Here is a 72,089-nt window from a genome sequence, read left to right on the forward strand (position 1 = left end):
TACAATTTGCCAGAAAAACTTTACAGGACAAAACTTCTATCCCAAAAGTAATTTCAATTCACTCTGAATTTAGAGATGTTTGACGGCAAAAGTCAAAGCAAAACTAAAACATGCAGACTGATGCACAACTACTAGGGTCAGCAAAGTGGGACACGGATATTAGAACAGTCAACCTTTAATCAGCAATTTTATGTTTCTTGTGGCAGAAGGAAATAAAGAAACATACAGCCACTTAGGCCAAGTGAAACCAATAGAGAGTAATTAAACTGGCATTTATCCACACAAATAGCCAGTACAGAAATATCAGTGTATTTTTTTTTCCTCAACATCTATCTGATAAAGACCTTTTGGCTATAATATTGACTTTTTTGTGACTATTAAGTCATTGGAGACTCATCCATGGTAAAATTAAATAAAACCCCTACTTTTAAGCACCAAATTCTCTTTGCCAAAGCAAGTGTTTTACTGCTGTGTACTTGGGCATACTAGGCAGCTTATTTTCATTCAGAAAAATAAAATAAGCTTTCCCAGTACAAAAACCCACTCCAGCAGCAAAGGATATGCTGGCACTAGTGTAATTACAGAGGTCAGGAATCAGGTAACACCACCAACATTGCTTTATCTTTATCAACTGAAAAAAAAAAAAAAAACCCAGTTAAGTAAATGCCTTAAAATAGTTAAACGTGTGGAGGTTAATGCATTGTTGGGGTTGAGTTTGCTTTGTTTGTGTGGTAAATTTCTTTGCCAGGTACAGCATGAGCACAGCAAACCATGATGTTTGTCTGGAATTCATGAACATTCAGTTATAAGCACTTTTAAGCACCAGACTGAGTTGGACACAGCACATGATAGTATAATTTGTTGGAATAAGCTTGTCCACTGGAAAAAAACATTTTGAAAGATTTTAGATGTTTGGGTAAAGAGCTGGCAAAGTCTGCAATCCACTTCCCATCATGAGGTAACCTATCATCAAACATTGGCTCTCAAAACAAAATCTGGCAGATCTGAAGTTTACCACATTATGTCTCCCAATCTGCTTTCGTAGACTTTCCCTTCCTCAGTCTCTGAGGCTGTGCTGTGTTTTCTGTGCAATGCTGAAAAAACAGACTGCTTTGCCAGTGCACTCCTTACTTTTGGTTATTTTTAAATCTCCACAAAAGCTCCCGCTTTCTTCTGTAGCCAATGCCTCTTGTTTGTGGAAGCAGTTCCAATTTATTTTCTATAAGGAAAAAAAAAATCTGCAGACTGAAAGCGCTGCAAGTATCCACATTGTTCTCCTGCATTGTTTTCCTTATAAAAAAGGAATTCTTTGGAACTGCAGAGGCATTGAGTCACCTCCACTCACTCTTTTTTAACCCCTCCCAGCTCTCGAACAGTGGCTTTCAAACAGTGACCTTTCCTTTTCGTGAAGGCCAGCTTGTTATTTTGGGTTGGATTTCCCTGCCGATTGTTCTGCGTTTCCTCCTGCGTTGCTCCGTGGCGAAGCCGCTGCCGCCGTTCCTGCTCCCAGTGGGATAACCAGGGTGACCACCACCCTCTGCTCCTCCCCCCCAGCCCTGCTGCTCTGGGGGGCTTGGGTGCAACCACAGGGAGAACCAGACCCCTGGCAGCCTTTCCCATCTTCACATGGATGGCCCAAAAGCATCAGCTTCTGATAACAGGCCATTTGTACGTGGTGGTATAACCATCATTCAGATGCTCAGAAATGCAACAGCAGCTTTCTAGAACTGCTCTCAAAGGGCTTCACCCATGGGTGTCGTAGGAAGACACACATAAAAACCTGACCTTTCCTAGTGAAACAGCTGATCCACTTCTCTGCACGGGAATAAAGAGCTCGTTTATATTCTCTGAAAGTCATCCCTGTATATAGTCTTTCTTGTAACAAGCTTTTCCTTAATATTGCAAACTTCTTGGAAGGACACGCAGAACCTATCCCTTTTCTCATAGTACCTCTGCAGGACCTGAACTAGTTTGGATCACTACAAAATGCTAAACCCACAGGCAAAAAGCATGAGACACAAGTAGGATTCAGGGTGACCCCTGAAATCAGTCAAAACCTCTAATATAATCTTTAAACAGAATCTTGGCTACCTGAAGCAGAGAGGTGCAAAGTCCACCCACTCCAGGGTTTTTTTTTTTTAAACAACCAAGATGTAAAATACAGATTCACTGGGCTGAAGGATCTCATCTTGATTTCTAGACGCTGACACTGAGCCTGGCAACAAGTCCTATCAAAAATAAACTGGGACATCTCAAATACACTCAGCAGAACAAAAATGTACATCTTGATTCCTTGAGGACTGCTGCAAGCCTAGGAATCTGGAGCTCTGAGCAGATAGGCTTTGTTTTAGGAGCAACATCTTCTGCTGCATTCATAAGAAAATGTTCTCAGAAATTCTAGCTCATCAGGAGTTTGAAAACTCCTCATTTTGGCCTGATTTTGGGATGCAACCCGAGTGTGAAGAGATGAGGTTTCTTGGTATCTCGTGAACATGAAGTGCTGCTTTTCAGCCAAAGCCCATCTAGACCCTGCGCTCAACTTGCATGTACAAGGCACAGAGACAATAAGTGGAGTTTTCTAAATACTAATTTAATTTTCAGTTATAAAGTTGTTTATATTTCAGAATTCAAAATGAGACAATTTTGGGTATTCCTTTACCCAAAATACTTGTAAAAGTTTTTACTTCTGTTTCTTTCCAGTAATAGTTTCTATCTGCCACTGACTGCATGGAAAACCTCAGTGTCAAAATTTTAAGAAGTATTTATCTATTTTTACATCTATTTAGTAATGTAACAAACTTCAGATAAAGGATTAAAAAAAGATGATTCTAATATAATCTTTTGTCTTGTACTTATTTCATTGAGAGGTGTGACAGGAAGCTGAGATTCTATGCTAGCCAAATTCTTAATGCATTACACTAACAATATAGGTAAAGCCTTGAATAACTGGAAAAAAAATAAAATAAGTGGTAAGAAAAAGGAGAAAATGACCCTCCCACTGAACCCTTCAACGATGGCAAATAGCTACTGTGTTCAGAAAACAGAGTGTGAGGCAGAAGGAAGGTGACGAAAAGGAGAAAACATCTAAAATTTCAAAATGTTTCCCGAAGATTGAAACAAGATGAAAATTTAAACTTAAGGAAAACATTTTGGTGCAGCAAATACTTTTCATGCAAAAGTCTCTATTTTGCACGATAAATGTTTAAGACACAAATGTTGGCCATGTAACAGCAGCAGTGAGTGAGGCAGCAAGATGGAAAAGGTGTCGTGGCAAATTGCCTTGCCTCCCTCTAGAGTGCTGCACTGCAGTGTGCTGGCCCTGGTTCCAGAAGCAGCAATGCCATATTTGTGTTGTGAGAAATGCAAGGTGCTCAGGCCTGGGAAAAGACCTCTTCTTGTGTCCACACTGCCTGTTCCAGAACTGCTTCAATACCACACTTCTCACTGCATCCAGAGTGAAACATTTCCTCAACTCTATTTCTGCTTATAGAGAAATCACTTTTTCCTCCTTGTGAGTAATTTGGGCTACAAATGCAGCAATGAATATGCTACCTAGAATGAAAAGGGGAAATAAATATGTATAAGTGGCTCTCCTGCTATTTGTGTGGGCCTGTGTGTGCCTGAGCACAGGCAAACATAAATAACACACATATCTTATGCCTACAGAATATTTCTGTGTGTTCAGTGGCTCACTTCCAGTGCAACTACAAACACCTGTGCTCATTATAGGAAAATGTGTGGTTCTTACCTGAAAACTCTCTGAAATCTCTAAAATCATCAAGGCACCTGCCTCACAGAAAACACCTCCCCTGAGCTCCTTTTATCAAGCAGTGTTTATACTTGGGAGTGTATGTGACACTGTTCACCTGAGACACCATTATCCAAAAGTCCTCCAAAGCTTGTTCCAAACTATCTGAAAAAAAAAAAAAAAATTAACATCCTGCTTCAATCACTCTTTTAACCAGTTCTTAACACATCTCCTCATCCACACATCGATCCCTCTCCCCAGTACACTTCTATTCATCCCACTAATGAGAGGCAGATTGATTTCTACCGTTTCACCTTTGGCTGCCTTATTGATGCACGGCTTGTTCAGAGGGAGAACAGTCACCCTGTAGTGGCAGTGACAGTGAAGCTCAGTCAGACGACACTGATGCTCTGGGTTGAAAGGAAGTTGGGGCTCTTCTGATTTACACAATTCCTGTATCTTTCACGTTAATGACGACGACTTTTTGAGAGCTAAAGCTAAATTATAAACTGATCAGAGCTTCCCGGCAGCAGTCGTCTTTGTTTTAATTAAAATGAATGACTGTCTTTACAGAATCGGAGATTATCTGCTAAGTGATTACATACCTACACCCATGGCAAGAGATTTGCACCTTCCCTGCACCCCCCTCCTGCCAGTGTCAGTGTTATTGTTATGTGCCCAGCCACCTCTGTGGGCCCACTCCAGACATGAGCTGTGAGAAATGCAGCTGTTGAATGAGTGGGAGAGTTAAGGAAGTGATGTGGGTGGCACATCTTTCCAGCAGTTCAAAGACTGTTCAAACAGTTCTGCTTCTTCTGCCTGTCTGTCTGTCTCTCTCTCTTTTTTCCACATTTAGGCTTTAGTGTGTCTCTCTTTTCCCAGGGGTACATGTTAAAGGAAGTTCAACAGATCATCAGGATATATATGCCATTTCCATGTTATTCCAGCCTTACTTGAAAAGATGATGTATTTGATAGCTTTTAGCTAGGCTCTATCATTCCAAATTTCCCCTTTTTTCCACTTTGCTCTTATGATTTGTGATGGGCAAATCTCAAAAGATTAGAAACTTGGCTTGGATAAGCAACCCTACGTTTAAAGTTTGCATTTCAATTTTTAGCGACTGGGGTCACTGCAGCAAGCCTCAGATTACTGGGATTTGAATGACCAGAGACTTTGGCATACTTTAGGAAGAGGAATAAGCTGATAGCTGTATTTCCAGCTAACATAGTTACCTTGTCCCAAAATTAAACAGACCAAGGGGATTTATTGTTTTTCAGTCACATTAGGGGAAATGAGAGCTGAAGGCACCAGAGGCTTGTTTGACTTTGGAGATGGACTCAAATGCTGTATCCCATGTCAAGGGTTTACCCTTTGGATGCTCTGGCCAGACAAGGGGCAGGGGTAGAGATGAAAGCTGTGAATGCTTGTACAGGTGATGTTCTTTCAGAACATAAAATGTGTGTACTCCTCAAATGCACCAATGACTGCAAGGCACCTATATTTTCCTCTGGGCTGCAGAGTGCACTCTTAGCTCACCCACTCTGGAAGACTCTGTTATTGCTACTGTGAAAACCTTAACTGTTCTTCACTGACATTTGCCACCACTTTGAAATCAACTTTCCATAGAGACAGATTGACTACAAAATTGGCCTTGACTGTATTTTCTCACTGAGAATGCAGACAGGAGATGGAAATCAAAGTTTAATCCTGTTGCCTGCAGTAGCAAAGCACAAAACAATGCCTATCTGGGATGTAGCATCTCTCTTTTTATTTATCTATTGTATGTCTGTGTCTGAGACAAGTATGTTCTTGATTTGTTTCCAAACAGAAGAGCATCACAGAAAATACCTCTGATGAACAAAACAAAAGTATCTACTTTTTTTTTTCGAGGTTTTACATCAGCTAAAAAAGCAATCTGGCTACAGACGACAGAAGGGTCTGACTAAAACTGGGTGGAGGATTGATGGAATTTTGATTTGTCAAAAAGTTCTCATCAGGGACCTCTGAGGGTTATAAGCCGGAGACAAAGCAGTTCACAAGTTTTTTACCTCAGTTTTTGCAGACCTGAAGAAGTCTAGCTGTAAGCATTTTGGGGCAGGAGCTGGGTAAACATTACTGATATTGGACACAGGTATCTAAAATGGCAACACAAAGCAAACAATTTCTCCAGTGCTGGCAAAATGGGTGCTCAGCCCTTTGAAAGGTCTGGCCTGACAGAGTGGTACAATGAAAAAACAAAATGGTTTCCTCAAATGGGTGGTACAAGGCTTGGGAAATGAATGTTTGTGGAGCACTCAGCCCCTGGTATGAAAAGGTGCTGTAAAAGTTCAAAGTATTATTGTTATGGCATACTTACTCAGCAAGGCAGGGAATATCAAAGGCTTTCTTCCCCCAGCTGGCTCGGCCTTATCTCAAGGAACTCTTGGTGGGTGGTGATGGCTCTCAGGGACTGGTGATGACAGAGGAGTCAAGGCACTCACTTTCCTTGCAGAGCTGCTCTGGGCACCCTCCTGGTCCTGCCAAGGCTCCAGCTCCTCTGTGGTGCTTTTTGGTGAGCGCACACACCACTCCCAGCTAATGGAGGCACTCAGGCAAGGGCTTTCACTCATGACTGGTACATTGGGACGTAATTGATACAAATTGCTTCAGACATTCAAGGCTGCCGGTCCACCTTCCCACAGGCTATTTTTAGGCCCAATTAGGCAGATGAAGTGACACCAGAATTAATTTGGGTACAGTCAACTGTTTGGTTTTTTGTCTTTTGGGGTTTTTTAATGCTTTTCTCTAGATATATGGCAACTTTCTGAATTACAAAGAGCAAATAAAGGGATTTTTTTTCTTTTCCCTCTCCTCTACTACATGATGTTCAAGCACTGAAAGACTTGCTCACTGCAAAACCACTTAGGGCTGATTGCTGTGGAATTTCCTCTCAACACCTTAAATCCGAAGCAAATAACAGATTATGAAATAACACATATTCTTGGCATTGGGCTGCACGAGAGCTCCTCCGGGTCTGTCGCAAAGCAAAGGCTACCAACCCACTCATCAAAAGATAAAATACAATTAACTAATTCATTATATACATATTTTGGGTGGGGAAAAATGAATTGGCTTATCTCTGTTATTGTTATCATTATTATTATTAGCTGCTGTTTGCTAAGATGGAGTTTTTCAAAGGCTTCTTTCACATGAAGGAGCCCAAATTCCCATGTTAAATCCCACCCTAAATTTTATGGTGATATCTTTTGCAATCTACTGGGGAATACAGTTAGGGAGGGAAGTATAACTGGTGAGATAATATTCATGGCTGTTATTACCAGAATTTATGGACAAGCTATTCCTGTGCTATTTTAATATAATTCATACATTTGGGCTAAGGGGAGATCCATAAGTATTCTCCAGCAAAGCTCCAACCTGTGCAATGTTTTCCCAGATAAGGAGCTACTGTAACTACCATGGAAAAGGTAAAACCTGACTGCTGGCCTCTGCAGTTACTGCTCTTTCACAAACCCTTCCAAAACCTGAAGCTCCCCAGTGCCCTGGAACAGGCAAGCCATGAGCTGCCCTGGGCTTGCAGGCCGGTGATCAGCTGGGTGAAATGCTGGCGCTGCCCAAGCCCCCGGGAGCTCTGCCCCTGAATTTGGCAGGGCAGCTCCCTGCCTTTGCAGGCCGAGCTGTTGAGGAGCTCTGCCTCCCAAGCTCACTCCCGTGGCTCAGCGTGCGAGGCGACGGCTCCTGTGCAGTGCTCAGCCTGCAGGATGTGCCGCCAACGCCACTGGCTTTGTTCCCCGTGGGAAGAGAGGTGGGGAAGCTGGGTTTTGGCCTTTGCAACAGGCAGGGCTCGCAGGATCAGCTGCCACAGCAGCAGTGATGTGAGTGCCCTGATTTTGCCTGTGCCCTCGGTAATCTCAGGCTGATACATGACGGAAGGAAGGCGGTCATGACATGGCACCTGATTGTGAGACACAACCATCCCAGCCCCGAGGAAACCAGGACTCCACTCTGCTGTAAAACACAGCACTCGGTCACAGCATTCCAAGTGGAACAAGAGCTTCCCTTGCTCTTATGTCACAGTCCCAACTTTTCACTGTGTCATGCCATAATTAAGCACAAGAGTTTGAGTCTGACTGCAGTTTACCTTCACATAAACCCTAAACTAAACTTTAATAAGTACCTGATGCTTAGGAAAAAACCCTTTAATACATCAGCAGAAACAAATGGCTTTTTATGTTATTTTAGGATATCACACATACCTCTCCCCTAATATCTTTCTGAAGGCAACACATACATAATTTTGAGTCTCAAGTTTTTTTTCTCACCTGTATCTCCTAAGCATATCTCAGCACTAGGATGGTTGGTAGCAGAGGAGTAATTAATACTTTCCAATAATAAATTATAAATCTGGGGCAGAAAAACTTCAAATATCACCAACTTCTAAATATTGAACTGCTCCAAGATGCATTTATTTTAGACAATCCAGGCTGTAACCTTACCTCAAAATACTGAATCATAAAAACTACTTACATGAACAAAAGTCCCAATCCACTGAAAAAGTCCTTTTAAGTGTAGTTTTTAAACCTAAAGTCTTCATAACATGCTTGCCCTTTTTCCTCCCTTAAAGGGGTTCATAGCTCCTGTGAATTCCTGCCTCATCACCCACTTCCCTAGCTCACATCTAAGCACCATATTCACCTTTTTATCTCCACCTTATTATCTTCACATGCTTTGCAGTGAATCTTACCGTGGTATCTCTTTAAGCAGTACCAGCTGATGGTGCTGAGACCCACTTGCAGAAAGATCTTCAGTCTGTAAAAAGCTAAAAACCAGAACAAAACACAATATGTGTTAATAATACATTTTCAGAGACTTGTAGGAAACATTAGCAACTGGTCTCTACCAAGACAATGAGCTACGAGGAAAATACTGAGCTTCCAAAATGGCAAAAATTATATTCTCACAGGCACAACATCAAGGGATAGATATATGGCAACTTTCTGAATTACAAAGAGCAAATAAAGGGATTTTTTTTTCTTTTCCCTCTCCTCTACTACATGATGTTCAAGCACTGAAAGACTTGCTCACTGCAAAACCACTTAGGGCTGATTGCTGTGGAATTTCCTCTCAACACCTTAAATCCGAAGCAAATAACAGATTATGAAATAACACATATTCTTGGCATTGGGCTGCACGAGAGCTCCTCCGGGTCTGTCGCAAAGCAAAGGCTACCAACCCACTCATCAAAAGATAAATTAACTAATTCATTATATAGATATTTTGGGTGGGGAAAAATGAATTGGCTTATCTCTGTTATTGTTATCATTATTATTATTAGCTGCTGTTTGCTAAGATGGAGTTTTTCAAAGGCTTCTTTCACATGAAGGAGCCCAAATTCCCATGTTAAATCCCACCCTAAATTTTATGGTGATATCTTTTGCAATCTACTGGGGAATACAGTTAGGGAGGGAAGTATAACTGGTGAGATAATATTCATGGCTGTTATTACCAGAATTTATGGACAAGCTATTCCTGTGCTATTTTAATATAATTCATACATTTGGGCTAAGGGGAGATCCATAAGTATTCTCCAGCAAAGCTCCAACCTGTGCAATGTTTTCCCAGATAAGGAGCTACTGTAACTACCATGGAAAAGGTAAAACCTGACTGCTGGCCTCTGCAGTTACTGCTCTTTCACAAACCCTTCCAAAACCTGAAGCTCCCCAGTGCCCTGGAACAGGCAAGCCATGAGCTGCCCTGGGCTTGCAGGCCGGTGATCAGCTGGGTGAAATGCTGGCGCTGCCCAAGCCCCCGGGAGCTCTGCCCCTGAATTTGGCAGGGCAGCTCCCTGCCTTTGCAGGCCGAGCTGTTGAGGAGCTCTGCCTCCCAAGCTCACTCCCGTGGCTCAGCGTGCGAGGCGACGGCTCCTGTGCAGTGCTCAGCCTGCAGGATGTGCCGCCAACGCCACTGGCTTTGTTCCCCGTGGGAAGAGAGGTGGGGAAGCTGGGTTTTGGCCTTTGCAACAGGCAGGGCTCGCAGGATCAGCTGCCACAGCAGCAGTGATGTGAGTGCCCTGATTTTGCCTGTGCCCTCGGTAATCTCAGGCTGATACATGACGGAAGGAAGGCGGTCATGACATGGCACCTGATTGTGAGACACAACCATCCCAGCCCCGAGGAAACCAGGACTCCACTCTGCTGTAAAACACAGCACTCGGTCACAGCATTCCAAGTGGAACAAGAGCTTCCCTTGCTCTTATGTCACAGTCCCAACTTTTCACTGTGTCATGCCATAATTAAGCACAAGAGTTTGAGTCTGACTGCAGTTTACCTTCACATAAACCCTAAACTAAACTTTAATAAGTACCTGATGCTTAGGAAAAAACCCTTTAATACATCAGCAGAAACAAATGGCTTTTTATGTTATTTTAGGATATCACACATACCTCTCCCCTAATATCTTTCTGAAGGCAACACATACATAATTTTGAGTCTCAAGTTTTTTTTCTCACCTGTATCTCCTAAGCATATCTCAGCACTAGGATGGTTGGTAGCAGAGGAGTAATTAATACTTTCCAATAATAAATTATAAATCTGGGGCAGAAAAACTTCAAATATCACCAACTTCTAAATATTGAACTGCTCCAAGATGCATTTATTTTAGACAATCCAGGCTGTAACCTTACCTCAAAATACTGAATCATAAAAACTACTTACATGAACAAAAGTCCCAATCCACTGAAAAAGTCCTTTTAAGTGTAGTTTTTAAACCTAAAGTCTTCATAACATGCTTGCCCTTTTTCCTCCCTTAAAGGGGTTCATAGCTCCTGTGAATTCCTGCCTCATCACCCACTTCCCTAGCTCACATCTAAGCACCATATTCACCTTTTTATCTCCACCTTATTATCTTCACATGCTTTGCAGTGAATCTTACCGTGGTATCTCTTTAAGCAGTACCAGCTGATGGTGCTGAGACCCACTTGCAGAAAGATCTTCAGTCTGTAAAAAGCTAAAAACCAGAACAAAACACAATATGTGTTAATAATACATTTTCAGAGACTTGTAGGAAACATTAGCAACTGGTCTCTACCAAGACAATGAGCTACGAGGAAAATACTGAGCTTCCAAAATGGCAAAAATTATATTCTCACAGGCACAACATCAAGGGAGATTTGTCCTCTGTCCTTGCCTGTAGCACAGATAATGGATTTTTCAAATCCCTGTCTCTCAGCAGCTTCATAGCAGGACATCCCTGCGAGGTCACTAAAAGCTGAATCTCACAAAGTCATTTCTCCACAGTCTTTCAAGAAGTCTTTGTAAAAAAGGACAATGCAGCAGAGGAGGGAAATGAAAACTGCTGTAAATATTTGAAAGGGTCAAAATTAAAAGAAAGTTGGAGTTTATTTACAATATCTTTATGTTGGCACTAGATATTCATGCATGAAAATGTTCCTGAATTTTCTAACAGAAATTACTCCAAAGGAGTAAATGCTTTGTTTCAGTCTCATTTTGTCATGCCCATGAACATACCAGAGCTGAAAGGTACCTGGCTGAATTTGGGTAAAAATAGATGGGATTTTGAAAAGCAGGAAGAAATGCCTGGGAAAAGTCACCTACATATGGTCTTAATCATGCCAATGGATAACCCCCACATTACCCTTTAAAAGGTCATCTGATAAACATCAACATTGGGCTTTTCTCACAAACCCAACACCTAAAATTGCTTCAGGCTACTGTAATACGGCATGAGAAGTTAAATTAGAAGCATATATTTGGTAATAGCACCTCTGAGAGGGAGTCTTCAAAAGCCTGTGCCCCCATTAAAGGATTAGAAGTCCAGCACACATATCAGCAACTGCTCTCCATCCAAAGAGAAACAGAACAGGAGACAGAAATCAGCATTTTGTTCTGATTAGCTTCTTTGATTGATGTAATGTCTTAATTACTTTTTTTTTTTTTCTTTCTTTTACATTGCTGCAAGCCTGCCACTGAGGAAAGTACTATAAAGAATATCACTATGAAGTAGAGATTTCAAGCTCTCCCTTATCTCTTGTGGGTCTGGTAGTGATCTTTCCAGAATATTTGGTGGTGAGACACACAGAATAAAGCAGACTCCAAGCAGCTGGTAGTCTTGGGTCCATTTTTTTTCAGGGGTACTCAATATCCAAGTTACAGACTTGGAGGTAAAGTCATTCAAGAATAAGAATGGGGTCATTAAATACTTCTGGAAATGTGTGAATTCTGTATGAAACAATGGAAGATATATTAAAAAAGAAGCAGGGATAATTAGTACATTCAAAAGAACTTCCTTGTTGTTTGGGCATTTTCCCTTCTGGAAGCAAATCCATTCAATTTTCCCTGAGTGCCAACATTTTGAGGTTATCTGCCCCAAAGGCAACTAGATCAGATTGTCCAAGAAATAAGGATGAAGGCAAAGGGCACACCCTGAGGACTGAAGAGTGGCTGAGAAATTGGAGAGTTTAAGGGAAAAGAAATTCTCTGTCTCAAGGTCACTGATGATTTTAGGATGTATTTACATGGAGAAGAACACTCCTAACCACAGTTTTTTATACTTTTGGTGTTTTTCTCTTGCTTCTGACTCAAAGTTCAGGGCATCTCTCCACTTTCCAAGTAGAGTTCTGAGCTGTGCTCCAGCACTTGTGGGTTTTAAGAAAGGATAAATGGAAGTAAAATTTTGCTCCGATCTTGCAGCCAGTCAGAAAATCCTCTGCACATGGGTTTTCATGGAATTTCCTATTTATTTCATCCCAAATTCATCCTTTTAGTTCACAAATCAGGAAATAAAATTTCCTCATTGCTGGCTGTACAATTCTTGCCCAAGAACTGGTGATCAGGCTCTGCTCCTTTTTCCATATTTCAGGATTTGTGGGAGGTACAGCCTTAATTTCTGAATCTGTTAGAGGTGAGCAAGGCATGACAGAAGTGGCCTTGCCTTCAAACAGACACAGTGACTTTGAACCCCTAAATTTTCTCTCTCTGAAGCCCTAAGTTATCCTTGTGGGTTTTCTCTCCTGGATTCATGAGAGCAGTAGAGTAGCTCAATTGAATTTTCTTTCCCACCTCCCACTGCAGAGGGACATCTCTGAGCCCATTTTTTCCCAGTATTTCTGTGCTTAACAGGTCCCACCCCTAGGGACTCCTATCTTAAGAGCATACAAGCAGGAGCAGGCTGCTGCAGCAGGAATCCAGAAGCTAGAGCTGTCAAACTAAGCCTTATTAGATACCAAAGGGGCTAATAAAAGAATGGGTGTTTGTTGTATTTCTGGCAGGGATGGTTGCTGAAAACCCTGGAGAGAAGGATCTGAGACACCTCAGCCCCCAAGTTCCGATGGATGTATTTCTAGTTGATCAATCTCTCTGTCTTTGTGCCTGAGCTACTTCCCACTTCAGGCCTCTGACAGCTGGACAAAGCAGGGTTTGAGCTGTGCCTTGCTCTAAGTAAGTGTGGAGAGATGTTTTCAGTCTGACCTTGCCAAATCAGGCCCAGGCTTGGGGCGTTTGCTGAGGTCTGGGGAAGATTTTCCCACTCAATCGCAAGTGGCAAAACCGAACTCTATCCACAGCAATGTGCTGGAGTATTGAAGTGACAAATGTTTGGGGAGACAGGAATCTACCTTATGATCTGCAGAGCCTTTAGCTTCATAAAGCAGAGGAAAATACTTATATATGTTGATTTGGTAGTGGTGGGATTATTAAAAGCTAATTATAACTTGAGAAACAGAAGGAATATATTTAACAACACAGTTCATTATTATCCTTCTATATTAAAGAGATAAGATTTGGCAGAAGGAAATGGGCTTTGTTTGGCTTTTTGTTCTCAAGTTCTCATATTTTCTTAAAGACCATCAGATAATGAGATGTAGAAGCACACATACAGATATAACATGGTGCAGTAATAAACAGAATATAATACCAGACAGCAAAAGCAAATCTTCCACATTTAAACACTTTTGTGCATTTTTCCTCTCTACTTTTTTCTCCTTGTCTTAAAACAATAAAAAACCCCAATTCAAATAATGGCAAACTCCCTTCAGGATTTCACCCAGGATTTCCATACCGTACAACAATAGTTCCCCTCCCTCACTTGTTACCCTGCTCTCTGTTTCTTCCCTCTAGTCAGAATTGTTGCTGTGCTAAATAATTAAAATGTCACTGGCCTTTTCCTGATCACTTTTTACACCTAGGACTGTTTTATGTCATAGATTGCCCTGAGTACTTTTACTGTCCTGAGAAAATATTTTGTGTGAGTGTGTCATATGTTAACGATAAATACAGTGCCTGATACTTCATAGAGTCAATAATGGGCCTTTTAAGATATTGCAGAGAATTTCTGTTCTGCTTTTAAATAGCAACTCTTCCATAATTATAATGATGAAGATAACAACAACAGCAACAATAGTAATATTCTCAGTCCTCTGCCAAGTGTACCACCTTGTGTCAGAGATGGAGAGAGATGAATTCATCATATTCATCTCCACAGGAGTAGAAAAGGTGTGATAACAATCATGCTTCCAGACTTGCTCTTGAACACTTTTCAGCTGGCAATAGCTCATATTTGGGACTAGAATAGGGGAAGCAGCCAGGCACCTTAGCTAGTACTGCTCAGTACCAGTCTGGCTCCACATTTCTGCATTTCCTGGTAATGCATGATCAGGCACGATTGCAAAGGGGAGCCTGGAATGAGTAAGAGAAAAATGAGATGTCAAATCTTACATTTAGAGGACTTAGAAAAGCATGTAAATAAGTTACAGCATTGATATCCTGACAGACTGCTCAGCCAGGGGAGTGGAAATGGAAAATGAAAATCTATTGAATAAATAAATTAATTTTTAAATCTATAAGTGGTTTTAGTAGATTAATATCCTCTTACACCAGATTATCCTACAGAAGTCAGTTCCCAAACTCCCTCCCAGCGTATTAAACAGTGACATGTTCAAACAGAACAGTGCAAGGGAAAAGCCAAAGGAACCCTTGCTGGTTGAGCACGCTCACAAATGTGTTTCCACCAGCTCCTGTGAGCAGCCTTTCCCAGCACAATCCTCTGCTGGTCCCCAGAGAACTGGATATTGTACTGACGTCAGAAACCCACTGCCCCACACAGGGCTTCTTCGCCAGATTTCTGTTAAGGGAGCAAGAAACAGCAGCCCTTTTTGGGACTTTTCTCTGCAGCAGATAACTGATACCAACCTTCAGTAGGTGGAATGTGGGCTCAGAAGGTGCAGGTTCCAAGTCCAGGCCTGTTGCTGACCTCCTGAACAACTTCAGACAGGTCAATTCATGCCTTTATGTAATGCACGTAATGATACTGAACTCCTCTGTGAATTGCTTTGAGTCTCACTGGGAGAAAAATTCTGTAGCCCCCCCAAAATATTTAATGAATAATGAATTGCAGGGATGATAGTACATGAAATGTGTAACAAAAAAGCCATTTAAAAGCTCAGTGCACGGCAAGTTAACAAAACATGGGTGAACTGGAGGCTCAGTTCTCATAATTCTCCCTCTCATCTAATAAAATGGCTTTTTAAAGTCTGGACAAGTGAAAATGGACTTACTAATTGCATCTCGCTCATTTCTAGATGGAAAGATTAATCACAGGAGCCAGGTGGGGTTTTTTTTGGCTCTTGACTCATTTTGTCTAAGTGGTCAAGGACATTAGTAGGATTTATTAGTGGGAATCACTCAGCAATACCAGTTCTGTCTCAATCAGATAAGAAAAAAAATAATTTTTTTCTCTTTCTGGGCTTGATCCTTTTGCAGGTTCAACTCTTTCAAATGTGGATCAGGTTGATCCTAAATCTACTACGCCATTTTTAACTCTAGAGCCACTTTTCCTACCTGATGACTTAAGACTTGGGAGTGGGTCTGTCTGCCTACTCAAACCCGAGGTCGGAGAGAAGGTGACTGCTGTGGTGGGATTCTCCACAGCGCTGAGCTATTCCAATAAACACGCAAAGCCGAGTGCTGTGCTCCGCGGCTTTGTGTGCGATTTGGCTCTGTGGAGGGTGCCTTTCAGCGTGCTTTTACATGTGGTTTGGCCATGCTGAGGCTGCTTCACAGCTTGCTTTTACATGTGGTTTGGCTGCAGCCAGGCTGATTTACTGAGAGTCTTTACATGGAGCTTGGCTGTGTTATACTGAGGTCTACATGTTTGGGAGTTTACTACTCCTGCACTAAGACAGTGCAGGTCTGAATTCTGGAGAACAATTTAGATAAAGTGAGAAGTCAAACCCAGCCTGGCACTGCTCCCTGCAGCACCATAATAAAAATCCTCAAGCACTGTAATGCCCCAGCTTCCTCCACCACAACCAAAGCACTGCTGCCCTGGCTCCTGAAGTCGAATATTTTCTGTTTTAGATGCAGGGGATTAGATGTAAATCCTTCCCTCCATTTCAGAGATGGGATCCAAGTGGCTTCCAGCTACGTCAGCTGCTCCACCTTGGTGTGGGTTGAATGAACAGTCAATAATATATTACATAAAGACTGAGAATTATTAAACCTTTTCATAACCAGCAATCTATAACCAATATTTCTCCAGGCAGTTTCAAAGTGACAAAACTCCCCAAAATCGTTATTCCCGACCCACACAAAACACGCTGGCAAACTTTAATGAGTAACTCTGAGGTATAAACATGGAAGTGTTATTTTGATGCAAAGATTCAGGCACGACTTTTGTCTAACATTAGCTCCTTTTGAAACATTTGTCCACAGATGTTCTTTACAAACTGTAATAATTTTTGTCTGTGTAGTATTAATCAAGATAATTCCTTTCAGAGAAAGAGGATTATTCACTAATTTTTCAGTCTAGCTCTTCTCTCCCCTTTATGTCTCTGGTTTTCATTGCCTGGATCAAAATTCCCATTACCTGCAATTTTCTTGTTTTATGCTTCCAGTGCAAGATGGAACTAAAACCTTCCAGGCTTCCTATCACATAGCTGCCAGTACTGTTCTAATTTTGATTTTCCTTCCTTTTATGTGCAGTGACTTAGACTTACATGTACACAGGTTTTATATCAATTGTCTCATAACTTGTCTTTACTTTTGCCTGTCAGGTCTCAGAGGAGATAAGACTGGGAAGGAAAGTAAAGGGGGAATTACAGTTATAGTGATTTCAGTTCCAAGAATTCTCCTAGTGAGAGAGATATAATTTCCAGATGCTATTACAGGATTTAGCAACTTAACAGGGCATTAGGTGTCACTTAAAACTTTTAAGCTCATACCAGGGACTGAGCTGCAAAAAGAGTCCAACAAGTAGAATACTGTAATAAAGTAGAGCAAATGCTACTGAATGAAGAAGTTTTCTAGAAACAAACATGCTCAGCAGATGAATTAGAAAAGGCAGCACAAATCCTTTCACCTTTGGTCAGTTCTTGAAGCAGTAATCTGAGTGAGTCATTGGAAGAAACAAATATTTTCTCAGTGAAAATGTGAAGGAATCAGTCCAACCCTTAATTTTTTGACATAGAGAGAGCATATTAAAAATTTTTAAATGCTTATCTGCACTTGCTTTTTGTAAATTTTGCCTTTTGGTGAAAATGTTCTGCATCCAGTGCAACTGCTGTGACCTGGATGAGAGCAGCATCTTCCAAGGAAGTTGAGTGACTGAGCACGGCATCATCTGGATGTCACTGCATTTTACCTTTTGTATTTTCCCTCAGCTCAGAAAGCTTGGTAGAACCTCCCTTTCCTGAGTTCCAGAATTTCTTCTCCCAGACTGGAAGAAAGATGAAAAAAAAAAAAAGTTGAGAGGAATGTCTTAATTTGTTGTCGTTTCCTTGGGTTTACTTTGTTTTTGAGGTGGGGTTTTTGTGGATTTTGTTTTTTTTAAAACTTTGTTTCTGAATTCCATGCAGTAAAGTTTTTGATGATCTAAATGTATCTCTTTTGGTTTCAGAACTCAGATTTTTATTTTTTTTAGTTAGCATTTATAGAACAATTAAAAATTTCAGTTTAGTTTTCATAAACAGGTACAAAAATTCATAATCAAAAGTACTTTCATTGAAGTCATGATATACTTTTAGTAGAAGAGATGCACTTCAGATCACTTTCCAAAATTATTTTTTTCTCGTTAGAGTTCATGACTTGCCGTGTGATGAGGGGACACTGGAATTTAACAGCTTGAACCATGTTCCATTTATCTTTGTGATCGAGCTGTAAACAGCCCACATGGAGACACCCGGGCCATCACGTGGACTCGTAAAACACAGCAAATAACACTGGTGAGGAAACCTGCCCAGTCCTCTCAGACCAAATTCCTGCTTATCTTCCTCTGAAGATAAGAGTCAAATTAAGCTGCTTCTTCTGCTAAAAAATGGCACCATGGGAGGCACAAAGGCTCAATATTCCCTGGGGGCTCCAGCTATGAGTTAGTGCTTTCCAAACCCTTCCATGTGTTGGCTGAAATGAAGCCAGGGTTTCTTCACCACTGTTATCATATCAGTTTAAATCAGAGTCCAGCATCTGTAGTACAAGGATTTGTTTTCAAATTAACCACATATTGCATCTCTTTGATTGGAAATTTTTACTGCCATTTGTTTATTGGTTCCTCGGGAGATGGATTTGGAAGTTTAAAGAGTTCAAAATCAAGAGTTTCAGCGTTCTCTCCCAAAACCTAGAACTTCTCATTGTTAGGTTTGTCTCCCAGCTAAGAAAAGATAGAAGCCCTTTTAATTTATTTTGGGAAATAAATTTCCCTCAAGACCATCATTCTGATCTACACTCGCAGGAGAACTGCTGGTAGCAAGCTCGGGATACAGCAGAAGAGCTGCCTAAAACAGAAGCAAAGTTTCTTTAGGTTTGAACTTTTTGTGGGTTCTGGTCTTCTCTCTGTAGCTTTTCAGAGATAATGAATGAAAAATTGGAGCCTTGTCCTCAGAGGTGACATGACCTCACCTGCATTTACCAATACTTGGCACCTGTAGGCTCCCACGGAACAGAAGACATTTCCAAGACCAGTGGGACAGGACCATACGTCTATCCCAATATTTCTGTTACTATTAGCACCCAACAGCAGGAGGATGGACCAGGCACAGGGTATTGCTTTACAAAAGTCCTGCAGGTACAAAGCAGCAACAGCTTTTCCCCTGCAAAATTAGTGCTGAGCTTTGCTCTCCCAAGGCTGCTTCCTATCATTCCCAATGACCCGTGCTGGAGCAGCAGTTTTGTGACAGAGACAGTTGGAGCTGCCTGAATTATTTCTTTGAATTATTTTTTAAATGATTCCTTCTCCCAGCCCTTCCTCCCATCCTAACACCACCTGTGGAGTCTCGTTGGCAGCTGCTGGGAATGCTGCACACATCGATGGCCAACATTCCTGCTGGGGGTGGAAATAGGCAGTTGTGCAAGGAGGGCCTGGCAGGTTGTGCTGTTTCCTATACCACCTGTGAGCAGACACCTCACTGCTCAGGCAGTCCTGAGACACAGAGCTGTTTCCAGACATCTCAAAGGAAGGTAAGATGAAGAAAGTTCTGAGAATATTGTAATGCAGAACATCATTCTTCTCCTTTTACTAGGGATTCTAATTTTTGCTCCTTCTCCTTCTGAAAACAGACTAAAGGGGAGCTGAATGACAACTGAAAAACTGTCTCTTCCATTTGGGTGTGTCAGGAAAGACCTCAGGCTGGGATCAGGGCTCTGCCATGCCGTGTCTATGCTAGCAAAGAATGCAGGGAACAAGGGTACCACAGGCAATGCTGAATCTTTCAACAAGAAAAGGAAAAAGAAGATGAGAATGAAGATCAAATTCAGCCTTGGGAGAATGGACATCCCTAATCCCTGACAGAAATAAATGAGGATAATGCCTTTTCCATGCACTGCTGTGAGACACGGGCTGAACTGGCTGCCACAGCATTTCTCCAGCAGCCACTGCTCCACAAATAACAAACCCCATCCAGGCAGGATGAGCTACTTATGGAAACTTACCAGAAGCACAAAAAGACAACGTTTTCTTCTCCTTCTACCCAGTCAACCCTCCTGCTGGACACAACAGCTCTGCACACCCACACACAAATATGTGCTACTGCTAATAGAATGTATCATTGAATTCCAATAACCAAACATCAGAAGAGCAGCTCACCATGAACTGGTGTTTTGCACTGACCACTCAAAATGCAATAAAGGATACTGAATCCCAGAAGTTCAGGGGAAAAAAACCCCAAAGGTACCATGTCAGGAGATGAACTCAAAGTTTAAGAGCTTTTCCTATTATTTTTCTACTCGTTAATGAGTAGATTCAGTCTGTATAGAAATGACTTCTTTCCTAAGTGCTAAACTCTGCACTGGACCCTGCTGTTGATAGAGGACTTTGAAGAAATCTGTCTTCTCTCCCTGTTCCTTTGCCTACAGAACATACATTTGGTCCCAAGACTAATTCTCATGTTGGAAAGAAGTTCTCACATTTCTCAGCATTGTTTGAGAGTGAAGAACGCACTGAGAAGGGCTGCCCCTGTCTTCAGGGTGAGGTTCCTAAATTACAATCAGGAGAAGAAAGACTTTGCCACTAAATAATGTAAAGTGTAAGTAATGAAATAGAGGAAGGAATCAAGGTAGGAGAGCCAGTTCTTGGAGATTCCATAATAATAATAATAATTTATTCATTACTGGAGATAAGTCACACTGAAGGTGTTTGTAGACGTGAATTTTGACTAATATTTCTAAAAACTCTTCACCATCCTCATTTTAATTGTATTGAAGAAAAAGGGATGCAGGAACCACAGAGCTGTAAGGACTGAGTAGGATCCAAGCAGTTACATGCATAAATGCCAAAAAAAAGTCTTCTAATCTAGAGAGAGTTACAGATTCTGCTCTTTCCCCTGCTACTTCTGGCCTCATGGACAGTACAAATTAGCAGTTAATGGAATTGTTACTGCAGCACCTGGAGAACATGCAGTGAATGGAACTGGAAGAGAATTTCCAAATGAAATTATGTACTTTGGCTCTATAACCAAAGAAATTTCACAGGCTTCAGGCCCTCCTGTAATGCACAAGAAAACCCCACTTACTGAATTTTCTTGCAAACCATCCTGTTTCTGGAACTGGGATGTTATTTAGCTGAGCAATTACAGAATGATATTAGAGTTCCTCAGATAAAAATCAGCTAGAATAAAATTCTTTATTAGTGGTGTTTTTCTCCTTCTCTAGGTTTTCTCTTTTCTTGTGATTTTTAACAGCAGGCAGTACTCATGAAAAAGTTTCTCATCAGCACTTAAGCCTCAGTGCTGAAACAATCTGCAGAGAGAAAACCCCACACATGCAGAAACACTGGGGCCTGCCTAACCCAGCTGGAAAACTCCTGAGGCAAAGGAAAGAGGGAATCTAAATGAAAAATCTGCCTGTGGCAGTATATCCCATTGGAAAATTCAGGTTTCACATCTGCCTTGGTTGGCTTATAAATAAAACAATAAAAACAATTCAACAGCTTGCCATCCTAGTTTTACCCAGTTGCTTGCGTGAGAAATTTAGCAGCATTAATAGAGAGTTTTTTTGACTGCTGAAGAAAACATCTTTCCCATGACTTACACTGGTGTACACTCAAATAAGAACTCTGAACATAAGAACTCTTTGTCCATGTCTGAGACAAAGAGAAAAATCTAAGTGCTTTAAATCAAAGCACAGGATTGCCATGCTTTGATTTAAAATTCATATATAAATGGATTTTTAATTTATGAAAGCCCTAGACAAGATGCAGCATGACCCTCTGCAGAATTGCTCCTAGGCCTCAGTGGTGAGCTCCTGATTACAATGGTTCCCATGTTGCATCCAATTTCAGTGCAATTTTGAGTGTGGCCTTCCAACAAAAATCATCATCTCAGCATGTTATCCTGAAATACATCTTAATAAATCACAGCCAGTATTGAGACTAAAGGGGGCGAAAAACTTCTCACCAAATTGTAACCAGTAGCCTTGAAAATTAAATATTCCTGATAAATTCCCACTAAATTTTCTCCTGTGAGCAGGCTACATTGAGTTTTGTAGATAAGGGAGTCATTGCTTCAGTTAGATTAAATAGTTGCATCAAATTTGATTTAAATTCTGAAGAGCTAAAGAAAATAGCTGTTTTTTTTCATTAGCCATACAATGAGTAGATTTCTCAGCTGGATGTCCTACATTTGTCACTCCCCAACAACTCAGTCCTAATATATTGTCCCTTCCTCTTACTTAGATATTATTTCAATCATTTATCAATTTAATTAATAATTGGTTGATAATTGTCCACATAATCTCTGTATGGAGACAGTCAACCCTTTCCTGAAATGTTTTAGGCTTTACCATAATCTTGGCGGATTTGGGGTTTTTCCCCCTCACAAGAAGTAGGAGTAATTTTTCTGTCACTGTGGAAGTGAATAAATGCAGAAAGGTTTAAAAATGTCCTCTTTTGGCCACTGAGTGGTTTATCAATGCAACATTTAACACTATAATGCAAGATTTGAGAATACTCTTAATTTTGGGCCCATCAGACTTATGGGGACTAGTTAACATTGGCACCAGATGGATTTGGGTCAGAGAAACCTTAGGAAAAGCCAAAGCCTGCATTCACAGAAAAGTGAAAGGAGCATCTTTTTCTCTTTCCCACTTTTCTTCACTTTATAACCTTCTCTAGATTCATAGGCAGAAGTGTATAAGTTGTATATTCTTTTGTCTTGCCAAAATCTGTTAAGAGAAGTCTACTGTGTATGTAAATATCCTATCTTTTAAGACATACTATTCAAAATTTCCAGGAGGTAAAGAAAGGAAAAGAAAAAGGTTGCTTTTCACAAGCAAGGACTAGAAGACATAAAATTAATTGCCAGTATTAAGTAGAGGTGAGTCCACATAATTATGATGAGCCCAACCTTAGGGGTAGGTCACAATTCTTACATTTAGGGTTAAAAGGTTGCATTGATAAGCAACTCCAAATATATGTAGTTAGGAGGTAAATTACAGAAACAATCATTGGAATTACTAGTTCCTGAGCCAGGACAGAGTCCAGGCTGTCAAAAAGATTCATGATACAGCCCAGTCTGGGTTTTACAGGCCCAAATTGGGTCTATTAATTTGGATCCAGAGCCAACAGTCGAGGCCAGGATATGTAGGTGGCCTGTTCTGATGGAAACATTTTCCCCACTGCTGCCACATTAACAATCTGTTCTTGAGTCAGACAGAAATATCCCACCCTCCCTGACCCATCCAGGCTCCTGGACAGAATTGTCCTTGGCATATTCCTTGCTGCCCACCCTCCCTGATTTCCTCCATGTTATCCTGTGGAATTCTCAAGAACCCTGTGAAATTAAGGCTAGGACTCAACGGGAGACAATTTTGCTGACTACAGTGAGCTTTTACAGCCCCAGAAACAAGTCAGGTTAATGTTTTTTTTCTTTCTCCCTCCCTGGACATGAGCCACTCCAGAGCTTGTATCTGAATATTTGGTTCTCATGCATATTTATTTACTTAGGAGTGGCATTCCTATTTTTATAGCTTTGAGTTTTTAATTTTCTTGTTAGCAGCATTAACAAGGTTCATGGCATATAAAGTGAGCTGTGGCATTTAAAAAATGTTGGTCTAATGTAACACCAGCCTTTTTTTATATACATGTTCAATGGCAAACTCCTACTGACAGGCAGTATGCATTTCTATGTCTGGGCAAGTTTATAGATGGTGTTCCCACCTCTGGGCCACAAGGTCACAAATTTGTTTCTGATTCTATTAAAGAAACACTCAGCAATGGTAAGTCTGTGTGCTTCTTTTCTTTCTTCTTCTTTTTTTTTTTTTTTTTTTTTTTTTTTTTTTAATGAGGGGAACTGTTTTATAAGATCCACAATCTTAAAGATACTCCAAGGAATCTGTTGACTGCTGGGCTTTTCACCCCTGTGCCCTGACCAAACAGCACTGACTGCAGATTTGAGAAGCTTTGTCTGTTAGCAGCCAGATGACAGATTTTGGAGAAATCTTGCATGACTGAAAAAAGAACAGGCATGGTCCCTGTCATCTATCTGTCTGACATAGTTTCAGTGGGGTTTCATGGGACTTACCTCTGCAGCCAGACGATGTGCAGAAATTACAGATTCACAGTACCTGTTGTCTGCTCTTTTTTCCTCAGCAGATCCCCTGTGTGACTCTGAGCATGTCCCCAAGAGGCCTTGCTGCCTGGCCCTGCACATGTGTGGGATGGAGGGAACAATATTCCTCCCTTTCCTCCCTCCACTTCTTTGCAAGGTTTTAGAGGCAAGGCAGGGAGACGTGAATAAAAGCCTTTGCACCACATACATGAACAAGGATACTTACTGAACTCATGGCAAGGACAAGCAGAAAGGTGAATCAGAGGTGTCTGCTGTGCCCTAGGATACAACAGCCCTATTTTTTCTTGGAGTTAGTTTAGGTATGTTCTCCTTTATGCCGTGTGGTGGCTCCAGCTGCAGCTTCCTCAGCATAAGTGTTTATTGCCTCACACCCAGCCTCGTTCAACAAGAGAGGAGGCACAATCCAGCCTGGCCTGAGCCATGAAATCCCTTCGTGCTGGAACACACACTCTAGGCTTTGTGGCTACAAACATACAGAGCCTTGGCTTGAGAAATGAGCAGGGGCCAGCAGCAAGACTGAGCTGATGGGGTGAAACTAAGAGCAAGGGAGAGAGAATGCTGGTGAGTTTGGAGGAGGGAGAATAAACTCAAATGTCTGCTGAAAGAATTCCAGCATCCATTACTGTCCAGAAGGCAGTCACAAAAAAGCAGAAGGGCAAGAACTGCAGCCTTTTCTGTGGGATGCTTTGGCTTATTGTGGTTAGGAGGATCAAGGCTAGGTATCACATGCCTCCACTGAAGGGAGATGCCCTGGAATAAAGCAAGGAACAGGAATTTCTAGGCTAGGGAAAAGGCTGTCCATGTTGAAACTGAGCACAGGAAGGAGAATTTGGCTGTGGAGTCTGACTGCAGGACTTCTAGCTACATGAGAGACTCCAGGTCTATTATTTCTCTAATTTCCTTATGCCCCCAAGGAACCTTTGCTGGAAATTTGCTTCCATTTATGGGAGGACTGAAAGAATGAGGGCCAGACTGTGACTGAGCATCTGGCAATCAGAAATAGGGTTCAAAGGAGAGGAAACTGCTCAAGCAGGATCTGACAGTGCTATTCTGCACTGAAAATTGACCCCCGCAAGTGACAAGCTGCTACTGCTGGTCATTCCACGTGGATATTTCTGCAAAGTGACAGTTCAGGAAACTCTCTGCAGCCTGGCTCCAGTAAGCTGATCTTGCTCTCTGAAAATTGTCATCACCACAGACTCTTGTGGCCTAGCAAACTCCTAACTGGTATTTTGTGCAGTATCACCTGCTTCAGATTCTCTCCTCTATGACAAGGATGGATTTGGTTACCAACAGCAACCACAAAACCACCACTGAACATCTTTGCTCAGAGCAGACATTTTTTCCTAACAAGTACTTTCATTTTTCTATGCTGTTTTTGGTCACTTGAAATATAATTGTTTATGATCACCATGAAAAACTTTACTAAAACAGGTTTCAAATCTTGCTACTCTTGAGAAAGGCAAGATTTCTTTGGCTTTGGAGAAATCTGCAATCTTCTTAAGCTTTTAAAGAATCCTGACAGAAATTCCCTTAAAATAAAGATGTACAGGTAGGGAGCAGGTATGTACCTCTCACAAAGCACAGGCAGTTCTCCACTAGAGCAAACAATCTACTTCAATTCCTGTGATCTCTATCAATTTGGTTCCTGTTGCAAACAACTGGGACAGTTTACAGCATCAATTCTGTGAGAAAAGAGAAGCTGGTTTAACGTGTTTGTAATTTGGTCAGAAAAGAATCCAAAATAGCCGGGGTGGCTTGTCCGTGAGAGACAGGATTAATAAGCAAGCAGTGACCAACTACTCTGCCCCACATTTAGGCTTTCTACCTTATTAAATAATACAGACATTTTGATTGATCCAGAAATGCTGGTGAAACTGATTCAGGTAAGGGAGAGCATGTGACTTTTTTTGGGTTTGGTTGGCATCATGACACTGAGAAAGAAGTTGATCACAGTTTTCTATGTAGAAAAACAGATGTTTACCTTTCGTGTTTATCCCCACCTATAAGAGATAATTTTCCATAAATACTCTGTACCATTAGGTATGTATAACAAAAATGTTCTTCATATGTGAGCCCAGTGCTAAAACAACAAAGTACAGTGACAAGCACTGTTACTCATTACTCCCAGCAGCATTCCCTGCAAAGCACAGTTTATCTGACAGTGCTGGAAGACTTAAGGCTTGCTTCTGGGAGGGAAGGATGAGCACCAGGGCTGCTGTGCACATCTGGCTTGGGTTGGCTCCATCATCTCCCACAGCACACACTGCAAACCCCACAGGAGTGGCTGTTCTGCAGCACAGTAGCAGACCTGGAGTGTGCACTGGACTAGATCCTCAAGGGGTATAAATCAGAGGAACTGCACTGCAATCAGCCCATCTGCTGCTCTTTGTGTCACCTCTGCTGTGGGAATACCACGGAGCACAATCACCCTCCAAAGCTTTCTTAGAGACAGCCACAAACATGCCACATACCTCTGGCCCTTCCAGTAGCTATCCCCTGTGCTCTCAGGGATTCTTGTCCCTTCCCTCTGCCCTTTCTTCCCTCCCTTCTTCCCCCTAAAACTGGCATCACTCAGCATTTTGGCCGGGAGACTGATTCTCCAAACTGAAAACATCAAAGCATATCTCTGGTTAGATCTCATCCCAACCCTCTGAGTCTGTTGACTTGGAAAGTGAATAACTAATAAGGCAGCATGCCATTGTTTTCTGTTTGTGATAATGGAAATAAATTGTTGGCTCCAACTCAGGCACTGATTGTTCCTTTGATATCACTGCCAGGAAGCAAAATAAAATGGATTTTTTAAAATCACCTTTCACAGAGTGCCACAGGCATTTGAAAGATGAGCCTTTTTCCATGTCAAAGGCTCTACCAGAAGTGCCAAATACAGAAGAACCTTCACTATTCAGAAAAAAAAAGAAAAACAAGAGCACAAGAGAGAGTGTGAGAATAGGATTGCCTGGGTAGCAGGATGGCCTGGGTGGGCTGGCAAGCCACAGATGTCCTGAGAGTGCTCATGAGGGAGCAGCAGAGCTGCCTCCAAGGTGAGGAGCACTTCCTGAAGAATATAGAACATATCCTTTGCATTTTACCCCCCAATAAAAAAAAGCACAGGTAGGCTGGATGAATTATTCTTGTCTGCCTGGCAGCTTTTAAATTAATAAGAGACTTTAGGAACCAAAAAGGCAGAGGAGTGCATTGCCCCAGAACTTGAACCACTCATAAATCTTGCTCATATGTTTCCTTTGTGGTTTGGGGGTTTTCTTAAGCTATAGGAAGCAGCAATTTCATTGCACCTCCAATCCTTCAGAGTGTTTTGATGCTTTCCCCATGGAATTTTAGGGGCAGGCTCTGAGGCATTTGAATTTTTCTCAGGGTGTTACCACTCCTACCTAACATGTCAGGCATTGGCACCACTGTGACACACACGGGGAGGAGGTTCCTCCTCAGAGTTTGGAGCTGGATGCAGATCTTACACGATCAGAGCATGGTGCTGTTTGGTTTTCATGACCAGCTGCAGTTTGATTTGGCTCGGAGCAGAGGATGGAGTAGAGAGCCAGATTCAGATCTCAGGCCAAACGTGGATTTTGTGTTACAGCTACCAAACTTCATCATAGTTTGGCAAAGTTGTGCTCTCACTTGCTCACATTATGTGGAGAACACCTGTGATCTGCTGGAAAGGAGGTTGCTCGGGCTGTGAGAAGCTCCCACTAGGAAAGCCAGGCTATGAGAGCCTGCTTTGGCTGGCCCCAGCTGCTGCAGGTGGACTGGGAGTGCAGAGACACTGGGACATGCTCAGAGGAAAAACTGTGGTGTAAAGAGAAGCTGTCAGGAGCAGAGCGCAGCTTTGGGCCTTTCCTCGGTGCCATGATTCTCTGAACCTTTTCATTTCTAGCATGGGACTCAGATGCACAACAGCAGCAGCACGACCTGAGAGCAGACCAGGAGAAATAAGAACTGCATCACTTTATACAAAAGTCTGCTTTTGAAATAATTCCCCACACTTCCTCCAGCCAGCGTTACTGGATATCATTTTTGGAAGAACATGCTAGAGGACCCTTTTTTCCAAAGCACAAACCAATACCACAAGTTAAATGGCAAAAGATCTGTGTGACAAACAGTGTGGCCTGCTAAATATTAAGGCTTTTTGACATGGATTTTAGGCCAATGCATGTCTCAAAGTGCATCCTTATTCTGCAAAGCATTTAAGCAAATGATTACCTTCAAGGACGTAGCGCAGAATGGGGCAATTTAACTGGGACTTTATGAAGTCCTTATGACATAGGTGCTGTTCTGAACATAAAGGTTTGAAGGGCTCCCACCAAAGTACCCTGGAATAAAGTAAAGACTTGCGATTGGCTTCAGCAAATATTCAACCAGGTCCTTATTTTTATACTTATTACTGGCTTATAACAGGATATTTAGAAAGAAAATAGAAGGAACTTTTTTCCTCCAGATAATACCATCTACTCTATTTCTGAAAATTAAGGGTGTGATTATTGACCCATAAGTACTTTATGATCACACTTTGGTTTGAACTTTTATGAGTGTATGTAGGTTTACTAACTCTAGCACTGCTCAGTAATTTATTTCCCAGGTGGGCTACGAAAGTCATATGGAAGAAGGAAAACAGTGTCTAAGGGCTTGCTGTGCAAAGGGGTGATTGTGCTAGCTGGATTTGTGCATGGATGTTTTTGGAAACAGTTTTCAGAGGAGAAACTAGGTTTTCTAATAAAATAAAACCTTTTCCTTTAACCCAGAAGCAGTGCTTCAAATTCTTACTTATTTCATTGAAAGATTGATGATTGCTATCTGCTGCTCTTTTGAGGACAGAAACTGGGTTCAAAGGCAGCAAGAAGCTATTCAGACCCCAAAAGCTGCTGTGACAGAAGTGGGAAGAAGCTCTGAATGTCTTTGCAAATCTGTCACCCTTCTTTCCCCACAAGACAATGAACCTCAGGGGTTTTGCACAAACTTTCATGCACTGAACAGCGTGACCCAGAGTTGTGGTACCCCCAGGGCAGCACAAAAGTTTCAGGTGCCAAAAGACAGACTCTCTGTGCTCAGTGACTGCCCCTTTGCTGGTGAGAAAAGCTGAGTCAATGATGCTCACCTGAGGCAGCTGCAGATGCTGTGGCACCCTGTAGGTTGACTCCTTGGTGCTGTTTGAATCCCAGAGCACCATAGTTTGGCTGACCGCAGCTGGCACACCTGCAAATCACTTGCTGAACATTGATCTTCCTTGGCTGAAGAGACAGAAATTAAACATCAGATCTGAAAATGCAGTCAGCATCGACGTCCTGGCACACGAACTACTAGGGATATTTACAGGTCCCTGGAGACCAAGGAAGTATTACACTGTGCCATGCAAACCCAATATTAAATGAAATTTCTGCTTCTGCAGCTGATGTGGCCTCTACTCATTCCACCCAGCAAGTTCCTGGGAATACTTCAATGCAAAGAAAAATCTACTTTGTTCTCTTAAAAAATCTCTCTTTGGCAATATCTATGAAACTTCAGGAAAGTGATTCCCAAGAAATCACCTCCTGGACACAGCACAGTTCAGATTGCTGCGACACTCATGCTGAAGTTGTCTTGGTTTAACTTGAAAGCAGCACTTCCCTGAAGACTCCTCAATTCTGGAATGAGTGATGTGTTTCTGTGTTCTGTAAGAGCCTGGATTATTTTTAATCTTCTGGACATATTACAAAGATGAATTTATAGTCTCACAGAGACGGTAAGGACAAGAGTTTGAGGTCGGACAAAATTGGGGTTGGATGTTGTTGATTAGTGACTAGTATTATTTCTGATTTTTCAAGGCAACTTTGACTTCCTTGCATTGCTTCATTTCAGAAAAAAAAGTGGTGGGAACTGGCTCAGATGCACGGACTACAATGCAGCCATGTTCTCTTAGCCCACAGAGAGTTTGATCCATATATCACAAGCTGTGCAAGTCCTCACAGCTCTGGACAAGGTACTGTGCACTAAAAAAACATGGAAGATAATAACAGCAAAGCTTTCTTTTACTCTCTCTGCCACCATTTTATATATACCATAATGAATTATGCCAATGACTTTGTTCCCAAATTACTTCAACATGGAAGAGCACCTTGCTTTGTAATTTTGAGACATACAGCTTGATAGCATTTCCAATATTATACAAGGCTTCAAATGAAAATAGCAAGGACAGAGTTTGAGCAAAACTACAGTATGTGCTTCCCATAATATTCAGCAATGTATATTTTAAAATTCTCTATTCATTCATGTTGCAGACCCAGCAGTTCAAACATGTACACAGAATACTGCACAGACATGCAGACTGAATCTGTGTACTCTTCAGAAGTTATAAAAAACAGTGAGCAGAATTTTTTCCAGTTCTACTTAAATCTCACTTGAACCTTAATTAGTAAATTCCAATTCCTGACACTTAGAGGGACCCCAGTACAATTGTTCCCTTAATTTTGGCAGATGAAAAGCAAGAATCACAGAGTTTTGTGTTATTTCCAACTAAAAGAGCCAAATGGCATTGGTTTGCCCAAAGTTTCACAAACACTTCTGCAAGAAAGCATGGCAGGTCACTTTTACAAAATGCTGGTAATGCCCAGGGTTCCACACTCCTGAATTTAAAGCTTTGTTTAAAGCTTTGCCCTTTTTTTTTTTTTTTTTTTTTTTTTTTTTAAATTTAAACTTCCACCTTGATTGTTTTCATATCTTTGTAAGCATGGCCAGGACTTTTTAGACTGGATCACTTTCCAGGAATTACAACAAAGAATTTCAACTTCTGGAGTAGAGAAAGTGCTTTTCCTTTGGGAAATGTCATTCCTGGAAATGCCATTCACCAGTGCTTCTTCCTGGCAGGTCCTGAGAAATCAGCCACAGGAACGGCTGAGATGAGGTGACCCTGTCCAGATGGCAGTTTCCTCAGTTGCCATTTCAAACCACATGGGTCCCCTTCAGTTCTTAGGGAGGCCTCAGTGACACAAAGAGACATTAAGAAGCGTGGCACGTCACCAGGTTACGCTTGAATTTCTGTGGGGATTTACTCTCAAGTTCTCCAGCTCCACCTTGCCTGTTTCTGTCCCTGTGGAGATGCCCAGAGTCTGGGGTGGTGGGACAAGGCTGCGCCCTGCTTGGCCTGTGAACCCAGGCACTGTGAGCAGGAGGGGTGGCAGGGTCATTTCCAAAGCTTGCTGCTGATCTGAGCTATGAACCAGAATGGAAATGCTCATGGAGGTGCACCCTGAGTGGGAAGATCTGCTGGTATTTAGCAACAGATGCTAAAGGCCTGAGAAACCTATATAAAAAGAATAAAAGCGACACTTTCAAAACTAGGGTCAGAAGCAGGAGCCAAACCAGGATTTGCTCACTTCCTCACCATTGTTTTAGCTAGACTACTGCTACTTCTTGAATTTAATCTTAAATCTTGAAAATTCATAGCCTTTCCTGGACATCTTTTATGCCATGGTTAACAGTCTGTAATGTTAAAGGTTTGACTATTAAAATAAACATCCCAGCTACAGACATCAATGAACTGGTGAAGTTCCTATTCCCTGAACATCTGCAAAGCTTTCATTTTCCCTCTCCAATAAAACCAAGATGACCTTCTCTTCCCCTTCCCCTGATACTTCTCTTCCTAAGGCCCATGGGGCTTTCTTGGCCCATCCTAGCCTCAAATCAGAAGGCAAGATGGATTTTCAATATGAGCTTTATGGTTAGCAGTACCCCCTTCCCACTAAAATACTGAGGATTTCTGTGGTAATTCTACTTCTAGCATTGTCAAAAGTATACAAAAGCCAGGCTTGTTACACGTGAACACAATTTAAAGGGATAAAAATCCAGAAGGGAGTTTTTTTCACAAAGGCAGAGTTTTACTGAGCTATGGTATGGTCCAGAATTGGACTCTCCTATAAACTTGTGTCTTCTCTTGTGGAGGCCAGTATGTTCTTCAGACACTGAAAACAACAGCTCTTACTCTCTTACCCCATCTCTAATAGCTCAAATATTGCCAGTGGCATTTCAATTCCCTCAATAACAGCTCTGACAAGAGCACTCAGAGGCTTTACTTCAGCTCAGCCCAGAGATCTTTCTTGAAATAATCTTTTACACATTTCACAGACTGGGCATTTCGGTCATCTGTGTCTGCATCAAAGAAGTGCAGGCCTCTGTTCATCTAACGAGAGTGAAAACCCCACTACCCCAAGCTGACATGTCACCTGAGAATCTTGCTGGTCTCTTTCAGAAGAATCATTCTTTGCCCAGAGCGTCAGAAAAGTAATCATGGCTTAAGAGTCCAGAGATGATGGCTGGAGCCTAGCCAAAATTAGGCCCTGTAGTCCAGCTGGTCCTGGTTGGGTTCCCAGGGTGGACCCTGGACCTACTTCATGCACTTGCCATGTTTGCAGCAGCTGTGCTCGTGCACTGCCTGCATGGGGGTCCCTTTTCCTTGGCCTCATCTGGGGACAGCCCTGCTCCTGCTGCTCCTTGGCAGCAAGGCTCAGGCATACCCTTGAGAAAGGTTGTTTTGGATTCTGGCTGGAAAAACAATCCTTTTTCCTTCAGTCCTGGCAGTGGTGTTGCTCTCCATTGCTCTGTGCTGCAGGGATGACAGCTCTGTAATTTTCTTATAAAGCAAACATGCTCCATTTTACCCCTGACAGCAGGCAGACCAGGGCCAGCAAATTACTGGCAAATGCCTCCTATATTCATCTCTTCAAGTGTTTTGGCTTTTCTTTACTTTTAATTTGCCTGGAGGCAGACATTTGAGATAACAGCTGTTATGGTGATATTATCAGTCAGTCTGCATGTCAGAGAATGCCAGGAAAATGCCTGTGGAGAGGACCTCTTGGGTTTTTTGGTTTTAACTGCTCTGGGGCAAACCCACTCCTTTGTCAAAGCTCTGCTCAAAACATTAGAAGAGAACATAATGGGACTGGTTTCTACCATCTGATGATGAAGAAATGCGTTTTTCTGCTGATAGAGCACAGGTTCCCTTCCTGCTCGTTGAGGATCTAGAGCAGTCCTTTGACAGACTATGCCACATTTTTTTCTTGCTGCTGAGCAGTGCCAGAGCAGATCTGCCACCAGCAACATCCCTATGATTCCCTGGTTATTTACTTGCTGCAGAATAATGGGGGAGACCCTAAGAAACCCCTTTAAAAAGGGATCTCTACCTCCTGTGGAAGACTGCATAGCTTTCTTGGGTCCAGTTATAGTGTTTGTTGGGGAGGAAAGTTTCTTTGCTTCCTGAGGTGAAAGGCTCAGTGTCAAGAACCATCAACAAATAGGTCTGGAATTCCCTCTGGACAAAGCTGAGCCATCTGCAAGAGGGACAAAAACATTTATTGGTTCTTTAGAGAAGATGCCATGACACCACCAGGAAGGTGTTGTCTTGGGAATTATTGCTCTGCCCTTTTTTTTTTTCTTTCCACAGATATACAAGATGACAACCCAATACTTTGTAGCTTTGGAAACAAACTGGGTTGTGCTCCTATTTGGTGCATTAATGACAATAAGCCAGTTTTTCCTGTTAGTTTGATGAAACCTGACATGCTTTGCACTAGACAAACTTATTCATTATGCTTTGATTGAAAACAATTTGTATCTGAAGATCTTGAACAACTTTACTGGCATCAAACCTGTGGAAAGATAAATAGTTACACCTATGAAATGACCATGATTCCAAAGGAGCAATGGAATACAGGCATTTTGTGTGTCTGCAGACCCAAAGGAACAGAAAATAAACATTTTTGCTTGCATATTTAACTGCTTTCAAAATTTCTAATATCTCTTAATTATCTGGTAACAGCAGAGATTCCTCTTTCCATTTCCTTAACATTACAAAAAGCTGTTTTGCTGGAAATTAGGAGCCCAGTTCTACTCTGCACCCCACATCTCCTGACCAACCATGGGCAAAATATTCAGACTAGTGTGGTCTGTTTCCTCGCTTGGAAAATGAGGAGATATCCTAAAAATGGGGTCAAGCATTCCAATATCACATGTACAGAGCTCACACAGGCATCTGTGCGGTATAAGAAATGCATGTGAAAGAGAAAGGTGACTTGGAAGGCAAGCCTTGAACAGAGATCACAAAGGTTCCATGCAAGCAAACTGGTACCAAGTAAATCTTGTGGTTTGTTTCCCAAAGGTAGCTTTCTCAGCTTTGAAACACCTGTTCCCAAGTATTGCCAGGTTATTAAAAGAAGTTGGCATTTTTGTGGGCTTGGAAGATGCACCAAGTGGGTGTGTGAAATTTATTTTCACCCATGGCACTCAGGTGCAGCAGTTTGGAACAGTGTTAAATGACTGCACAGGAGAGCATACTTCATGCTCCAAAAATTTTCATGAGCTCAAAGACAGTATTAGCAGACTTTCTTTTTGGGTCTCCAGAGACATGAAGAACATGCTGCCTGCTCAAACATGGTGGGACCAAAACAGGTAATCTGTACAACAGTAATTTACTAAGCAATGCTTTGCCCATGTGCTTTCATCACTGCTGGTGTGGTAACATAAAGGATTTGTTCAGCATATGTGAGCTACTCCTTCCAAATGTCTCCAGGCTTTTGGGAAATTTCAGTTTCTGGAACTGAATTCTCACAGCAAGTAAGCTTTGAGGGATGGGAATGCAATTGTAAATTTCCTATATCACTGTGGCAAGACAGTTGGGGCTAAATAAACTGGCTGAAAAATGGGTTTTCTTTGATTTCTAGGGAGGTTGACCCAACGAGAAAAAATTTTGCATTTCTTGTGAAAATCTGAGTAGAGGTTTTGTCCATGAGATTTGCATTATAACACAGATGGACTGCCGAGAGGGGAGGGATATAATTTCCTGCTGTATATCAAAGGCTGACCATGGCTGAAAACAGAGGTTGGTCTTAAAGAACCAATATCTGACAAAGGCATCACACTCTTGGAGCTGAGCTGCCAGAAACAAAGGTGAGAAGAAATTCAAGGTTTCATTACTTTAAAGCTACTGGTCATTACTTATGGTTTCATTTGGACACTTTCTCTCAGATATTATAGTCAATTCAATGTCAATTAAGATAAATAAGATAATTCAAGAAATAACTGGCTTGGCAGTCATGCATTTCCTTTAGCATTTTCTGTGTAATTCACTTCTGTGAGATACATACAGCCATGGAAGGTAGGAGGAAATGACTGCTGAAATAGAAATTTTCATAGAAAAGGTCTCTTTCATACTTTGGGAATTTTTTCTAATCAACATCCTTTGTTAGGCACAATGACAGACAAGTATCCCACACCCAGGGGTTGGAGTGGGAATTCAAACATCCGAGAAGGTTCTTGGGCACATACAAGTAGTCTTTGTTTGTGGCACCTCTGATCTTCTTCCTGAGGTTTTTGGGCTCTAGGGAAAGAAAGAGGGGTCTTACAGAAGGGAATCTGGGAATGACTCTAACTGCCTGGAGAGGAAAGATCCCTTCTCCAGAAAATAATTCTGTGTTTCAAATGCAATCATCTTTAAAAAAATATGGAAAGAGTCTGAGGGAAAAAACCAAAACAAGGTGTCTCCTGCACCTCCTTTCCCAGACAGCATCCCTCATCACCCATGATTACCTTCCCCTTTCAGCTCTAATCATTTCTTTCAACACAATGGCACCACTCATGATGGAGCAGGGGAAAAAACCCATCCTAGCCCAGCCCACAGCTAGTACGAGCTGTGGGTTTGAAGCCCTGAGGCAAGGAAGCCGTGGATCCGGGGCTCCCAGGTCTCCCAGTTGGCTCACTGTGGGATAACTGCATGAAAAAAACCTGCCTGCCAGGAGGGCTGGCCGGCAGCCTTGCAGGGAAGCAAAGCCCTCTGTTGTAAGACAAATGTGATGGGAATTCAGGTGTCTAAATTCCTGTACGAGAAGAGGAACTTCCCATTTCTCTCCTATCTGATCTATGACGTGCACATTGTTTGTAGGGAGGGAGCAGGAAAGTACATTTTAAAGGATAAGTAGCTGGATGCTGCTCTTCTCCTGCTTGGAATTAGAATGAAGTGCCTTTTCTGCTCCAAACTGTTTCTGCTAAGAAACTTGGCAGATTTTAAATAAGCTATTTAGCTCCTCTTTTTGCCCTTTCAATAATTTATTTTCAAACTGGGACATTTTTCTGCCTGATGTGTGTAGCTGCACTCTTGTTCACAGACACAACTGCATACAGGACTACATGTAAAAGAAATAAACCTGTGAGGCTCTAGGAGGCTGGAAAGGAGACGTGTAGAAAATGGATAGCACTAACTAAGGCCTCTCACTATTAGGATGGTAGCCAGAGAAGATTTTGGCCAAGAGAAATAAAGGGCTTACCACTCAATTAAGTCATGGAGCCAGACATGTTGTAGCCTTGTTCTGGGAACCTGAGTGAGGGCCTGGAAGACAAAAGGAGACTAGTGTTGCCCTAAAGAGATCACCATCCCTTCTTGGGTACATCAGAGCACTTTAGCATGAAACAACATCCCAAAGTTCAAGAGCATTCCTGTGGGCCAGGCTGATACCTTGGGTCCTTTGCTGCAAACAGTGCTTCAGATTTCTCTTTGCAGATGTGCTGGGTCCCATTCAGGTCTCTTTTCAAGCTTTGCACAGCTGTGGTGTGGTGGGTCTGCACTGCTCAGAGAGAGCTTCAAGAGCCTGCTGGGTTACCAGGTTACCCCTACAGGGTGACTCTGCTGGTCCTGGGAGCAGGGCCTGTGGGAGGAGGGACAAGCAGCCTCTGGGTACTTTCTTTCCCTTGGAATTGAACCTGATTGTCTTTTTTATCCAACAGAGGAATAGTGAGGGTTCAGGAACAGCCTGGAGGGAAAAGGGGATCTATGTGGGGGTGGTTTACCAGCATGGGATGGGCCCTGCTGCCTTGGCCTGTGCTCCAAGGAGGTTGGCTGGCTGGCACAAGGACTGGGACATTTCCCTGCTCTTCCTTCTGGTGCAAGAAATTCACATAACCTGTAAGCACATGTCTTTCTTGCCAGAGACCATGTCATTCTCTCTTGCTCCATCCAAACCAGCCCATTATTTCTCAGTTCCTCTCTCTGAGGGCTTTGTCTGCAGCGAGTGGCCCACTGCTTGTTTCCGTGGAGCACGGCAGGCAGGAGGGCCGAGCAGGCCTTGGTGTTTACATACCAGGTGCAATGGCCTCGTGCTGCCTGCAGATGTGTTCACATCACTGCAAGCCCAAGGACAGAGCGTGGGGACGAGCGGTACTTCTGAGCTCCTGCTATTCATGCACACACGTCCAAACTGAGCTAAACTTGTCACAAGCTGCAAATGAGAGGCAAATCAGCCTGGCATGCAAGTCCTACTCTGCTCCCACTGGTCTGGCTGTTCATTCTGTGTGAGGCAGGAACGCCACTGGAGACTGGCAGTGCTTTGGAACAAAATCCACTATCCAGCAAAAAACCTGGATGCACGAGACTTATGAACAGTCACTTGCAAAGATCCACTCACACCAGTGGGAGGGTCATTGCTTGGAATGGATCTGCAAGGCTGATCCTCCAATATACTACCAAGTGACTTCATATTGACCTCAATAGTAAGCACACTCAAATATTTGAACACTGGGAGGGACAATGTGGCATTTTAAACAACTGCTTTTCTCCAAAAGCATTTGATCTGTGAGGGGTAAAATCAGCACTTAATTGGAACATATGTCTGAAGCAGGCATGATAAAGAAACTATGCAATGCGTATATTTTAATACAAAATAAATCAATATGATAATTTGGGATCAGGTGGGATTCTGGAGCTGGAAGAAAAGAACAAAGGGAGGCCATTAGTTATACTTTTAATATATCAGTTTGTTAATTAGGGATCAGGTGGGATTTTCCAGCATGAGACAGAGGACAAAGAAAGCTCATTAGCTGTGTTTTAAATTGATTGATGTTTTAGTTGGTGTGGGATTCTCCTGGAAATAAATACAAAATGGAAAATATACCAAACCCTATCACTGGAGAACATACCTAATAAGAAATAAGAAAATTTCCCAACTTACTTAAGGCATCTATATTTTCTAGGCACTCCATAGTACAACACAAGTGAGGTCAGGCTGGAACTCTTGAAAGGTTCAAGGAAACAAAGAGACAAGACCTGTAGTGTATTGAAGGAAATAGAGAGGAAAGGTCATTTCAGATCTGCGGGACTCACCATGGCTGGGAAATTGATTTCAAAACATTGCAGTGTTCAGATCCACCAGACACGTTTGAAGATCTGGGTCCTTGTCCTTTACCTGAACCTGCCACAGGAAGGTGTCAGCTACAAGGTGTGATGAGTTCTGCCAGGTTCTCTACAGCAATAAAGTTCACTGGGCACTCAGCTCATTTCCCCTGTGGCATATCTGGATGTGGACAGCATTGTGTTGGTGCAGCATCTGAAAGCAAAACATTATCCAAGAAAGGGAGGTTAAAAAGGATGGCATTCAAAGGACCAATTGGATAACATTCAGCCCACCTGCTCTTTGATGCTGCAATGGAGGAGAGGAAATCAAAGCCATCAGGACATACTAAGGAATGCCAAACACTACAGGAAGCAAAAGGTTTCATCAAAAGCAGTGTCCACTTATTCCCTCTTGTCCTGCATGTTTAAAAGGAGCTTCAGAGGCAGTTTTACTTCTGCAGCTTTCTTCCTGTCTTATTTCAGCTCTGCCCTCCCTAATCTGCACACAGGCAGTGCTGCTTACTGCTGATGGAAAATAACACGTCCTGTGAGGTCTGTGACTTCCTGAGGATGCATCTTCTCTTGCCGCCTGCACAACAAGATGCACATGAGCATTACCTCCTAGGAAGGCAATGGCTCATCTGTGTCAACACCACGTCTGCCTGTAGCTAAAAGGAGCGCAGGACTTGCTGCAAATTTAAAAACCATCTCATTTCTAAGGCCACAAGATCAAAAATTCAGATTTTGTCGGGAATTGCCAAAGTGCTGCTCAGTGCCCCAGCAGGCTCCTCATCTGTGATACCCAGGAGCCGTGAGCAGCTTAACTCATGGTGCTGTTTCAACAGACATATAAAACCAGAGACCCAGCCAGCTGCAGCAAGACATAATAAAGATACTGAGTTTGCATACAATCCTCAAAAATTTCCTCAAAGGATCTTCAGTTTATTTTCTCACCTCAGTGTAAGGCTGAGCTTTAACATAATGGATGCCAAAGGGGTGACTTAGCCCTCAGCTTAGAGGGGCTGTTGTGATGGATAGTGGATACTATTTCCACAGAAAAACAGGGCCTTGAGTTTTAATCAGCTACATAAACTAATAGAATCTCACTCAAAATATTTTTGGCCCTTCTTTTGTGAGCAGATTCTCTGCAATAAATAGAAAAACACATTCTATACATGACTTACAATGCTACTCTTCTTGTAAGAGAAGAGTCATGCCGAGTCCAAGCACAGCAGCATCTTCAGAGGTTCAAAAGCCAGCAGCCAGATTGAGGCTCTGCTGAAACCTGACCCATAAGACAAAGGGCAGTTTTATTTTCCAGATTTTTCAATAAAAACTTCAAAGTTATTTTAAGTCTCAAGAATGTAAATAAAGAGATGGAGATTAATGTTTCAAGACTTTTTCTTGAAGCACTAACTTAAAGAGCACTTAATTTCTTCAACTGAAGATCCAGAATCTGTTTTCCAATAATTTTTTTTAAGAAAAAAATTTGGGACTTATTTAAAAATAATTTTCCGTACATAATCTTGAAAAAAAAAAAAAAGAGGAAAAGTGGTGTCCTTGGCCACCAAGATAAGGCCAGTTTCTTGAAAGTTCTGACCAAGATTTAACAAATGTGAACAGTTCTGTAGTTCCTAGTCAGCCACATTAGCTTGCTCTCCTCCTTCAGGGAAAGTACTATATCCCTGGAAATGGCAGACAGAGTTGCAATTCAGAAGAACATCAGTCAGCAAGACACTCAAGTACATACTTGAGTGCTATTAGCATAATTGGGACACGAGTATATGATTGAAGTTAAGTATGATTAAAGTTAAATTTCTTTAAGATAAATGGATTAATGCAGATGTTTAGGTAATTTTGAGCAATAAGGACAGCAAGTTCAAGCAATTTGTCCAAATTTGTGAGTGATTCTTACAGGGAGAAGACCATTTCCAATCTCACAAGTCCCAATCTCAACCCCTTAAATGCCAAAAAACTTGTTATACCACTCATGTCAGCCTTAAACTCTGCCTATTTTCATATTCCCATGATGGCTTTGGAAACCTCATCAAGGAAACAACAGGGCTCCTTAGGCTCAGCTTGAGGAGAGGACTGGGCTGAATGAGCTGAAAACTTCATTACTAAGAAGTTTGTCAAGGCAATTTCTGGACACTGGCAAGCTGAGACACCAAAGGTGTGTGCCTGGCTCTTCTATAAAGTCAGGGGAGAATCAGGGGTTGAGCCTTTGTGCCTCTTGTCCTGCATACACAGAATCCAGTGCTGGCTGTAGGCAGCCAGGAGCTCCCACTACAACAAAAAAAGCCCCAGAGAAGAGCCCAACCCACCATGGTCCTGTTCATTAATTCACAGTAACTTCTTCCTCTTCTTTGCAGCCTGTGATTAGAATTTGAAAATCAAAGCCATTAACCTCCAAAATGCTAAAATGACAGATATTCTGTGAGCAAACAGTGGGTCTCACTCCCTTCAGAATCCACCAGAGACAAACACAGCCTGGCCTCCAGCCCAGTTTTATCCGAGTCTTCCACTTGATATCCACATTGGTGATGTGAAGAAGCTCTGCTGGATGGCTTCAAATGTGCCTCCAGACTGTTACTAATTGTTCTCCTTTATTCTTTCTGCAGAGCTAGCAGAGACACACCAGCAGTGTGCTGGCAGTAGAAGCTGCCACTTTGGGAAGAGTTCTGATTAAAATATACATTGCTTTGATCAGTGGCTTCCCTGTAGTGTAAGATAAACACCATCAGCAGTTTTGGTTGATGTTCATTCCTGAGGCACATGCTGTGAAGTTACTGCACTACATTAAGCAAAAGTTTAAAAGGAAATTATTGTAGCCAGCCAGGACTTGGAATTATCCTGGGACTAGAAATATTAAAATCTAAACCAAAGCAAACCAGCAGTGCCTTCCCTCCTCTGTCAAGTAGGGTCTTCCACAATGGCAAGTCTAAGAGATTAAGGCTGAGATTATTATAGCTGGACATTCATGTCAGAGGTATGTTTCATAACTAATTTAATGCTTTATATCTTTTCATTCAGCACCAGAAATCTCATAGATTTACACCTCCCTTTGGATGGTGAAGCACGTTTGAATCTCCCAGCTGGAGCCTGGAAGAGCTCTGAAGTGTAGCAATGGTCTTCATGTCAAGATTTTAAATGCTACTTTTCCCTCTTTTTTCCCTTTTTCTTTTTCTTCTTGCCTTTTTTATTGTGAAGCCAAAGTGATGTCTATTACAGGAAACCAATACTAGCGCATATATGCTTCATGGAAATTGCTGGGGTTTTTTCCTGTACTACAGCTTTGTACACAAATTTTAAGTTTTGGAATTTGTTTAAAATCTTCTTCTGCTCGAGGCCTAAATTTCTAGGGAAGAGAATGCAAAAAAGTTACATGATTAAATATGGCAAGAGAATTAAGAGTAGCTTAATGATGCCACTTAGAAGCTCATAAAAGAAACAGGCATCAGAGGAAAATGTAGGGTTATACGCTGGTTTGTACAATGGAACTGCTAATGACATTTTATTATTTCCTAGGAGAAGGGCAATTTCTCTGCTCGGGGTAGGAACCAGCCCATCTTTCCTTTTGCCATCCCTTACTGGCCCAGATCCTCAGTAAATACAAAAAGGTTGAGCATCCCCAAAGTCAATGAAGCTGCCCCAAATGAGATCCAGGTGATGGATTCTCCCACTCCCTGCTAAAGTGGGGGCAGTGGGTGGGGGCTGCTGTCGAGCATGGCCCAGTGGCACCAACACCTCTGTGCACCCTGCTCTCTCCATTCGAGGGCCTTTTGCAATAAACATGCCATAAAACTTTTACAAGCCAGGTCTCACTCTGCTCTCCAGCTTTTTCTCATTAAGGACACTGCTGCTTCAAGAAGTTGAAAGTGCAACACTTTTCACATCTGCATTCCTTGACGTGTTTTGAAATTATTTTAAAACAATTGGGAGAGGAGGACCAGGTCTGGGGGTGGGGGGCAGGGGGCTGAGTGCTTCAAAGAGAAAGTAGATCAGTGTGTAAGCCCCAAATTACATAACTAGCCTCACCAAGGAAATAAATTAATTTGTTTCCCAATGGCTTATTTATATAACCCTTTAATTATAGCAAACTGTATCACCAGTATTATACCATGGGAAAATGTAAAACTGTTAAGCAACCCGCCACTCCGCCCTCCCCAGACCGACAGCACAATCGTTAAGCAATGGCTACATGCTGGAACATCACCTTCTCTTTTGTCTTTCAGAGGTATAGTTCAATAATGTGGCTATGAAAATGTGACCTCAAACCCAACTCCTTTTCTGGGGCTTTTGTGCTCTCCTAAACTCTACCTCTCTTCTGGGTCATAAAAATGCGACAGCATTTGACCTGTTTGCAGCACAAAAAGGGATATTGTTCAAAAATTTGCTATTTATCCACTCTGCCCCTGAGTCATAATCAGTCTGAGTCCTGTTAACTGCGGGTGCTGCCCAGCCTGTGCTGGCTCCTCAAATGTAGTGAGTTTAGGTGGCTCTGTTGACTTCAATTAAAGCATTTCTAATTGTTCCTAATTCTGCAGGCACCAGCTGAGCCCCTGACTTCTGCCCTACAAAGGGCCAGTGTGTTAAAACAGGTCTCTGCAGCTCTCAGGGCCCCATGAATGCCACCCATTAGGAGTCATTAGAGCTGCCCACGGTGCCAAACAGCATCTCAGCAGTCACAGGGAAGATTTTGCAGGTGAGAAATCACAGAAGTTTCTGAAACTGAAATATTCCAAGCTGCTGTTTCAGTCCACATTCAGTCCACCAGACAAAACTATTTCACAACTGTCTGTGGATGGGGACAGTGCTCTCCCTTCAACTGTGGAGCTGCAAGAAGGGTTTTGTTACAAAGGATGGAAATCCTTCCTAATGTTTTTACGTTTGGATTGTCTTTCAGTACTTGCATTAGTGGAATCGTTCAGGTACCATGATCTTCTCAGGGAAGGGATAAGCCTTGGTGGCTTAGCAGCACTGTAATATGAACACCTTTATTCTGGGACAAAGGTAACTCATCTTAATGCTAGATTTACCTACAGAGATAGATATTAATGCCCTATATGTGACCAAATTAGAACAGATTAGCAGGGAGGCTTTGGAACCTCCATCAGTCAGACTATCCATCAAGCTAGTTATCCTAAAGATAGGCATCATTCCCACCACGTGTCAATAGGTTCAGCGCAAGGGCTGCGCCTGGTGTTTTGGGAAGGCCTTTGATTAGGAGTCTTTCCAAGCTCTATGCTCATGAATAACTCAATACTCTGTTCAAAGTTTAATAAAAAAACTAAATAGAAAGCACAAGCAGGAATTACCCACAAGAAAAACCCTCAATTAACACGCTAAATAACATTTTCTTTGTACTTATATTTAATTTAAAGATGGCATGAAGTGAGTTTTAGCAAACCACTCCTGCACAGAGAGGTGAATCAATGCTCTAAATTTTCCACCTTTTGAGGCAGCATTTCACTGGTCATGTCTGTGATGCCTGAAGACGGCCTTTAGACTGAATTTTGCCTTAAAAACAGATCAAAAGAAAATTTGCCATGTCCTTCAAAAGGCAGACCCTCTCCTCCCCTTTCTCACATGCTGCTACAATGAAACAAGGCTTAGAGTGAGAAATATCATCTCTAATTCTGTATAAATGTTTTGACTCACAATCTCTGCTTTCCAGATGGGAAGAGCAGGTTACCCCGTTCAAGGGAGCTTAATTATTTCAATCTCAGTTCTGACCTAAGAGTAGGGAAAAATGAGGATTTCAAGAAAAAGTGGAGGTATTATGCAGAAACTAAAATATTGAGACTCAGGTTAGCTGCTAATATACCAGAGACATTTTATCTCGTGGTTTTATTATGACTGAAGAGAGATAGAAGATTACTTTAAAACTTTAGCTATGGCTGCAATAAGTAAATAAATACATTTTCAGCCCTCACGGTGGTAGAATAATGCCATCAAATGTGAGCAGGGTGTATCTACCCCAAAAGCCTGAAAACAGGAAAAAATAACAAGACAGCAGCATCCTTGACCAGCATGCTGTAATTCTGTGATTTATCATTCAGACCTAATTAAGGGCTTGCAACAATGAGATCTATCTGGACCCATACACCTCTTGCTGACATTTCAGATGCTATCCTTACACGCAACACAATAACTGTGTTGAGATGTAGAGGATAAGATTGGTCTGGAGGAAGCACAACTGGCTGAAATCCAAAACCCAAATTCCTGCATCTTTACAAAAGTTTAGTTAATATATGTTTATATATTTTTCTCACAAAATATCCTTTCCTGATTTTGGCTGGAGATAGGACAGTAGTTTGAAAAAGAGTATTTCCATGTTGTGTTTAGTTCCGCAAAAGCCAAGACCTACAAGAAATCTCTAGGGAAAACAGCCTTTCCTCCTTTCACTGGTTGGTTGTCAATCTTCTCTGGGGTTCCCTGATGATTCTGCATGGACTTATCAACATAAAGTCTTTCACTGTACTTCAAAGCCTTATTTTAAAACAAATGTTCTCTTTCAGAAATCCAAGATCAGAAAGCTGAGGCACTCCAAACCTTCCAGGTTAGTCTAGACTCAGCTGGCTGGAGCTCTGCAGCCCTGTGAGCTGCTCTTTAATGGGAACATCCTACTGGAGAACCCTGGTCCACATTAGCATTTATTTCTCCACTGTGACTCGGTTGCCTCATTGCATCTTGCAATAGCCAGAACTGAGTGGGAGCTGTGAGCAGACAATTGGCAGGCAGATGGAGCTTCTAATAATCTGCTCTTCTTTTGGGAAATGTAAGGAAAAATATCAGGTAGCCAAAAAAAAAAAAAAAAAAGAAAAATCTATCAGAAGACCTGGAGAGACATTTTCACCTGGAAAACAAGGACGTGGTCTGGAACTGATTTCCCTTCTCCCTAATATTTCTCAGCAGAACAAAACATCTGTGAGCTGCATTGTTGTAGAGAGCCGGTTCTGGAGAAAGGCTGGAATTCACCCCACCAAGACGTAATCTTCTCCAGTGGGAATAATACCATCACAAAACACATCAAACCAGAATGGTTCTTGCAACTGTTTGCAGCTCAGGAAATCAATGTCCTGCACTGCTATTTGTAACCAATATAATTTTATCTCTGCTCTGTGCCCACGTTCTGGTAATGCAGCATAGTCATGTTGCTGACAGCATGTGCAAATGGGGATTTATGGTCCTCTGTGTAGGGCTAATGAAGTTAATAGGGAAAAAGAAAACCAAAACCAAATTCTGTACTATAATTATTTGGGTTACGCAGTTGCACAAATGATGCATGGAAAAAAAAAAACCCTAAACTTTTTAACCAATTAAAAAAATGGAATCATGTTGACTGAAAAGATACAGTTAAATTCTGCAAGAAGAATATTTTCAGTGGAGAAAGCCAAAATTAAATCTCTGTGGGCAAAATTTACCAATAAATAGATTTTTTTTTTTAATTTACAGAGAAAACTTTGGTGTTTTCAGTTACCTCATGAAAAATTTTAAAAAAATAGTAATGAAGGAGCACAGGTTCTTTTCTGTGAACACCTATCTTCAACTGAGAGGTCCATTTCCTGACCATAGCAACTGTCAACAAATTATTTTGAGCAGCCTAGGACATTTTGGCACCATGGGTATAGATGAGGCACCACAGGCAGCTCCTATTCCCTGTGTGGGTTCTTTTTGTAGCCCAGACTCCAAAGGGAGAGCCCATCAGGAGCTACCTGGAAGCTGGTGGGACAGGTACTTACATCTGACGAGGCTGTCCTTGATGCAGCACTTGCTAAATAACTGAAGTCTGTTTTTTTCCCCTGAATCCTCACTGATCCCAGAAGTGTTTACACTGACAGCCCGTTCCTACCAGCTGAGGATCTGGCCTTATTTCAGCCTCCCTGACTTATTTTTTGGCATGTCCCTGCAAGTGGGTTGGGAGCGTGCCAGGGCGGGGGTGAACAGAACAGCATTCCTGGGCTCTTAGTAGTGTTGACCATTGTCTTGATGTGAATGCATAAAAACCTTCAAAGGCAGAAAGGTGACTCCCTGTCATGTGCAATGCTCCTTGGAGTCCTTTCAAGGCAGAGATGATCAGCATAGTCTGTCCCTGAACTCAGGACACGCTGCTGTCTCCCGTAAACGGGCGACAGAGATTATTGTGGTGAATAGTAACAGTAGATGAGGTACTATCTTCCCCTTTAAATTGAGCCATTCAATTTGTCATGAATGGCTGAGTATTCCTTGCTGGCATTTGGGACTTGGATTTCAGCACTGGGAATAGAGTGAATAGGATCAATGATGAAGCTGAAGTACAAAAAGAAAGAGCAAAAAAGGGCAAAGGACTAAAACCGATAGAGACAAGCAATTACAAGGTGTATTAATGTACACTGGGCTAGGCTGGAAAGAGGGAAGAACTTATTGTTATTCTGAGGGATTTTCTTCCACAAAAGATAAAGGGGTTGGGAAGTGAATATTTGTTATTTGGGCAAAGCCGAGGCTGCAAAGAATAAAGAGACCTTTTAGAACATGGCAGCTGCCTCTGAGCCCGGAGCGCGGTACTTGATACTCCAGTCTCCCCTCCTAGGGCTTCTGGGCCAGCTTTTGAGAGCTGCAAGCAAGGCATTCAGAGGGAAGACAATGACAAATGTCAAGAAGGAGAGAGGAAACCTGGAGTTTAAAAGACTATTGAGTGACAGGTGGGTTAGATCAAAGGCAGACATTTACCAGGTATTTATAACTGCAAAGCTAATCAGGTTAATCGTAGAAAGCAGAGCCCAAGCGCGGATGCCCAGTAAGTCTTAAAGCACACACAAATATATATTTAATGCACACATATACAGAAAAAGCACAAATATGTATGTATTGTACTTCAAAAGCTACTCCAGTCACTGCCACCCATTCTCATTTTTTTGCAGGGATTTAAAGGAAAAGAAGCTGTCTGCAGGCAGAGCATCTGAATGCCTTTTTCCTGCTAGAGTCAGTGAGACATTTTGGAGAGAACACACAAGATGGGGCTCATGTATAAATCACTAGGAAAAAACAGTCAGAATTTGTTTCTTTGTAGAAAGGAAACAAATCCCCCAAAATCTGCTCAGCAAGACTGTCTTTGTTTTCATGGCTTTTAACACAGAGAAAGGAGAATCCTTACTAAAGGATTTTTGAATACAATTTCTTATCTTTCTAATTTGGAGGGCTGGATTTTCCAGGACCTCAGTACCAGCTGCACAACCAAATGAGCATCAACTTTTCTAAAGGCTGCACGATTTTGCAAACATGGGCTCAACTATGAGCATTTTGCTTACCAGCCTTTTTCAATCTTATCTCTCTCACCAACGTGCTCTCTCTTGTTATCATTCTTCCACCCATTCCTTTCCTATGCCACACACAGATTTCAAAAAACAAAACCATTTCCTATGGGAGTCTCTCCACACTCATTTTAAGCAAAGGCTGTTTTTGTTCACCCTCTGTGCTGTGCAGCAGTCCCAGCTGGGCACTGCAGCAAGTACAGCTACAGCAAGAATTAATTGTGTCTAGAATAATTCCTAATACCACAGATATGTCTGATTTTACCAGCAAAACCAGTCCAATGTCCTGCACTCCCAGATCTAGAAAAGATGTTACATTCAACAAACTACCACCCATAAAATATTAATGAGAGAGCACAGCAACACTAATTGTGTACACATCCAAATTTCTTCTCCCAAAGACTGCCAGTGACAGAATTTTTCGTCCATAAATCAATAACATAAGCACTAAATCTTACTACATGCCTGGACTAATTCCTGAAATTATAGGGTCTCTGTCAAGAGTTTTAGGAACATGTACTACAAATAAAGGCAACTTTTGAAAATTATACTAATTATCTGGGAGGCATCAGGTCTATAAGAAAAGATGGCTCTGATCATGGGCTATAAACTCCCCAGCCAGCCACCATCAGAAAGCAGTTTTCTCCATATATAGCCACTATATTAATATTTTAATAACATGAATTTTGCTTCTTTTATGCTAAGTCCTGTAGAGATTATTAAATACCCACCTCGTGGGCAAAGGACGCTTTTGCTGACAGTGAATTTGTTGCATCCCCACAGCCAAGAGCTGGGATTAGATCCTGGGCTGTGGCGTCCCAGCCTCCATCCTGCCCATGGGGTTGGAGATCCTGGAAGGGCAGCCCAGCACAGAGCAGGACAAGGATGGGGTTAGGTCACAGCTGGAGGGGTGTTCCAGATGCTGCGTGGGCAGGAGCGCATGTGCCAGCACAGAGGTACTGGGCAAGTCCAAGCAGCCTCTGCAGAAATGCTCGTCGTGATACTTCCTTTTGCAGAACTGGAAAGAAGGGGAAAGACGGGGGAAGGGCAGAGAAAGACACACACCCGCACACAAACCAAAATTAATTTCTGGTGTTTACAGTGGAATCACAGCAAAGGTCTTGTGGGTTCCCTTATTACCTCGAGCCAAGGACAACTGAAGGTACCATCTCCTATCTATCATTTTCATGCACCATTTTTCACAGGGGGTTCATCAAGAACACAGATCAGATAATGCAAATACCAAAACCTGAGTATAAGGGTCTGTTTCAAAATCTATTTCAAATTAATGCAGCTGTGTTTCTATGTCTTTGCTAAGTGAAGGCCTGTATCATCATTACATTGCAAATGAAACAGGACTTTAAAAGGTTAAAAATGGGCCCAAAACCATAATATGCCATTTTTTTACCTGGAGCAAGATTAGGCTGACATTCGGAGGTTCAGGTCTAAGATAAAAGTTTGGGTCTGTCAGCAAAAGCATCCCATGAACAGCTGAGCCAATATTCAGCCCCAACAGCTTAAAGACTGTAAATTCATTTGGAGCCAGTCTGGCCCTGCAAGGGTTCTGCCATTTTGGACAGCATCCAAAAAGCAAGCAAAAAGAGGTCCCTGGATAAAAAAAAAAAAAAAAAAAAAAATTGTTATTATTATCCCACTGTGGGTTCTAAACAAGTTCAAATCTGGGCAGACATGCTGAAACAAAACCACCCTTCATTTTGGGAGTAGGGAAGATATGAAACTCGAGTTTGGCCCCGTCACTACTTTAGTGATATCTTCTAAAAATGAATTAAGAATTACAGCAAACTCTTACCTTCTCCCAGCAAACAAAAATACTGCTTGGATTATTTTGCAGTAGCTGAAAAGTTAATGTCATTTTAGATAATGAACAGGTTCAATTACAAAAGCTGAACACTATTTTGCCATCTGCTGATCTGCTGGATCACAGAATCTTCCATGTCAAACTTATTCTCTTCTACTGCACCACCCTGCATGTCATGGGGTGAAGCTCCTGCTTCTGTCAGGACATCAGTGTCCTTGAAAAATCAGTGCTCCCTGACCATTTGAATTTCCTTTCACATAACTGTCAAGACTTCTCCCTTCAAGTTATTTTGACTTTTAGTCATTCTTCTGGTCATTTTCAAGTATTTTTACTAATAAGAGACTGAGAGTGTGGCTTATTATCTTTCCTCCTTTATTTTACATTGCTTCTGGAAGGGAAAAAAAATTTGATGGCTTCAGGCTACAGAGAGGATGAAAAAAAATCAATCTGGAGCTGAGTAGATTTTGTAATTTTGTTTCCCATCTCAACCACAAGGTAGAATACATAGCACCACCTTCCTGAACATAGTCCTATGTATTATTCTGCTATAAGTTGCCTAATTTCCAAACTTATATGTATTAGCCCCTGCTCATTTGTAGGGAGATGAAGGGTCACTGAAGCCTCAGGTAATAATTGATATCAACTCCATTTTGTTACTGTTTTTATATGCCACAGTTTTAACCACAGGGCAGAGAACCAAAACTTCCTAATAAAGAGGACTGGAGGGAAAATTTTCTCTGTGCTTGAGTGCACAGGTCAGTCCTTCAAAGAGATGGCACCTCACAAACCTGGTGTAACAGGAACATAGGGAAGGAAGGCAAATCTGGGTGCTTCCCTTCTTCCCCCAGTTCCCTCTGCCTTGGAGTTTAACGTTACCTTTGGCCTTATGGCACCTCCCGAAGTCACAGCCAGTAGTGGTTACAGCCTACATCCCCCTGCTCATGATCTTTCACTTCGGCTCACCCAGACAATCAAAATTGATTATGGAATGATTTATGGAACTTGAAATAAAAGAACTGAGTTCCCAACCTCTACAAGCTTCCTGTGATGAGCGGGCTCCTCCAGGCTGAAAAGTGAGTCGCTGAAGAGACACAGAACTCCTGTTCCCCTGCGTGCTGTTATTGCCACATCTGCGTGTTTGTTACTGCCTCAGCAGCTGTCCCCTCACTGCATGGATGGAAATGAGGTGGCCCAACGGGTAGGATGCTAATCAGCCTTTCTATTCAGCTGTGCCTCTGTGAACTCTGCAGAGCCCTGCAGCTCAAAGGCATGACTGCATATCAGACAGACATCCCTGATCCAGCTTGCTCAGAGGTGGCCATGCCACCGTGGCTCGCTGTCAGTGGGTTAGTGGCACTTGGCCGAAAAACCCTGCAGCTCCCAGTGAACCTCTCCCCAAATATCCATTTCTGTGTCACAACTCCCAAGAGAGACAATTTAAAGACGGTGCAGGTGTGGTAATGCCTGCCAAGCTCTTGACTGCAGTGCCCAGCATTGCCAGTGCCCATCTGCTCTGACAGACTCAAAACTCTAAAATTCATGAAATCTTAGCATGACTGAACAGTCTCTTAAGAGGTTTTGACAAAACAGAAGATGCAGATAGCGAGGGAAGAGGAAATTCCTTAATTCTGAGGTATTTCAATCTGGAAGAAACTTCTGGTTTGCTTTAAGGTCAAGACTGTCCCATTCTATAAGCCAAACAAATTCTCAATCCTGTGTGTTACAAAGAGGGGATATTTCACTCAGCCTTGGCTTATCTTGCTCTGCCTTCCCCATAACCATCATCAGCACCACTACAGCTGAATGTTGTTTCAGCAGGAACTGTGGGAGACAAGTGTAAGAGCTGGAGTGATCAGGAATAGAGGGAATGGGAAAGGGAGGAAAAGAAAGGAGGAGGAGGGGGATAAACATGTGGGTTGTGGGAATCTGGAGAGCAAGACATAGAAATTCAGGGGTGAGCTGTAGCTGTGAGAGAGGCTGGAAACCCGGCTGGAGGGATGCCATCTGCTCAAGGGCCACCAAACCTTGGAGAATTCTGTTCTCTGAACCAGTGTCAAACACCAACTGCCTGATTTAATTAACTTTTCTGTCATTAGCATGCATCAGCAAGGAACAAGGAACACACACTCCATCATGTGATAGATTCCTGTTGTGTCCATGCTATGCACAAACATAAAGCTGTTGGCTCCCTGAGAGGTAGGACACAGAAGTCCCATCCTACCCACAGGGCTTTGAAAAGTGGGAAAGAGAAAATCTATTTTTTTATTTGCTTCTTGCTTTTTATTTATTTGCTTTTCATTCTTTCCCAGGCACTTTCTTCCTTCTAGGTCAGCCAGTTTAAATTGGAGCCTGTAGCAAAAGATCCATTTCTCACCAAACAAACTTCTCTACAGGAAAGTTCATGTCTTTAAATATATTTTTGAACAAATTTTCCCTCTCCTCCCCCTGTCTGAATTTGGTTGTTTTATTTGTCAGCTGATAATATGGACAAAATTGTGTCTCTCTGCTACACGGGAAAGTCAGTAAAAGAGCTTCTCAGGAGGGGCTGGAGCAGCTTGGGAATATGTCTACCTTGGCAGGAAACTTCCAGTTCTTTCACTTTTTGAGGCTTAATAAATTCCTGCTCTCTTCAGTAATAATAAAATAAAATTAGTCTCCTGGGGAAGAATCCACTCCAACAGACAGACTGTATTATTTCAGTAATTCTGAGCTTTCATTGGTGGGAATATTAAAAAATGGGAGGATAAACTCTTACCAAAAAAAGATAAAAATAAACCCATCCTAAAAATGGGCTTCACCCTTCTCCCCAGTCCTTGTATGGAGTTTCTGTAATGGATGATTAGTGTGTGGATGGGAAGCTGTGCTCAGTTAAGAGTCCTGAGTGTCCTCAAGGCTCTCCAAGTACCAAAGGTAGAGATTTGAAGTGAATACAGTATTCTAGGATGATAGAAGGTGTACATTGGATTTATACCCTCCAAGGATCCTTCATGATACTTTTTAAACACCTTGTTGTTCCACTGCCACATCTATTTTGCACACATTTCTGTAGGAAACCCAGGATCATATCTCTGCTCTTCCCAATCCCACCGCCCAGGTGAGTTTGGAAGGAAATGCAAGGAGGATATTACACTCTGAACAGACCAAAGATGATTTTTTTTATCTAAAAGTCCACATTGTTCCCAACTTGCACGAGTGAAAAACCTGCAACAGTTGGAAAAAATTCATAGGTTTTTCGTCATAGAAACCCTGACATTTCATAAAGGTCTCTATACTTACAATGTTGTTGAAGTATTTTATGGAATAGGCAATTATTGTTGCTGGGCAAGAAAATGATTCTCTTCACTCACTGACCAACTATAATGAGGTAATCTGAAATACAAACACAGAGTAACCATTTTGAGACAATTAAAAAAAAAAAAAAAGAAAAAAGGCAGGAAAAAAGTTCAGTTCATAACAAATGAAATGTTAGTCAACCTGATGTGGAATACTGCATTTTAGGATAGCATTTCACAAAGACATTTCAAAATCCAGCTGAAAGAACTGTGTGCAATTTTCCTGGAAAACAAATTCTACTTATGTATATATTAGCAAGGCCTATGTAAATGTATCAGTAACTCCTTGTATTTAAATGGGGAAAACATGCAGAAAGGGCATGTTACCTTTTCATGAGCGGAGGGCATGGCAATGCACCTCCTGTTCAGCTGCAGCATCTTGTACAACCCCACTCCCACCAGGCACAGCAGACATCCAGGACATTAAAAATGCACCTTTGTAGCTACACTAAGTATGACCCTAAACTGCAAAACTGGAAGTATTGCCTCAGAAACTAAGAGGAGGACTAAAGTTTACAAACTCAGACAATTTCCCCTCTCCCGAATTCCAGTATATGAATTTCTGTGAATCAAAATTTGAATTCCATAGTCAAAGGTTAGAAGAACTGGAGGATATTGAAGAGCACTACTTAATATTAGTTCGGCCATTAAACTTCCTAAATATTGCATATTTGTGGATGAACAACTGGTATGTTTAAAAATAATGGAATATATCTGAGAAGGAGAACAGCTGCCTTAGTAGGTGAAGTCAATATTATGAATGTCAGTAATGAAAACTGAGGCTAGTGCTCTTAACAATTGTTTCAAATCCAGACAAAATCCTAAAATAATAAAGGAAGCACCGATCTCCCTCATAAACACATTTATTATTTCCACATGGTGTTTGTGTGTGTTTGTACAGTATAGGCAACTGAGCTCTCCTTCACAAATTGGAAATGCTTCGCATTCCACAGACACAATGGTTGCTCACATAAGAGGCCTCAAGGTTTGTTTTCTGACACACTGGAGAATCCAGGAGCCTTGAGAAATTCAATGTGATCTGTTTAGCGGTCCCTCCTCGGAGCAGGACTACAGGGACATCCCTGCTCCCATCCACGGCCACCAGCACCTCCAGGAGGGCTCTGGGGAACACTGGCACAACTGAGAGCTTCAGCTGACCAGAACACAGGCAACCAACGTGTGAAAGCTGCTGGTACTGATCCATGGGATCCAAAAAAGCTGCTGAAGCCCAGGAGTTGACTTCTAATGCCTAATGAAAGAGCTCACATCCAGGTTTTAGCTGCTTTTAGATAATAATACCGCATTGGTTTTACTTCAGCTTGCGCTCCCTAAATCTCATTACTGATCCAGGCAACACTATAAGGAAAAAGTATGGATCAACCCACACCATTAACATGGGATAACGAATGGCTCATTGGTGAGCAGTGCTGCTTTTGGTGATGAAAGACCTACTTTTGTTTATAATGAGATGCCTTCAAGATGGCTAAGGGATGGAAAGTAGAACCTGCTCTTTTATGCTCATGCGTATTGCAGCCTCTTGTATTCTTGGATCTGCCTTCGCTACATGGCCCCCCATCCCTGGATTTGCTATAAATAATCTACTCAGCTAAATGCTGTGGAATCAGATGCCACACAAGAAGGGCTGTGTAAGAGCAACAAATGTTTTTAAAGTAGATATTTAACCTCAGTCTCGGGAGCTGCAAAGAGCTGTGTGTTGCCATCCCTTCAGACCCTGAAGACAGAATGCACCAGCACAATGTTCTTTTAACTTCTGGAGCCAAATAAAATATTTTTTTGACTACAAAATTTAGCCTAGCAAATTTCTAAACTCTTAACATTTCTAAATATTTTCTGATGATACAGTCTTTTCTATGTGTGTGTGCAGAGTTGTGAATGCAAAGTAACCAGCCACCTTTCTGAATGTATAAATGAACAAAACAGCTTTGGAGGATTCCCCTGTAACCCTTTTCTCCACCTGCCTCTGGATCCTTTCTCCTTTACTACCTGAACCTCTCGGGCAGAACCTTGCAAATGCCAGTTACCCTTGAGGGAGGAAGGTTTTAGTGGAACAGGAAATGAACCATTTAACTACAAGGTCTTAGCACATTTCTTTCAAACATTTAGCCTTCTATTTTTATGATTTAGTTGGGGTTGTTTTCCCAATAACTAATCTTCCTAATTATTTTCATATTTGTTATTTTTTCTCCTACCACTCACAGTACTCACTTTTAAATACTTACTTAAATTTAAAACCAAGCAATTATTTTAGATTTTTGTCTGATTTCAAAGATTGTTTTAACCTTTTTGTCACTGCTCTTGCCCTGCACCTGCTGATCTACCCACATAGCACAATACTTGAACCAGTGGGAACTCAGGACAAGTGACTGATATGTTTAAAGCACCACAGCAGAAAATAGCACCATTTTTAAGTGGGATTTATCCAAATACTGCCTTGCAACAGTAAAATAAAATACTTCCAGTAAGATAGCCATGAGATGCATGCTTTGAAATCACAAGCAAAGGCATCACTCCAGGGCTACTGGCTGTGGTCACACGAATCTCTCAGAGCAGTCAGGGAGCAATAATGTACAGCTTTCATCAAAGTCTCTGTCATATCCTTTCTACATGATCCTGGAAAATTCTGTTCATATTCAATTTTTTTTCCAAAAAGATTAAAGTAGAAAATTAATAGAAAATAAGACTTTTGATGACTATTTAGATGTAACTTCTGTCTCAGCAATGCCCTGACCTGCCACCTGGAAGATGCTACAAGGGACTATCACAGAAGATTAAAACATTTTCCCAAATAGTGTGTCCAGCATAACAGAGGGGAGGTTTCACTTCCTGCTGGAAAGCTGTTTATTGTTTAGCCACATAGAACTTTGGAGGTAAAGAAACCTGAATTTCATTTGACATTAATCAGCACAACTGATTAATGGCAAAACAAGGGCACAGTCAGACTGATATTGGTGGTGGTCTAACCCTGGGGGTACAGACCTAGAACTTCAAAACAGTGGCTGATCTGTCCTTGAGTCATTCAGACCTGATGGCCACATTCCTTTAAAATCTTCCTACACTGATCCTATTGCTTAAAATTAATAACTGCAGCTTAAAGCAGCCAAGGCAGCCAGTAGAGAATTCTCAATTCTGACATGTTTCTCTCCAAAAGTATCTTAATCCAAAACCAGTCTCTGAAATCAAGAGATGTGCCTTCCCTAGAAGGAGCAAGCATTTCCCAAAGTTTGTTCAAGAGTTTAACCTAGTCTTACTGAAACCTCCAGGAATTTTCCCATGGATTTCACAGAACCACAGAGTTGTTAGTATTGGAAGGGACCTCTGGAGACCAAGTCCAACTCCCCTGCCAACTCAGGGTCACCTAAAGCAGGTAACACGGAAATGTGCCCAGGTGGGTTTTGAATTGTCTCCATTTGAAAAGGGCCAAGCCAAATATTTGAGGGGTGGCACAAGATAGGATGCAGTTTAGAAACCAGATGTCCAGGGAAGTGTGTGGAAGTGGCTTGCATGCTTCACAGAGCAAAACCTAGCCTAGAATTTTCCCCACTTTGCATTAGAGCTGATAGGAATCTTTTCTGTCACTGCAGCTGCCCACACAATAGACCTCTGACCATCAGAAATGGGTGCCAGGGATGAAGCTTGCGAGTGTCAGGGGCTTGCTTCAAAACATTTTTTTTTAAATACAATTGCAAATCAAGTACTGTTTCCCTAAGATGTATTAGTGAGAGAGGCTGGTGGATATTAACACTGTACTGCCAGGGCACTAGCAGCTTGGAGGAAACAAAACTAGACAGATCTTGGAAAAAGTCCCCTTTCTTGAACAAAGTCCTCTTGGCAGACTGGTATACCCTGAGACTTAGCACAGAGATGGAAATTCCCTTTTGCATTGGCCAAGATTTTGAGGAAAAAAAAGTCCTGATACTCAAGGAGAGAAAGTGTACAGGTACTGTTGTGTGTAAGACCTGTCCTCAGAGACAGAAATTATGTCACAGTCTTCCACCTTTGCAATTAACTTGAACCAAATTCCTGCTTCAAGATCGATTTTGCACAAGTTGCCACTTGAGATAATTTGTGCACTGGGTGAGTGCACGCAAGAATTACAAACAATGAGCAAAGCAGTTGTGAAGAGGCCCAAGTGCAGCCCTGGCAGGTTTGGCAGGTCTGTCTCTGGGACTGTGTACTTGCACTGCTGGATAAAAGAGCAGGGGTTGGGAGAATTGCTACAGTGTGTGGTCAGGTGCAAATATGTGTGAGGTTTTACCAGCCTGACTGGGAAACCCTGGGTGATAGGTGTGGTGGGCACGTGTATGACTGCGGGAGTAGATCCACCTGAAGGGACAAGGACCAATGAGGCTGTGAAATACAAGTACTGAGGTGCTGAGTTAATGCTGGATTATCGGATTTCATTACCAGGAGCTGGAGTGCTTGGACACTGCTGCTATAAAGGGGTGTCTGTATAAGACAGCAAGCCATGTTTCCCAATTTCTGCATTTTCGGCACATTACATGCATTATTCTCTCCCGTTCCAACGGTATGAAGTTCAGAATAAAGTTCAGATTCACACTTATCCCAGTTGTATAGCAGATGCACACTCCACTTCTATTTTTATTCTTTGCCACTTATGACTTGATTCTGTTGCTGTGAAATACAGTACAGTGCTGGGGGGAGGGATGGGGGGGCAAACAAAGGACAGAACAGAGCCCGGATTTCCAAAGAAGAGAGAGGTTTTGGCGGCCACCTGACATAAGTACTTGCAGCTGACAGCAGCTCAGACATGAGGATCAGCACTGGCAGGGTGGCTCAGCAGCTTTGCATCACTTGGTAGGGCTGCAGTGCTCAAATGATCACCCAATTAGTGCCCCAGTGACAATGTGTGCAAATCCCACAGCCCCTGGCCAGAAGCCTCAGGCAGAGGACAATTAATGTGCCTGCTCAGTTCCAGCACAAAAGAAATATGAACTATTTCTGACCTCTTCTCTCCCGTACTTCTGAGCTGTGAACAGCCAGACAACTTCTGCTGATAACAGTTTATTTTTCACAAAGCAGAGACTCTGCTTCCTGGGCAGCTCAGTGCTATACACAGTGCTAGGTAGAAATAAAAATTACAGAACATAGTCCCTGCTGCAGGATGCTGCTCCTGGGGCAATCTTGGAATGACTACTTGGCACTTTAAAACTCATCATCATCATTCAGGGCATTTTTTTCCTCTGAAAGGTGGCTTCCTCTGGACAGCATGTGAAGAGCTGAGGGGTCAAAGCACTAGGCAAAGATTTAGCACTCTGTGTGGGATTTTTATCAGTGGGTAACAGCAGTATCATGCATTTACAGATGTGTAAGCCTAACACAGAACCTGGGTTCACACACACCACCAGGGACCTGCAGAGCCTCGTGAGGTACCTGATTCATCTCTAATGGTGGAGCAGCAGAACAGGGGAGGGGGCTGCTTTCCCTTTTTTCCTTACTTGCATTTAAATATTAGATGGGAAAGGATGACTAAATTCCTTTTCAAAGCAAGAACTAGTAACAGTGCTGAAATAATCATCTGGGCCAGAACTGAGACATTCAGAGACCCACAGAAACTCTTTGCCATCTTTACTACACCCATGAAGCATATCTTCAGCTTGCCAAAACCCTTATTGAAATTCCTTTCTTTGCAATATTCCCAAAATATCAGCATATTCATACTTATTTTAAGCAAGCACAGAAATCTGATTCCAGCAGTAAAATTGTAGAGTTTGTGAGTGTAGGTCAGAGTTAAGTTTGTTCTCACACAGAAGCAGACCCTCACATGAAATTATGGAGCACAAATGTGGACAAAGAAGGCAGAAAACACAGAACAGCTCAAGTCATTAAGAAGGGTCAAGGCAGTGCTCTGGACTTTGGGAGCTCTCCTCATCAGTGAGGCTACACAGCCTGAACTACGCCATGGATGATTTTATGATTATTATGGTAAAGTAGCAGAGACCTCAGCCAGTTTAAAGCTTCCCTCCTTCAAGCTTTACATTCATAAAATTTTAAGGACTGGAATGCTGAACTGGAATGCATCGTGGCTGCTTTACAAGCCTAACATCACAAAGGCTTGGCAGAGTCAGGGTCCACTCACCCCCACTGCCCTGCAGAGCCGCTAAGCTCCAGGGGGCTCCCGGACTCCCCGGCTGGACCACACAGCTCTTGCTGCTCACTGTGCCGGCCAGGCTCCAAAAGGCTCCCCAGTCTTGCAGCCATAACAACAGCACCATTCCCTTCGGAAAGCCCAGGGTAACAACTTCCAACGAGGAAATTCTCACCCAAATAGCGGTACTGAGGCCTGCATGCCCAGGTTACTATTTTGATAGAATTACGGCAGAGGTTATTTCATGTACACAGGGGTCTCACTCTCTCCACAGCAGCAGCAGCACTTGATATTTGGTCCGAAGTGGTTAAAAGTGATAACATCTTTGTGGTTTGGGGTGGAAAGAAGTCAGTTACTGCGTGTTTATGCACATCTATTTCTATGTGAATGCTGAAGTTCCTGCTGAATTTCCTGAATGAAAAGAATGCCAAAGACTTAGGAAACACTGCCTTTTTTTTTTTGTATAAGAAAACTCCCATAATTCGATAAGTGTAGATGAGATTTTGGAGGCAAAAAACCCAGAATTTTTTTTTCTCCAACAGTTAATCAGCTTCAGAAGGAAATCTTACTGCTTTGAAAAAATGAGAAGGGAGAAAGGTGAGTTTGGATTGAAGAGTTTGTGGATGTAACTCTGGACACACGCCTCCATCCCAAATCTTCTGAGGCATCTGTGGGAGACGGGTGTGCAGTGCTGACTGCCCGCCTCCTGTCTTAATTTGATTGAGCAGAGTGCTCACAAAGGGCTAACTGAAGCCTATTATTCAGTTCATCCAGCTCACACCTGATTTTCAGCCGTTACCCTGCTTTAACACAATGAACTATGGTTTTATTGCTCTCCCCTATCTCCTCCCTCCAGCTTGAAAAGCTGCACTTCAATCAATGGCTGATGTCAGCGTGGGAGTAATGACCTTCATTTAGGGCAGCAAGGAAGGACATCTGGACAGGCCAGGGGAAGGGGCAAGGAGTAAATCCATCAGGATGCACAGATTACATTGCTATCAGGAGAGCGCTTGGTTTCAGGACAGCTTTTTAGCGTGGAAACATCCAAAATGCTCCTGCCCTCATCTCAGAGTTGTTGTCTGAAGGACACAGAAAGGCCAAGAGAACCGGGACCGACAGCAAAGCAGGGGTAGGTGGTGTGTTTTTAAGTGCAGAAAAATCCAAATCCAAACGGTAGATGTTGTAGATGTTCAGGCCAATCCTTAAGGAAGGTGTGGGAGAAAGGAGAAAATTCAGAAATCCAAGCACGAGGAGTGTGACCTTAGGGTAAGGTGGCACCAAGTCCTGTGGTCAGTTCTGCCTTCAGGACAAATCAGTGAAATTTTGGTGCTCTGCTTCCCCTCCCTCCAACACACTGATAACAGCAAACCTTTTTTTTTTTTTTAAAATTTCCTTCCTGTTATTTGTCTGCCTTGAATTGTGCCAGGTTTTTAGGGGACAAGGACCATTTGTATGTTACTGCCTGGATCTTTTAGGGCCAGCTGTAAAGGAATTAATAACTGGTAGAGGAAGGGTATTGAAAGGTACATCCCCCTAGTACTGATGTACCATGGAGAATCCCAGCACATTCTCATCTCTATGTTTGCCAGCAATGAGGATAGAGACTATTTATTTGAAAAAAACTGCCTTTCTTTTGCAATTTCTAAAAAAAACCCTATAAATCACCAAAGAATTCATGACATTGATATGAACAGGCACTTAAACCTTCCTTGAACTGGGAAGTTGGTTTCATGTCAGGAACAAGTGTGAGTTTTACTTGGGGTTCTGTTCAGCTTTCTGTGGTGGAGGCTTAATGCCAAAAAGCTTTTCACATGGAAGGTGCTACAATTTCAGCCACTGGACAAACCCATCACTTTTATTTGCTAAATTACTTCTGAAGGGAAATTCCATTTTCATGGAGAAACTTAAGCATTTCCACAGCAAAGATGACCTTTCCTGGCAAAAAAATATTTTCCCCTAACCATGCTTGCTGTCCATCTAAAGGCAGAAAAATAAATTGATTTCTTTGCAAGAACTGGAAAAGAAATAAAGAGGATAGAAGCTTGCTTTTGTTTTTAGTTAACTGAAATAAAAATTAAAATTCTTTTGCATTGTTCTAGATTAGAAAGCAACTTTTTATGATCCAGAAAATACTCAGTTTTTGGCTGCTACAAATCAAGATTTTCACCCACAAAAACCTGAGTATTCCCTTGGTTAAATACCTATGCCTTTAGGCACTTGGATCCCTTCTCCGATGTGTCAGAAATCGATTATCTGGTTATCCTCTAGTTTATTAAACCCCATGTCTCGGATTCTGAAAATATTTGGAAGCTGCTGTAACGCGTTTTGCACTGGCCAGTGCGTTTTGCCCGACTCAGCCCAGGCACCTTGGCACCCCGGCTCCATGTGCTGAATCCCGTTTAATCAATGTCCAGTGTACCGTGCCTGGGCGCAGCGGACGGCTGGCGGCTCATCTCGTGTCACCCTGGGTGACAGACACAATCTGGGATCACACTAATGTGTGCTTTTTGTCACTTGATACTGGGGCAGCCAAAAAGTCAGGGCTGCAGCAACCAAATGATGAGCACATACCCACAGGGATAAAGACGGGAGGGAGATGTGTCTGCCACGAGCACGCCTCAGTGCCTGGTGATCCACACTCAGGCTCATGCCAGATGCAAGGCAACGTCTTTCCATTTTGCAGGGCACCTTGCACTGCTCTCAGCAGAAGAATCAGTCGCCACACAGAGGGGATGTCGGCTGGGCAAAAAGGTCGGGAATCGGGAATTGCAAAGAATTTTGAGGAGCTGAGCGGTACCAGTTTAGGGTGCCATGACACCTTTTATTAAAAAGGTGCCAGCAAGGCACGCGTGGCCTTGGGAGGAGCTCAGGTATCATACAGAGCTAGTGCCTGGTTTTGGAGCTACTCTGAACCTCCCTCTGCCAATATTTCTGGTCAAAACTCACTGAGACACAGAGTCAAACTGATGGAGAGAAGTCTCTGAAGACAGGAAAGACTCGTAAAGCCAAGAAGTAATGAGAGAAGCAAGAAAGGACCCGTGGGATCAGCTCCTGATTGCTCACGTTTGTACGCAGGGAATTGCAAGGGGTTCATAAAAACAGATTGACTTGTTGTTCAGAAATTCTAATAAAGAAAACCTAGAAGCATTAGAAAATCATTCCAGTTGGGTGGACATGGAGAAATTATGGGGGAATCATCTTCCCAAAGGATAGGAAGAATTTGCTAAAAGTCATTTTTCCTTGTCCAAATACAAAACCCCAATTGGACACAAACACTAGCAGACCAGAAATGGAAAACTGAGGTCAATGGGTCACCAATCATCTTTGCACAGATGGAGATATAAAGTTTCATTGTACTTTCCCTGTGTGAGTACAACCCACTGAAGATGGAGAAGCCTTTCTGCAGCTTAAGAAATACTAATAGGCACTTCTAGTAATGACTACTAGAAATTGAGAAATAGTAAAAAATATTCTCTTAAATATGTTCATAGCTTATTCTTTTCACTTCTAAACATCTTGTAAAGCTATTGCAAATGTTTCTCTGGCAATTGGAAGAGAGGCCAATGGGAAAAACAGTGCAATATCTCACTTAACATAATTGCCAGTGATTGCTCACACCCTAATTTCTCTGGCTTGCAGAATTTTTCTCCCTTAACTTTTTAAGTGGGATCATGCTGGAAGCATTCCACGGCTGGTATGGAGCAGCAATCACAAGAGAACCTTACTGAAGGCTCTGATCCAGGTTCCTATCTGCTGCTAATATTCAAACAAATAACAATAAAACAAACAACCCATCACTCAAAAATAAATCTGGGATTGGTGTGCCAAAAATTTCCTTTGTGCAAATTATTTTCAAGTTTCTGTTTTCCTTCCATTTGCTTCATTTAGTCATCTTCTGGGTTAATATCTCATTGCTGCCAGTTGCTGCAAGCTTTATAACATGGGAAAATGTAGCATGATCATTTTTTAATGGATATAAGCTAATAAAAGTGGGTTGGAAAACCTTAGAAGCATTTCCAGCAGGAGATGAAATTCACTCTATTTCAAAACACTCCATGTTAATGAAATTTTGATCCACAGTATGAATTGCAGGGGATTCTGATAATGTTAAAATATCTTAATTTTCATGCTGTGGCATGGAACATCTCAGGTTAATCTGAATAAAAACATTAAACCTTATTTAACACACATATAAAGACATATGTATGTGTGAAAAGACATAGTCACATTAAGGAACACAGGGTAGGCAACTCTTCGGGGTCCTTAAGTGTGCCCTTTAACTTTCAAAAACAGGAAGAAAACCAAACATTGAAAGTAATTATTTTCATCATAGTGCTATGCCACTCATATAATTGACCCTTTATCACAAGAGAGAGCTTGACATCTATAGCTGAAGTCGACCTCAAATCACTCCATATGCTCAAGTAAGTAGACAAACCTTCCAAAGTCTTCCGAGTGACCCTGCCCAGTAATTGTCAAACCTGTAAACTTTGCACACAGCGTTCTGACAATGCCACCAAGCCTGGCTCTCCTTACTGCTGAGCTCTCATACAACTTGAAAATTGGCTTGAAATGAGTATTTACCATGTCCCCATCTCTCCTTTTCAGATAGGGCAAGGAAAGTACTAGAAAATTACACAGGGTTGTGGTTTTTCTTCAAACTTGATTTTCTACCTTCTCACCAGGGCTCAGGGCAAGGAAAGTATTAGAAAATTAATGGTTTTTCTTCAAACTTGATTTTCTACCTTCTCACCAGGGCTCCTCTGTCTGACCCAACTCTGAAATCACACTCAGGACAAGACTGGCTCAAGAGCCTTAATTCCATTATAGCTCAGTTTTGCTGGAAAATCACAGTGCACAGTTGTTTTCCATTTTCCCTGCTTAGCAGCTGAGCCCCAAGCACTTGGTTAAGTGGGATATTAACTCTGTTCCCATCTGGCCACAGGTGTCTGCATCACCTCTCCAGACTTACACATCTCCTGTCTTATCACTGCATCCTTTTCATCAAGCAGCATCTTTGAGCAGAACTATTTTCCCTTTCACATTCAGTATAACCTGACTAATTCCTGGTGTCCTACAGGAACTGGGAGATGCAATTGGGCAGGTGATTTGGGAAAACTGCATGACAGGCTCAGAAATCCTTTTCTGCCTTTTTTTTTTTTTTTTTCCATGTTTCTCACAAACAACTGGTGTAAAGTAACAGCTGGGAAGGTAAACTTGACACCTCCTAATCTGCTCCTCCCAGGATATGTTAGAAAAAGTGAGATTTCACATCCAACAACAGCTGTAGTGTAAGAAAGGCCACTGCTTGAGGAAGAAAATCTGTCAGCCCCCTTAGGTGTCACATTCAGGAAGGTACTTAAGTCACTCCTGTTCCTCAGTAACAGAAATAACTCCACTGACTTCAGTGGGACAACTCAAGTGCTCCGAGCAAAGCACACATCATTCCAAGCTGGGGCCACATCCAGCACTCTTATCTGTGTGTTCACATGGATAAGCATGGCTCCCGCTCTGCAGGACAGCTGGAACCATTATCCATGGCCAGAGTCTCAGGCCCAGCAAAAAAATGTTTCATTTTTAGTGCTAAAAAGAAGCACTTGGCCTTCAAGTTACTCATGGTGAAATGATAAACAAGCAAAGGTCAAATTTCAGACTGCCAAACTATTATCAGGCCCCCCTCCACAGCAACTCTTCAGGAAAACGCATAATTGCAGGACTAATGAGTCATCTGTACACGGCACAATTAGCACAACTGCCCATGTAATCACGTTAATTGCACAGAACAAAGCGTGGATGGGAGTACCCGCAGCACTGCGGCCCAGAAATCGGGGCCAATCAGTTACAGATGAGCACACACAGAAACACTCATACGGCTTTCAGATGGGTGGCTCAGGGAAATGGGACTGCAAACCCAGCAGCCACATCCTACCTACACTGGATGTGGCCAGCAAACGCAGGGAGGGTGACATAAAACATGCAGGACTGAAGAGTGGGACATGAAGATGTGATGGAGAGGAGTTAAGGAAGGAATGGGAAAGGCACAGTGAAAGAAAACTAAAGTATGCACATTTATGTGGGAAAAGACACAGCCACAGCGAAGATCTTTGTGAAGGTAACAGGCTGGGCTGCCTCAGTTTGCCTGCTTCTCCCCCCAAAAGAAGGGGAAAAAAGGAAACATGAGAGAGAAACTAAAGAACATATCTACAAACAACAGAGCATGGAGGTAGAGCGAGTCAGGAGAGGAAGAAGAGCAGATAAAGCAGCAGGACTGGAGGAGAGGGCACTCTAAGCTTTGATGGCATATTATTCAGTTTAATATATTTAAGCTCCTTTATTGCTCTATGACTTTGGCAGACATCCTAAATCTCTGCAAGTGTGAGAAAAAGACACATGGCAGCTATTTGGAACTCCTGGGGATTTCACTGTTGCTGGCTACTTAGTGAGTTTTGTAATTAAAAGCAATTTACAAAAGGTAGAAAGAGAACCTACTGTTCACCCAAAGCCACAGCCCCTCCCAGAGTAAACCTCTAACTCCACAGGAAAACTGATCTTTAATTATTACTGGAGCCAGAGATCCAAAAACCAGGAGGGAACTCTCAAGTTTGGTGTTTTCACAACCAAAGCCATGGAGCTCACCTGGATCCCCCCATGGCCTCCAGCACACTGCAGGCTAAAGAAGATGTTCTAAAGAGATGTTCCAACCTTGATTTAAAGAATTCACGTGACAGTAACTTGGCAGCAAGTGAGAACCGAGGCAGGACATGCACAAAACCTTCAGCCTCTTCCCTGGGACACGAGGCAGACTCCTTGGCAGGGAACCCCTTCTAGCCCGAGGGGCTCAGCGTGTGGGCGAGAACATCATTTGCACGCTGAAACTATGGGGTTTCAGGTCAGGGAGATGTTTCCAGGCACAGCTAAAAAAGCCTTCTCCAGCTGCAATCCCGGCGAGTTAAACCAACCTTCCTTTAACCTCAGGTACAATGTTGGTTTATTTACTGTATGGGAAAGGAATCAACCCAAGCTCCCTGGATTCGGCACATTTGTTTCAATATTTTCTATACTGTTCCACAGTATGTGCCATGGGCTGCTAATGCGGCCCACACCGAGAGCCACTGTGAATAAAGGATTTAATTACAGCCGAGATGTTCCCGGGATGGCTTTCTGCTGTCCTGCAAACCCTCCTTCTTCACTTATCTCCAGCACAAAGAGGCATCTTTTCCCCGGGAGGGGAGGCAGGGCGGTGTGGTGCGCACAGTGCAAGGATCCCTTTGTTGGCCAGGCTTTGTGTGGGAATGCGCTCTCGGTGAATGACAGCCAGGCCTCAAAATTAGCTTTAGCTTTTGAGAGCTCAGCTTTCCTTCTGAATTACTGCGCTCTGTAACCTCAGAAGCCCAGTATTTCCCTTGACAGGGGACAGGGCAATCCTGTGGGGCAGGACTGGGGCTCTGAGTGCCAGGCATGACTCACAGGTAACTCGCTGATATTTTACAGAGCTCTGACAGGACACCACAACCACCAGGCAACTGCAACTTTGCTCTCAACCACAGACACTATCAACACTTTTGCCTCTGTTGGAGCTGCAGTGTCAGGATTTATTATTTTCGTAAAATTTATTTCCCCACTAGATCCAGCTACTGTAAAGCTCTGGAGGTCTGTGTAAGACAGATGATAATGCTTTCATCAAATCTCAGCCAAAGAAAAGGCCTCCAGGGTGGAATCATGAATGCAATAAAGATGTTTTCGTGACTTCAGTATTTACATAATGTTATATCCAGTGGTATGCCCCAAGTTCCCAGTCAGGAGTGAGGCCATCTGCACAAGGACATGCTGAGGCAGCCATTCCCCCAAAGAGATCACAGGCTGCACTGACAGGGCAGGAGGCTGAACACAGGATGTTTCATTATGCTGCTACAGAGGGGAAACTGAGGCACCCAAGCCATGCAAGGGAGCCGTGGTGCAGCTGATAACCAGATCAGACATTGCAATTCATCTTTTTACCTCAAATTCAGGCTCAGAGGGCCACACACACTCCAAAAATATGGAGCAGGTTTGTCATTTATTCTCACACATATTTCTGGTCATGTGATGGTTCCAGCTGGGGTAGAGATCGACACTGCTCTTCCATAGTTTGAAACCAGTTTCTAAAGGAAAAAAATTACATTAATGGTACAAAACACTGGACTGTAAAAGTCATCATCTTTGCTTCTGATTTAATTAATGCTTCCAAAGACCTGCTTCCCATTGGAATGAATCCTAAGCAAAGTGCCCCAAGATTGCTGTGATTGTAAAAACATAAGCATTGGATGAGCTTGGCAGGGAAGAGGTTTCCCAACTTCTTGTGAGCAAGCCTGGCTGTGTTAAAATCCAGTAGATTAGACATAAGGAAGAAATTAATTACTGTGAAGGTGGTGAGACCCCTGACGTAGCCGCAGCGAAAGAAGGCGTGGGCAGAGGAAAAGAAGGAGTGCTCTGCTCAAGGAGGGCTGAGATGCAGTGAGAAAGTTCCTAGCTCAGGCAGGTCCTGGTCAGCAGCCTGGACACCATGGGCAGCTTGGGGAGTTTCTAGCATTCATTTCCATCTCTCAAACACAAAGGTCAAACACAAACCCTGCTACCAAGCTGTGCTTCCAGAAGGCTCTGCTGGTTTACAGGCTCTCTGCCTTGCTGCTAATGATTTCCCCACGCCTTTCAACTCCTGGGCAGCACTTGGCTTTTGAAGGAGAAAACAAATGAGCTCTGCCCACTTTCAAAATGAAAAGTGTATCTCACAACACAAGCAGTTTATTTATTGATACCTTTTAAAATGCTGCAAGCAAAACTAAAAGAAAAGCAAAGACTTCATCAGGAGAGAACCTGTGTTCACCTTATAGCAATTTTTTTGCTGTTTAATTGTAATGAGAAAACCTTCCTGTGCTTTGTAAAAACCTCAAAATGTATTCCTGTTTTCCACTATTTTCAACTCAGGTGGTTTTCTGAGCTTGTTATTTTTCAGTGTGAAAGGCTCCAAAGGCTCTGCCTTGCAAATACTTGTTCAATCTGCTCTTGTTAAAGTAAACTTTTAGCATCCTTTGGCAAGGAGTTCCCCAGACTGCTGCTCCTTCCAGCACGCCTGGTTTCCAAGCTGAGGAGCACGAGTTTACTCAGCCCTTCCTTACGTGGAAACTGCTCCAAAACATCCATCCGGCTTGCTGTGCTGGGCTCTTGTTGAGTGGAGTGTCCTGGATGTCAGTGCTGGATTTCAGTGGAGCTGAACCGATGTTTTCTGGTTTGGTTTGCTTTCCTGAGCGCAGCCAAACACTGCTGTGCTGATGGAAGCAGCTACTCGAGCCCCAAGGGCTTGTTCCAGAGCAGCACACTTCATGGGCAAAACAAAACTAGGGCTGCATCTCCCTGTGTGTACCACAGGATATTTATCTACACTGAATTTCACCTGCTGGTTTACTGTCCAGCCACAGACTGCTGTAAGAACCTTCTCTCCTTCTACAGAGCCCTTCCTCATCCTTACCAACAGGATAACTATTAACAGTGCAGAATTCTCATCTCCAGCACAGACCTGCAGAGCCTCACTACAGACCTCTTCAATGACTTCACACCCATTCACACCAATCTGCTGCTGCTTCTTTTTCAGCCACTTATAGACCCATGGCAGCAGCATCCCTTTACTGCTTTGTTTCTCATAAAAACTACATATTAGAAAAATCAGTCCGGGAATTCATGCGGCGTATATTACTTGGACCACTCATACATACATTAACCTTTCCAAAAGGTGTCTTAAAAGAGCTCTAACTTCAAATGGAAACATTTTGTCAAATTAAAATACATTCAGATGCTTTTGAAAAGCCAGAGCTGAGTGTTTCTCTGAACAATTTAGTCAAACACTGCTGTCCTGCCTTATTGCAGCTATCCAAGAACAGATATTAACTAATTACTTTCTGTTTATAGGTGCATTACTCAACATTTAGCCTCACAATTTATGCGAACACCATTCCCTACACCATCTTCTGCTAAAAACAAACTCTTCCTGCATAAAACACTGGAGGAACTTGGTGGATGTCAGTCATATCAGCTTTCCTTCCTGAGATATTTGGTAATCTGGCTTATTAGATAACCATCACAAAGATTACATGATCTAGAACACTATTTCCCCTTAGTGATGCATGGCTGATAAATTTACAGGTTCAGGTTGCATCTAGGAAGGCACTTGAACTGCCACAACTTTATTGGGAAAGGGACACAATATATCTTCATGTGTCAGAGCTGCTGGAAGCTCTATCAGGAGAGAAGAAACTTTACTGGGCCTTTCCTGTCTTCCTGTGAAACACATTTTATGAAGTTCTCAAGTAACTGTGGCTTATTTCTCCTGCCATGCTAAAAAGCAGATGTTCTCAGTTTAATGATGCCCTCTCTGACTACACCAAATGACTTAAGTGAGACACAGTGTCTGGGTTTGGCTTTCTGCCTGCAAGGTGCAGTCACCTCACAGTGAAGGGCAGGCAGTGCTGGCTTTACCTTCCACTCCTGCTTGCAGACTGTTCCTAATTTGTTGGAGCCCTCAAGGCCACGTGGTGAACCTGCACAATTACCTGGTGTCCTGGCCATGACCCTGCCCCTGATGTTACCGCTGTGAAAAGTCCTTTCTGATGCAGCAGCTCCTTGTGCCAGGCAGGCCTGTAGGCTGGCAAAACCCACAGCTGAACCAGCCAGAAGCTGTTCTGGGTCTGTGTGGACAGCCTGAATGTTTAAATACATGCAGAGATTGGTCCCAATTCACACCTTCTTCACTGTGGCTCAGAGGAGACTTTGAAACTGCACATCACTGCGAACACAAAACTTTTTTTTGTCCATAAGGCCAGACAGGGAATCAGTAACCTCCACACATTAAGGACAGGTAGAGAGGGGGAACGCTGGAGACCAAATTAATTAAAACATGAAAAACCCTCACAGAAATACTAAAGATAGAAGTACATCTCTCTGTTTCTGAGCTGCTACCTGTACTTGATTTGCCATTTGCCATATGCAAATCAAATATGTAGAGAACAGGGAAAACAATATCTTTCTTCCACATGAGCTGAAGTTCATCCAGATGAGTGGAATAACAACCCCATGGCTGCTGTTACAGTCACAACAGCACATTGCTCAAGACAGGTACATTATTCACTAAAGCTGCAGTGGGTCCAAGGATGTAAATTTGTCACAGAGGAATTTGGCTTGTGCAACACCCAAAAGTGCCAGTGGAAATACCCTGGAAAGGCAGATCAGGAATAATTAACTAAGCTCCTCATCTTCAGTGTCCTGGTGGCTACTTGTGCCACAGCCAAAAATTCTTTTTTGTAACTTGAAATTGGCTCTGCTCCTCTCCATTATAATTTGACTAACAGACACATAATTTTCCTTTTCCCTTAGAGTCTCTTTCTCCTGCCCTCTGCTATGACAGAGCCATCAGCAAAGGCAAGTTCAGTTGCCATCCCTATGTCAGAGCCCCTGATGCAGCCTAATTCCACACCCATCTCCTCCCAACTGACAAAATTTTATTCTCAGTACATTTCATCTTACTACACCTTACTATTTTAATGTGAAGAACTTATCAGTAAGGTTCTGGAACCCAAGTTAAATTCTGTTAGGGTACCTCTAATACTTGCATTGCTGGGGGCAGTGTGTGTGTGTGTGTGTGTGTGTGTGCAAGGACATTCTTAACAGGATTTCTACATTTTCTTCAGCACATCAGTATTAGTCAGGTGTCACATCGGTGGATCAGAGCAATCAGCTGACAACATTACAGGTCCTGGTAAGCAAGGCTACTAGTCAGGTGGATAGATATAGTTTTGGTTTTTTCAAATTAAAACCTCACTTTGAGTGCCATTAAAACATTATACATAACCTATGCAGGAGTGTCTGAATTCTTGCAGTGCTATAACTGATCACTATTACTCACTGTATTTTACAGATGAGAAAACTTTTCTGTTTCAGAGCTTACACTTAGTCTTGCAATCAGACCTATATTATTAAAGGATGTTTTTTAATTTAAGGAGAAAATAAATTAGTTTTAAACCAACTGTCCAAAGCTATCCAGCACTTCTTGCTCTAGATGGCATCAGAATTCAGGAACTGAATCTAGCAACTGTTCACCAACTTGACACCGAGCCATCCCTTTCCATATCTGAACTACTATTAAGGTTATAGCAATAGTCCAAATCCTTCCATGTATGGAAATTAAATATAACAACAAACACCACATGACAATGCCAACAAAACCTATACAAGGAAGAAACTCAGGCTTGGCCACATACATTCACATTAGTCAAATCACAATCCCCATGCAAAGCTTCAGAAGACTTCAGTCAAAGCCCCAAGTTTAAAGATTAACACTGTTAAAGCTTGAAATATGATCCTCACCAAATCTGATGGTATGTGGAGGTTGAGAAGAGGTGAGAGTTTGTAACATCAAATATGTGTTGATCGGTGTCACCAAAATTATGCCAAGTGCAAAGGTTTATCACCTGGAATCCAGACCACAAAAATCCTCAGCTTTGCCCAAGCTGTATTAGAGGTTGTCTCTCTTTAATTAGCAAAAGCCTTTTTATCTTCTGATATGCACCTTTGTCAACCCCTGATAACATGCTGAAATGTGCAAAAAAAGATGTCAGGGAAGCCAGGGAACAGCTTTAACAAGATCATTATATCCATTTGGTGATATAATGTCATCAGTGCCAGCTTTTGCCTGGTTGTTCTCTTTTTCATCCATTCCAGTTAATAGACTGAGAGGGAATGGATTGAAATACAGTTTATAAAGTAAAATTGAAAAGTACTTGGTTCAAACTTTTGAAAGAAGCAAAGCAAACTGATATACTTCTACTTTTTATACAGCTCACTAAGTTCTGCTGTTTCAAAATAAAAAATTAAAAGCAAAGTCAGTTAGCTTTATTCTCATAACATTCCACTTCCATTGGTGTCTTCTCTTTTCCGTAATTTTTTTCCTCCTTTGATATCTTCATCAGTTTCCTGAAGAAGCAGACCAGCACAAATCTCTGAACAAGTGCAACTGTACTGACATGACAGCAAAAAACCCTGAAAGATTTTTACCTATTTTTTTTACTGCTTTCTTCACTAACACACTGCAGGGCTCAGATTGCTTTGTTGTCCTTTCTCAGATGCAATAAATATAATAATCCACAATTTGTGCCACTGAGAAATGCAGAGACAACGATAATGGAAAAGGACCCTAAGTGGAACGATGTGAACTGATTTATTTCCAAAAAGCTTTTTCCTTCTAAACCTGAGCTGAAATGTTTGAGTCAAATCTAGCACAGGCTTTAGCTGGACCATGACCTGGCCCACAGTGCCTCGCTATAAACACACACCCATGCAGAGCAAATAAAGCTGAAATACTGCAAAATTATAGTGATAAGCTGAAAGAAATCACTAAATTAACAAAACACGTTTTAAGGGAAGAACGCCATAAAATTAATTCCCAAATCTTCAAGGCAAAATGAAGGCCTAATTAAGACCTCTGGGCAAGGTTTAGCAGTTAGAAAAAGAAGGCACACATACATTCTCCTCCCTTT

The sequence above is a fragment of the Onychostruthus taczanowskii genome, unplaced genomic scaffold, assembly GCF_017590055.1.
Source record: "Onychostruthus taczanowskii isolate IOZ18803 unplaced genomic scaffold, ASM1759005v1 scaffold55, whole genome shotgun sequence".
NCBI classification, from domain to species: Eukaryota; Metazoa; Chordata; class Aves; order Passeriformes; family Passeridae; genus Onychostruthus; species Onychostruthus taczanowskii.